The following is a 72086-nucleotide window of genomic DNA, read 5'->3' as shown; positions in this document are numbered from 1 at the left end:
CTTCTCTGGACACACTCCAGCACCTGAGGATGTTTCTTGTAGTGAGGGCCCAGAACTGGATACAGGATTCAAAGTGAGGCCTCACCAGTGCTGAATGCAAGGGAATGATCTTGGCTCTGCTATTCTTTTCCATTGGACAGCTTTCCAGACAGATTCTGTCCATATCTGAGGTTTTGAGAGTGAGGATTCTGTGGCAGTGTACCACAGAAGTGAATTCATAAGTTTGAAAAAGAAATGTATTTGCAGGTTTAGAAAAAAGGGGGAAAAAAGGTCAGTGAGGAAATAGAGCAAATAGTACTTAAGGAGAAATACACACATTGGTCAGGATGAAAGCACAGGGATTTAGATCTGTTGCAGCCTACTTGCCCGTTTAAGTTTTAGCAAAATAACCTTTGCAAGGGGTATATGCCCTGACATCAAGAGCAGGAATGAAACAGGTTTCTTAACCAGGTTGTCCAGTTGCTTTTCCATAGACTCGTGGGGGACTACCTCAGACCTGGAAGATGCACAAACAACCCTGGTGTCAGAGGCTTGTGTCTGCCTCCTGTCCTGAGTCTGGGCTCAAGGGGGCACCTTTTTGTTTTCCAGGTCAGTATCACACCCTCCTGCCATGCCTAACTGATGTGTTTCTTGCCACCTCTGCTCTTCCTTCTCTCTCCATCAGCAGAGTTCATCCATCAGTGCTGGAAGGTTCACTCTCCTTCTTACCCCAGGACACACTTGCTGCAGGATGGGGGACAGGATGTGTTGCTGAGGGCAGGAGTGCCCCTGTTCTAGCTTCAGTTATTCCCATCAAGCTGTAAGAAATACTTCTGCTGGCCCTTTCCACGCCTCTCCACCAGAGGGATAAGAAAAGGAAATAGAGAGAAGCAGAAATTAATTCCAGCTTGACTTCAGTGCACTTGTTAAGAGTGCTCCCTGCCTGCCAAATGAGAGCACCATGGAAACAGCAACAAGCAAATTAGCGAATTAGAAAACACTGATCTTTGCAAATTGTAGCTGTAGCCACAAAGCCCCATACAAGGAAAAAACACACAAATTCAGAGGCACACAACACAGATCTCATGCAATGGCAGAGCTCCCTTGCCCAGCAAGAGAAGGATGCCAAATCAAAGCTAAATGCAGGGATCTGAAGGACTGATTTCAGATGAGGGACTAGTGTTTTCTCCACTCTGATGTTGTGCTTTTGTTGCCATCAGATTCTTGCTATGGGATGCCTTTGAAAGAAGAATTAAATCTCTTTCTATCTAAACAGTAGTTGAATTTATACTGAAAATCATGGAATAGTTCTCTATTCCAAATCAAATGCTTTTATAAGTGCCAGGTTCTTGCTTGAACAGCAATACTAGCAAATTTCACTAAAAAAAACTGAATTATTTGAGCCTCAGCTTAGGAAAGCAAGCACAAGTAATTTTATTTATTCATGAGGTTCTTTACTTCTTTTGTTGTTGGTTTTTTCTTTTGGTCTCCTAACAAAAGAGATTTTTATTGGGAGATTGAAAAAAAGATTGAAGATCACTTTTCTGGATGCTTAAAAAGTAACTTCTTAATGTGAAGATGGAAAGACTAAGCAGAAAACTCAAAATATTTGGAAAAATACAAGACATGGGCAACCTACCAAACAGCAGAGCTGCCCCAAAAGAGATTGTTGATAATAGCTAAGAGTTGTGATGAAGGCTGAACAGCTGAGTTATAGCTTTCTTGAACTGGAGCCGGGGGTGACACATCGAGAGGAAATGCCAGACAGAAAGGCTGAAATTTCATTTGGACACAAGCAGATGGGTCTGTAACAGAGAGATCGATCTGAGGCTTGTCCATATAAAGACACTAATTAACTTTGTACTTACAGATGAGTCAGGTTTGTGAGTAAAGAGAAGGAAACCACAGGCAGACTGCTCTACAAGGCTCAAAGTGTGAGCTAATACTTTCCTTCCCTGTTTTCATGCCCATGAAATAGTGTGCACTTTCACATCACTTGCTTCAGTGATTACTTTAACACAAAAATCAGATTTTCCACAGACCTGAGACTTCAGAATGATCCTAGAATGCTAAAATAGGGTACTGAAAACAGCGCACATTGTCACAAAAACAAGATGTATTTCAGTTTTGGGAATCTAAGCGGTTACTGGCATATGTGCAAACAGTGAGTTATGCATTAAATATTGCACATGAGTGAGAAACATTTTATATAACACTTGGAGAAGAGGAAAAATAAGTCCCATTGGTGCACCTTACTGAGAAACTTGGAGACTGAAACTACTGATCTTCCTTTTCCCTGACCAGATGTGGACTTCAGGTTATTTCTGGAGCATTTCAAAAGAGCGTCAGGCTGATTTAGATGACAGAGGGTAATTTCAACATAGGACTTGTATGAGGCATGAAGAGGTCCTTTGATTCCTGTGGACACTCAGAAAGTGGGCATCCATCACAAGACAGGGTCTGAAGTGCTCTGTGGTGAGCTCATCTTCACAGCTTCTACAGTGTAATTCCCAATAGGACGTGAAAGATGTGGGGTGACCCTTCACACTAACACTTGAGTGTTAACACTTAACTTGAGCCAATACAAACAATTTGTTCTAGGATGTTTCAACACCCCTCACTTGCCTCACTCTCTGGCCAAAATCAGTCCTGCTAAAGTCCTTCCTGGACAATTTGAAGATAAGACTGTCTTGACTCTGGTGCTTGGAAATGCAGCCCAGTTGCAACACCTCTAAAAATCTGTGTTCTGTCAGAAACAGAGACTCCCATGCTTGCTCTCATCACCTCTGTCAGCACCTGTCTGCCTCATGCTTTGCCAAAGCCCCAGTATCCACCCGCAGGTAGCAGCCCTTAGCAGCCACCAGCTGGTCAACACCAATAAATACTCTCATTGCTGTTGACTTCTACAGATCCCCCTTGGAGTTTCTCCCACCTGCAACATCTTCAGGTGAAGGCAATGCCAGTGCCCAGATCCCATGGAGATGTGCACAGCACGTGTGCACTGGCTGTTCTCCACAGGCACCGCAGCCTCCATAATGCCCAAGGGGACACTAAGATTGTGAGATGGATAAGGGTGTAGGTGTACACCTGTAGAGACAGCTAAAAAAGGGAGATTCTGCTGCATGGGAACTTTTCAATGCAGGGTTGTATCTTTGGAAGACATCAGTTTTAGTAGATCCAAATTCGGCATATACTGCTAATTTAGTTTGCCATTAAGCACATTTTGCAGCAATCTTTATTAGATCTCTCTTGGCTAAATGTAGCTACTTTCACTCAAGTACGAGAATTTTCCTCATCATCTTTGTCTCTCTTTTTCTTCTTCAGGTCATTTGATGATTGACAGCTCAATGTACTGCAGGAACATTGGAGGGTAAGAGATAACTGTGTGCTGCAGCCACAAGGTCCAGGCTGCATAAAAATGTATTCTCTTCATTATTACCTATTTGACAGAGATTTAAGAGGGTTTTGCAGCTGAGGGCCACATAAAAAAAAGACTACAGATCATTTCCAAAAGACAAATTGCAAAAAGTCTGGCTAATTTACAGTGAAATATACTCACCTACTTAAAGGAGTAGATGAAAGCACATCTGCAGGGTGCACCTCCACATCATGGGAAGGAAATTGAAAATAGCAGACAGAGGTACAGCTGGTTATAAATTCTGGGAATTATATATGTTTCCAGTGGAAAATGAGAAGTTGTTAAACTGAGAATCACTAAAATCCCCAGTGTTTGTTTGTTTCTCTGTTTGTTTTACAGTTAGCAAAAGGAAAGGCACACATAGTATCTGCAGCCATATGATAAGGCAAGTCTGCTGCTTTTGAGCTGCTGCTGAGCACTGATGGAGCTGCAGTTCATTTCCCCATTGCTCCCATTTTCCCCATGGATCCTGGGCCCCAGCTGGATCAGACATCCCTGGAGCCACATCTTCCTTCCCAGAGACACTGCTGAGCATCTCCCAGGAAGGCAAGGGAGAAAATGTGACATTGGTGGCACAGTACATCTGTACTGGACCAGGAGTGAAACACAACCTTCTGTCCTGCTCTCCTCCTCTGTCCTCACCTTCCTACCCTGGTGCTGGGCCCAAAATCTTGCAATTTCATGGTGGACATGATCCCATGTGGCACAGCCTGACAATCAGTGCTTAGCTAGAGAGCAGTACAGCAGGGAGGAGGGCTGGGGAGCTAGAGGTCCCATGAGGTAGCTCAGGCAGATGGAAAAATTAATAACAGGTCATAATGCACAAAGCACTGAGAGAGCGCCAGTTTTATATTCTTGCATGTTGGTATAGATTATGGGAACCCCATTAATCTCCTGACTGCCCTGTAGCATCAGCCATCAGGAGCCTCATGTGCTCCCTGGTTCATCTATATAATCTAAAGGTGCTGGTAGAGGTCTTTGATGTCCTGAAAGGTCAAAGACATATTAACTCACAATGCAGTAGATCACCTTGTACATTGCAGAAAAAAATAACATTTGTGAATGGTCTAATGACAGATGCAAAAGGGGGTTATCCACAGGTTTCTGAATTTGAGCTGATCCCACGGATACAAATACCTTAGTATGTGGGCTTCTTTGCAGGACTCCTGTATTTAGATACAACACCCCAAACACTGCTTGAATGCTCCATTAAACCAAGCTCACCTTTGCAGGGAGCTGTGCAAGACCCATATTACTTTAGCCCATGAGTGCTTTGCTTTTAGTGTTTGTTTTTGAACAGAAGTGAATATATGTACTTTAATCTTTGCCACTTTGCAACACCAAAACAAAAATAACTACTACAAACAATATTATAAATAAATGCAGAAGAAAGTAGGCATGCCATCAGGAAACTTCCCCTCTTGCCTAAATGGCAATGACTCCACTCTAGAAATAATGCCCATGAACAGTGTTTCCAGTGTCTCTTTACCTTAGGGATTCTCTGATGCCAGTGTAGCACAAGCCTCTCCCCTGTGGATGCACCACTCTCTTCCACAAGACACTTTCATAAGCCTTGTAGGACACTTTGAGACATATGCACCTCTGTCAGATATGACTGATGCTGGCAAAGAATTTTTAGGTAGGCAGACACATCCTCTGAGAGCATGTTCACATAGGCTTATTTCTGTAGGGAATAAATTGAAGAGGGCAAACCCTTCTGATAGGAGGCACTTGCAGCCAGACTGTGATGCCATCCCGTCAACCTGGATACCTGAAAAAGCTTGGCCACTTGGGGAACCTACAAAATACGGAATAAAAGGTCAGAAAAAAGCTGAGAAATCCGGATAAGGAATGATTAGGCTCTTTGCTTTGGCACATGTAAGGAAATCTACAAACCTCCTTGTTCAGAGCAATCCCAGTGCCTGCACCAAAAGCAACTTTCCTCCTAGACCTCAGCCTACCCATGTTCAAGGCAGAAAATGGAACAGGTGGATTGGCTGCCTGATCCCATATGCACAACTCTCCCTTTTGTCCTCACTGGCCAGACCCCATAGAGAAGAAGGGCAGGAATAGCTGTCAGAGATGACATCACTTGTCTCCCTCTCTGCTTTGCCATGCCAGTGACCTTTTCCCAACTCAGCAAACAAACTGGAAAGGGAACAACTGTTGGGGAGCTGGTAGTGAGAGCAGGACTGATGGAGCACAGTGGAGGCCACTGAACTGCAGGAAGAATGAGCACAAGGAGAGAGATGGGCTGTCAGAGAGCAGCTGGACACATGGAGCAGTGTGGATGCAGCTCCTGGAGCAGCACAGGAGGCTGGGGAGCAGGGATGGCCTTGCACAAAGTTGTGTTCAAGGGTTTACTTGCCTAGGATCTTGTGTTGTTCTTCTGGTCATTTCTGACTGATATAAGGAAGGCATATGAGGAAAGAAAGAGGCAGGGAAAGAAGAGCATCTTTAGTGCAAAGCTGTCACTGAGTAACTTGGGAGACTTTGTCCTAAGACAGAGGATTCAGTTCGGTTCCCTCTCAAATCACAGGAAAGGCCCTTGTGCTCTGCTCCTTGCTTAGCAAACTAGGGCTCTGCAGCCTGGTTCCAAATATTTCCATTCCTCAGTTTTTAGAAAATTCTCTTCACCTTGAAGTCAAGTCATCAAGAAACATATTCAGATCTTCTGAAAGTTTTACTCCACAACTCCATTGCGTCAGGACAGACAAACATTTATAGGGTCCACTAATCTGGTTTCTGTCTCGCTCACCTGGCCAGTGTACTTCTGCATGAGAATGCAATACCGTCCTGCCCTTTCCTCCCTCAAAGATGTCCAAGCAGACAAAAATAGAGTAGTTGTTTTGTTGGTAGGACAAAAACACGTTTTCTGTGAGCCACCAAAACAGATAAAGTTGTCTAAAAGATCTCAACCGCTCTAAATTTAATAAGTGCCAGAGCATTGCTGATGCAGTGCTCAGCTGATGGATGGGGTGCTGAGAGCAACCCAAAAGTCAATGCCACTCTGAACACCATCTGCAGAATAAACTACCCATGTCATCGACATCAATAGGCAGCTGCACTAATGATGGCACCTTGGCTTGTTTAAATCAGGGCCAAGCTTTAGTCAAGCAAGGGCAGAAAGGGAAATTAGAGACTGAAGCTGCCATAGCTTGAAGACAGAGCACAACTCAAAGGCCATACAGTGCAATGAAGCAGCATGGACACAACCTCCTACCTTCATCCCAAGGTGAAGTAAAACTGAATTATATGATCCCAAGTTAATTTTGATGGAACTATTTCACCCAGGCAAAGGAACACACTAAAGGAGCTCCATTATTGCAGCATACAATGTTTTGTGGAAACAACTTTGTCTTAAACAAACTTGAGTACCCATTGGAACAGAGGAAAATCTGGAGTTTTCTCCCTACCCACATCACTTTTTCTTCTTCTGTCTTAACCTGGAGTTGAGTAATAAAAGTAGAAAGACATTGAGTTAGGTCTCATATAAAGAAAATATGGAGATCTTTTTACATTCTTTCTCCATCATCTTTGCTGGATTTTTGTTCCACAGAGTGCTGCAGAGACAGTTACTTAAGGGTTCTTCTGGATGGCCTTTGTTCAGTGTCCAAATCACATCTCTGATTTGGTCTTCTGAGGTTTTTGAATGTTTTGCATTTGAAAGAATTGCTTTGGGTGTCTGGTAGGAATAAGTGAAACAGAAATGCTATGTAAAACCACACAGGCTAGAGGGGTGAAAGAGAGCCTCATGTGTTGTTAGAGCAACAACCAATGTCTTGTCTGGGTCTGGATTGATGCACACTGTCACATACTCTTCTGCTTCTACATCCCAAGTGGTTTTCATATCATTACAAAACAAAAGGGAATCTTGAACTTCAGACCTTGCCAGATAATAGGAATAAAACCAGTGCTAAAGAAGAGTCCTACAGAAGCCTCAACAGAGGGTGGAGAGTAGGAGTTTAAGTCAGTCAAGCAGTAAATTAGGATGCATTAATGGGAAAGCACAAGCAGTTCACAATGCTACTGATGGTACCAAAATTATCAGAGCATGTGCCTGACCCAAGATCCATCTCTGCAGCTTTCTTGGACTGTTCCATTCACATATTAAAAAAAAAAAAAAAAGTTGGAATAAGATTAAATGAGTACCAGAAGGTTCACTTAGGAGAGGAATAAAGAATACAAACAGTAACAGATCAGTGCTCTCCATTGCCTAGATGACAGAAAAGTTTTGAGGAGTTATAAAATTATGTCAGAGTGTCAATGTCATGTTCTGTTTGTCAGAAGCCTTCAAGTTTTATCAGGAAACAGTTCATTAGAAATTCCTCCGCAGCCAGTACAACATGTCTGCCTTGAATGACTCAAATATTCTTCAAACTTATTTAAAAACTCCAATATAAGCATAGTGTGCCTAGAGTTGCAGTAGCAGACACAATAACATTTATTAAAGTGCATATATGATCAGCTTCATGGCAATTATTATAATGTTAGTGTGGAGTGCTACTTGTAATGTAATTCTGAGAATATGACAGTTTTGAGTATTTTGTAATTTTAGAAAGCATTATATTCTACTTTTTGATAGACATCTGGGTTGCCACCATCAGAAAAATGTACCAGCATTACTGGTAACTGGTCACTGGTATAACATCACTGTATGTTAAATGACAGTCACTTTTAACCTTCTTTTTCTGGGCACTAGTATCAAATTTTCTCAGTCCAGTCTTTGACAGCACAAACCAGATCTTAACCTGATTTTTTATCCAGAGGAAGAATGTGGAGAGCATCTAGCAGGCAGTTAAATAGTCCACATTCCAAAATATGCAGGTGTCAGGCACATTGTACACCAGGAAGTTTGCTTTTCCAGCTCATCCTTTCACCCTCTTTCCTTCTAGCTGTGGAGGGTAATCCAGATCTCACTGCCTAACATCTGGGTACCTACCCCCACAGAGCAGGTTTATTCCATCTCTAACTCTGCTGGCACCTGCCAGATGCCTCTGCTACCTCCCTGGCAAGCAATCTCTGTGACTGTGACTGGCACGACGGCTGTCTTGTGCATCTTTGACCTTCCCAGATAGTACAAAACAGGTCTCAACTTCTTATTTGTCCTTGGGCAATGAAACTAGTATGCAGTAACTTGCACTAGATGTCATTGATTTAATGCTGCTCCAGATTTATTTCTGCCTGATATAACTTCTGGGGTTTTTCCAGTAAAATTCAGCAGGACTCACATGCAGATATTTTCATGCATTAGAGCTTAAAAAATCAGATCCTGTTGTCATTCATTTTATCTTTCCTTTTCAAAGGAAAAAATACAAGCAATAATTAGCTTGTATTTTTGGGGGTAATGGTAGAATGGGTTGCTGTTCCTTGTAAAGAGCACTTTCTACACTACATTCAGAATTCTGGCTGCTGCAATTTCATTAAGGTTTGTAAATACCTGTGTTTTCAATGGAGGTTCTTCTCCTCTGCCATCAGAAAGTTTGATGTATGCTTACTGCTCAGAGTTACAGGTCATAGAGTCAAATATCTTCTTTGCTCTAGCTGTAGTCTGACAATCAGGAGCCACAGCATCCTATTAGAGACTAACACTTTTCACATACCTCAAACACTCAATGTTTATTTCCTCCCTGTAGATAGATCACAGGCAAGAGCAACACCACAGTCTGAGCAGCTTTCACATGTTAAGTCTCCTTGCCCCAGAGTTCAACAAGCTCTGGAACAGGTTGATGCCTATGCAGTGGGGCATCAGACATCTACCTTTTTTTTCTTTTTTTTCAGCCTACTCCTCCTGCATTACAAATTATCTCTAAGATGTGAACACTGCATATTTTATGTTCATCACTCATCACTAGCCCATTAGACTAATAGAGATGGAGTATATCAAACATCATTTCCACAACCTCTGTGGACACCACTGGGTAAGTTTTGCTCCTAAGGTGTAAGCATTGGCACACCTAACACTGGAAAATCCAGAAAACAGAATAAAATCTGGTGAACAGCAGCTACATGACAGCTGTTTAGACCAACACATGCAGAGGAAATTGGATACAGATGAAGTTCCAGGAAATATTAAATATGGATGGGATGCCTTGAAAGAGGAGAGATAAGGTGATGTGTCACAGTCTTTAAAAATGCACTGGGTTGAAAGATTCACTGCTAGGAAAGTCCAGTATGATCAGAGACCTGCTGCATTACTGTGTGGAACATAGCTTGACAGTCTTTTGATGTATTTCAGGGAAGACCTATTCATCTGAAAGGGTGAGGCTGAAAAAAGAGAAAAGAGGGGGGAAAAAAAATCCTGCTTGGAGAGCTTTTTTTAGTGCTTGTATTTCAGATTGATGACAGCTAATTATAGCAACTGCTCTCGTTATGGGTGACCTGTGCTCACAATGTGTTTTACCTTGTTACTGGACCAAGCCAGGGAAATTAATTAAATCACCTCAGCCTGAGTCCTCACACCTTCAAAGCATATCAGAATCTGACCCCTGGTTAGTTGTGCAGCCATCCTGTCCCCACAAATTTCCAGCAGAAAGGGCTTACTGCTGAAAAGGCAAACTGCTGCAGCAGTTCATCTCTGTGTGGGCCATCTGAGCCTAGAAAGCTGCAAAAGAATCCCTAACAAAGAGGAAGAAGTAATCAAAATACCTAAGGCCTTACTTCAACTTACTGTCAGGGATAAACTCATGGCTGGCTTTCTGATAAAGCACTAATGCTTGAGGGGATGTCTGTATTCCTGACTTGTTCCTGTCTCCATGAATAAATCCATGTCACAGACTCATGTCACAGCTTGGTTAGCTGGCTACTCACAGACATCAAAGGAGACATGAAACTTTGAAGGGAGGGGCTGAGACACCAATGTGAAAAGTGGGGAAGAAAGATTTGTCTTGCATATTTGTAAAATGGTCATAGGGAAGAAATTAAAACGAGTTATCTTTTCCCTGGGCAGAGGAGGAAAGTTGTGGCTACCTTTCAGTGAGCTAGGAAAATAGAATCCTATCACAACACTGTTTGAGCACTTGAGCATTACGGAAGGAAAAAATCCTTTGAAACCCCAAAATATATTTTTTCTTTGAGAAATATTGAAAAGGTTATTTAGGCAATGGGATGTTTCTTGGTTTGTTTTTGGTTTTTTTTTTTCCCCAACAGAATGTTTTTGTGCCTGCTGCAATTTTTCTGCAGTCTAGTTGGACTTCCATTTTCATTCCATATGAATCTCCATTAACCTCCAGGCTTTATTTTCTTATTCTAAGTCAAATTAATTTAATCATGTTGCAGACATGTAGCTTTTTGGCAAAAGAACTATGATAAAACTAAAGCAACTTGAATGCCATATTACTATATACCAAATTACTCTCCTAGTACAGAGAAGAGTTCAAAGGCTTTAAAAATACAGAATCCTTTTTCTTTTTTTTTTTACAGCTTGTGAAATTGCTAAGAAGCTTAATGCACTGTTCAATATCTGTATTCAGTGATAAAATACTCAAATATGATGATGCACACATGCACTTCAAAAGTAGTTGCAAAGCTTTGATGGAGCACTTAAAAGACTTTGAGTGCAAGCAATGCAAAGGGTTAAAAACTACCAATTTGAACCCAAAAGGGGAACAAGGATGCTTTTGTATTTATTGTGGTGCACAACAAAGCAACATCTTTACTTTAAGAAAGGCTGGTACTGATATGTTCAGAAAATGTTGGCAATGCTATCAATCCAGAAGGTTAAGAGAAGGATTTACTTATCTGTAATGATTTATTGAACTGACAAGACAGTGTACAAATGGGGCTAGGAAATGCATGGGCAGAAAATCTTAGAAGGAAATCATTGTGTCAGGGCACTGAGCAGATAGATCCTTTCAGTAATGAAGCAAGTATTATAATTCATAAATCATGCTTGTCAGGAATAAATAAAAACAGAATCAGAGCTGGTGCCTCCTTGTCTTTAGCACACAGTGAGCAAAAAGGTTCTCTCCCTGGAGCACAACAGAGGAGGAAGCATTATTTTCTTACCTACTCCAACAAGGCGTGTCTTTGTGCTATTTTCCACCTTTCCTGTTGAGCTTGTGCTGTTTATTATCAATATTGGCTGTTGATGCCAAGGTCTCAGTTGTCACCTAAGTGCTCTGCTGTGGCTTGGGTTTTAAGCAGCAAATTGTCAGTGTCCCTCCAAGAGATGGACACTGCAGTAAAACTTGTCATTTACTTTAATGGCCCAGATGTCAGAGAGAAGTTTTCTCATGGCAGATGAGGCTGTCTTTTAATCCTCCCCCTCCACACTGAGACTGATGGGATTGCATTCTTACCCATCTAGCAAAGCTCCACACATAAATTAGCCCAAGCAATTTCCCAGGAGGTAATAAACAACCATCAGCCTCTCTCTGACATTCCCTGGATGGCATTACAGATGAGATATACCCAAGGACACTTTGGTTCAGCAAATTTCAACACTGGGGCAAGAGCAATACTCGACATAATGCAAGAACTAACCAGAAATACTTCCCAGATACTCAAAGGATAAGCATGATTTCAGTGGCATACTCTTCATCTTGTATCTATAACATGGTCCAGCTTAGATCTCAGACCAGTGCTGGATCTTTCCCTGCCATTAAAAGAGAGTAGTTGGCAAATGTCACTGCAAAAAAAAAAAAAAAAGAATCATGTCTGCTAAGTTTTATGATTTAAAATTTAGACAGCTGTCTTTAGGCAGCTGTTTGGTTGTCTTCCATAACTGACAAAGAATCATCTCCATGATGCAGTGCATGCCACTCCTTTTATGTGTTTCTGCCAGACTGTTCTTCAAAAGTGCCTCCCTTTTACCTTTGAGAAGGGAAAAAAAAATCACCCACCCTGTTTGAGATGATTTAACATAACAATGCAACTGTGCTCTTGAGAAACAGACACATTTTGTTTGCCTGAGACTGCTCACACTGCAAGTCTTCTTCAAACAAGGAGTGCAAACAATTATGCTGAAGCTATTAAATACAGAAGAACGAAGATACTGAGTGAGACCAAAAGTCTAGCTAACACAATATCCTGAACCTTACAATTCCCCCAGGAGATGGTCAGGGACATATATTTTAAAAAAACACAGAATCACATAGTCTGATATTTCACTGATTTATCTAGCCACCATCTAGCATCATGTTATCCTCAGCACAATCTTACCTCTTTATTTACCCTTTATTTCACCAGAATTAAATCAGTGACATTTTACTCAGAGCATGTGCAGATCCTCTCTGTATCTAATTCATCAATAGTACAATTTCTTGTCTATACAGGCATCAGATCATCATTTACACATTCAGGTAGATTTAAACGATGTGAGGATTTTCTAAAAATCTTTTTTTATGGAAGATTACTTCATTCATCTACATTTCTGACACAAAGCAAAGATTAAAAAGACTCCCTATATACCAGACTGCAGGGCTGTATCACGACCTCCATACACACAACATAACCACCAGTGTGAAAATGGGGAACCATTCCTGATGGAAAACACTCAAAAATGCAACTATCCTGCAGTGGACCTTGGTTTGGAGCAAATGTACTCAAAAGCAAAGATGTTCACTGTAAGCCAGTGTGTCAGAGAGGCTCACATTAGAGAAAATGAAGAAAAAAAAAAAAGTAAGCTATAAGACACAGAGGAGAGACATGTTTGTGCCATCAGGAATAAACTTTTGTTTTGAACCTCCCACTTTCATTGGACCTGCCACTCCTACTAGAGGTGTGCCTTTAATACCATAATTTTGCATGTTTGGGGCTGTACTCCTTGCACTGCTGTGTAAGACAAGATTGAGAAAACTGAGTTTTCTGAAGAATAACTTCACAGTGACTCCTCAGTGTTAGCTTTGGAACAGGTGTGAGTGAGGAGTCACAGAAAACACTGTGAGCATGTACAGATGCAGAAACAACTCAAGCTGGAAGTGTCAATTCTGTCTTTGCCCAGGACATGAATATGTAGTAAAGGTCCACAGAGTTTGCTGCATCACAGCAATGGCAACAAATTTCAGGAGCTGAACAACAAGAGCTACTAATGACTGGCACTTTTACAGGCAAGAGAGTAGATAGAAGAGAAATCAGCTCCTTGTACAAGTAAAGGTAGAGGTAGATGTGTCCTTGACCTAGACAGGAAATGTTTGTAAATCAGGGCACTGTCTATGTGCTGTTTCAGCTTGTTTCCTCCAGGAGCAGCAAGCCAGTTCACAGCCCCCTCTGATGCTCCCATGGGTGATTTAGGGAACTGTTGACAGGGAGTGCCCAAGCACACACGCTGCACTTGTCCATGCAGAGCTGTTTTGGGGAGCTGTGTCTGTCACCCTTCTGCAAGGCACAGAGCATTGTCCTGCATTTGCAGTGAGCATGTGGGGGAAGTAAGGCTTTTATTCCTTTCCCTTTCTTCCTCAGGAACTTTCAGTGTTTAGCCAAGCCTGCAAAAACTGACCGGGAATAATGCTAAGAGCAGAAATGTGTACAAGGATGTGCTGTGTTAGTCCTGTCACTAATGTTTCACTTCCATTCTTTCCAGCTGAGAAATAATGAGCCAGAAAACTTTTTGGCTATTCTAAGAAACTTTCCTTTCCCCAAGGGCACCAAGCACCATACCATACATCACTGTCTGTCACTGGCCATTCTGTTCCAAAGAACACAGGTCAATTTGCAAGGGTGACTTAGCTCAGTTAAAAATTTCACTCAGGCTTAAAGTTGTTGGAGTACTATACATTTCACTGGCATTTTATATTAAAATTGCTCTAAAGCTGATTGAAGGGGTGAAAGAAATATTTGACTGAAGCACAATAGTGTTTCTTTTCTACTTTTCTTACATTTCCTACAACAGTTTGCACCTGGGGATCTTAAACTCCTTTCAGATATTAACAAATTATCTTTATTCATCCTACATCATGTATCTTTCCCCATTTTGCAGAGGCATGAAAACATCAAATGAGTTTGTCTGATTTCCCCTACTGAAAGAGCAAGGAACAAACTTGGACTATCCCAGTTCTCAATCCCCTCCTTGGACCACATGAAAATATTTTTGAACCAGAGTACGATATAGGGTCAACTGCTTTGTATTAAACAAGATCAAAATTAATCCTTCCCTGCATGTAAAGAGCAGGGTGGAGGATTCCTTTGTTCCTTCTTGTCTATCTCATGTGAAGAGATGAAGGAAGGATAGAAATTGCTCTGTCTAACTTCCAGAAAATAGTTCTCAGGCTTAACCACGTTCAGATAGATGTGGAACCAAAAAACTCTCTACATCCAGGATATTTGTTGTATTTCCCCAGCTTTGCTCCTATCCATTCACATGTTACATACAGAAGCAGAAAGGGGAAAAAAACTGTTAAAATGAAAAAATAAACCCCAAACCTCTTTTTGCAGTGACTTGAAAATTTTAGAATTCAGTTCATAATTCTCAACCTGCACTGGTTCTCAGTGCAGGCATGGTGGTTCATCCATTTCCAATGTTGTCTTATGGACTAGCAGTGGCAGAATATTCTAACTTCCAATCAGTGCAAAGGAGGAATCAAAATATCAGCTGGCAGATTGCATCTTACATGCTCTCTTTCTATTTTATGCTTAAATAGTGGTGAAAAATATAAATTTTTACCTAGTTTCTCATTTAAAAACAACCAATTTCTTTGTTATCTTGCCCTCAAACTGTTTTAATAATTAATGTTTCAATTAAAAAATGCAGTGCTGAAAAATACAAAAAAGTACAGACTGCAAAAACACTAAGATGTCTATAAACCTTCCCTTTTGACAGGTGCATGGGAATCTTCCTCCTTCTGTAGAGCTTTCTGGAGCTTTCATCAGAGGAAAATTATAGTAAATCAAGGTGGAAGATAATCATTACCCATTTTTCCCCAGTATCTTTGCCATCCTTTGGCACATGCAATGTTCTACATGCGTATTTTGATGTCTTAATTAAGGTAGTTCTCCACAAGTGCATCCATATAAAACCACACTCATGGAGATAAATTAAGAATCCCACTAGCTTTAAAAATAAAAAAAAATTAAAAAAAAAAATCCCTTTTTATTTTTTTTTTTTTAAACCACCAACTGAAATACCAAGTGATGCCTAGGAGAAACTATGTTTTGGATGTTTTGCACCCTTATTGTTTCCCAGAGCCTATACTGGCTGGATCAAGCTGCAGGTCCCAAGGTTCCCTACAGTGTCTCTTGCTGCTCTAAAGGGACTTGAGATGATGGCAATTACACAGAAGCTTTGGGAGCCAGAGAATAACTGTGGCACTGGAGAGGGGTTTGGAGCTGTGATGGCTGTAATGTAGTGAAGAGTGGTGTTCCAGAAATGCTTTGAGTTTCGTTTGGAAACGAGAAGTGCATGTGTTTGATTTTCACTTTCAGTTGCTCCCATTTTTTGAGTAAATAAAAGGTGCTGAAAGGCATATAATGAATGTTTCAGTCCAGCAGGGACAAGAATGTGCCATAAATCACTATTTTTTAATAATAAAGGAAAAGAAGAAAAAAAAAGAAAAAGAAAAAGAAAAAGAAAAAAAGAAAAAAAGAAAAAAAAAAGAAAAAAAGAAAAAAAGAAAAAAAGAAAAAGAGGATGGCAAGCTAGAACTTCTTTACAGAACACTTTCACAAGGTGGTTTGTGTCCTTCCTCCTCCCCACTGCATCCTGTTGCATCAGGGAACTTCAGCTCCTGTCAGTTAGAGTGACACAACTATCAGGCTTAAGAAGGCAGAAGAGGAAGGTATTTTCCTGAGCCTGATCCCTTCAGAGCTACTGCCTGAGCAAGCACCCAGTGCTCCCCTGGCTAATCCCTGGGAACACTAATCCTGCCTGTGAAGTTTTACCCAGAGAAATGGGCTGGTGGGTGACAGTGCCCTTTCCTTGCAGTGCCATCACACGTGTTGTTAAACTCACCTACTGATCTTCTAGAGGCATGTTGTACCAGTTACACATCTGTTATTACTGCACAGTTATGAGGCAAGTTTGCAAGCAATCCATCAAATTACTAGCTTTCATGCCAAACTCTTGCTAAACTATTAGTTACTGACACTTTAGTAACAGCATCTTCTATAAAGTGATAAAAACACCTGATGGACACAAGGCTTATATGTGAGAATTCTTGAAATTCTGGCTTTGGAAAAATGATGTTGCCATCCTCAGACTTCAGTATTTTAAAAAAATTAATTCAAAGAATATTAAATTCAGATTTGGCTTATTTTAGGGAATTCAATGGCCCTTCTGTCCTCCCAATATGTTAATCAGAGCTGATGCTAACTGAAAAACTTATTGGAAAGGAGAAGGAAATACTTCAAAGGGGCAAAATTTGCAGCTGTTTAGAAAGCACTGTCCTCAAATAAGGTTTTGAAAAGTAATGCCACCATCTCACATTCTTTTCAACTGATTAAGGCATGAATGTTTCAAAACATTTCTAACCATTAAGATCTACAGCAAAATTAAGACAACTGTCAGGAAATATCTAGGACACCATGAGGAAAACTGTGTTTAAAGCAAGCTGCTGTGTTCTCCGTGAGATTCCTGTGAGGGCAGAAAAGCCATTACACAAAACAAAGAAAAAGAATAAAGTGGCCCAGTCCATATTTAACAGAGGAGAGATATTCTTGCTGACTGCAGATCTTATAAGTAGAGCAAATCATCCTCCTTTAGAGGGCCATGGCTTTTTGGCCATGGGTGGCATCACTGGACTAATCTTGCACCTCAAGAACTTTGCATGCACCATGCTTCACCCAGGGCAGTGGAAGAAGGCTGAAGCACCTAGTGATGACCAAAGCTCTTCCTTCCTGTCTCATTTGTTCTCCCCTCTCTCCTTTTTTGTGTCTTATCAGTCCCTCTTCACTCTCCACTACAGACTGCAGGGCTGTGCCAGCCCCTTCCACTCATGGGCTTTTTGGGGGGATAACGCCATTACTGCCTTCCACAGGGCAAACTTTTACTCCTGGGGTTGAAGAGCAAAGAAGGAGGAAACTGCACAGCCTGTGATGGTCATACACTGGAGCAGAACCAGAGATTCCCTGGTGATTTAACTGCATTGGTTTGTTCAGAGTTGTGCCTGGCAGATCCAGGAACAGCCAAGGAAAACAATGGAGGTTTTTCCTAAACATCAATAAAAATGCTTCAGCTTCTTAAGCAAACATTTAGGGAAATTTTGTTGCTCCACAGCCCTTGTGGTAAATATGATTTTGCTCTTTAATGCACACATAGAAAGTTTGCTGACAACCCCACCTCTTTTGATGGTCATGAATTAGGTCCTTCCAGAATTTTTCTTTTAAATGTTTTGTGTTCATCCAAATAATTAAAATTGTGCCTTTGTAATAATTATCCCAAACAGAGACATTAATGAATCATTCATCAAAAGGAAGGGAACAAGTGTTATATAAAATGCTTTAGAAAACTTCCCTTTGTTCCAGTAATTTAGCAGCTGGCAGCTGCCTCATCTTCATGCACACACACACACAGAGGGATTAGAACAAAAGGAGAAATGGGTTTAGAGGTACCATGGGCAAAGGCTAGGAGGTAAATCTTCAAAAGACTCTGTGTGGTTTACATACTCACATCTTACCCAAGAGCATGACTTTTGAATTTCCATGACACTTTTCTTGCAAAATTATCATGCAGAAATCCAGTTCCCCTGTTGGCACTGTAGCCCCAAGGCACAAAGGATTCAGGGACATCCCCACACACAGCCATACTACACTGGCCCAGGGGTATGGGCTCTGCTCAGAGACTGGTCCCTACAGGGAAAGACCACTGGGACCAGCACAAAAGCACCCCATGCCCACAGCTGCTTCTCTGGGCTGAATGTGAGAGAATGTCAGGCCAATACTGCAGCTGAAATGCTCCTTCTGACAAAGGGTTAAAGCTGCCCACTTGTACAGTCACATTTGCTTGCTTCATACCTGCGCTTCATCATCATTAGCTGCTTAAACAGAAGGCAGATGGCTGCCATTGTGCTGGGCTGGGGATTTTTCAATTTCTGTCCTTAGTGTGATGGGTATTGAATAAATAAAACACTTAGTGTGTTATTGAATAAACAGACAAGACAGATCCTGGGAAAGGTCAGAATTCATTATGAGCAAGAGGAAACAACTTATCCCCCACATGCATATAATTGGGCCTGACTTCCATTAACAGGAGGCAAACAGGCAGCTTGGGTACCTGGAGGCACTGTTATAAAAATAGCTGCAGGCTCGATCAAGTTTATTCAGACAGGAGTGAAGGCTAACACAACAGCTAACAGGGAACCACAAAGGAGATTAGGAAGATGTGCAAAGCAGACTGCAGGTGATTGCCTGGACCCCAGACAAATATTTTCTCCATTCATTGTTAAGCCCCCCATTCATTGCCAAATGCCTCCGCTCAGTCTGGAAGGAACAAAACATGGAATCTTCCAACTATTTTCACCACTTCTTTTGTGAAGATCTGATACTAAAGCAATATTACTTCTTTTTGCTTATACCCACACATTTTTTGACATAACTCTTTTTATGCTGTCAGTTTTCAGACAGGCAGAGTCCAGTTCAGTAGTTAGTGACTCAGGAGGATCAGTCGGTCAGATGCCTGTTGGCTTCTGGAAGACAGGAGCACCAGCACGACTGATGCTACAGCCAACCTTCCACTCTGGTGGGGTAAAGGCAATTGTAACTTATGCCTCCAGAAAGTTAAATGAAGTCTTATGATGGCCCTGGAGAAGGTAGGTGATGGCAGTGTTTCACCAGCATATTTCTGCTTTGAACTGAGACAAAAGAGATTGAAACTCAGGCATGACCCAGCACAGAGTCTGCAATGTACCCAAATCCAGCTCAGATCAGGCTAATTGCACTGTTGTAACTCCCAGGATAAACAGCTGCACCTGCTTAAGCTGTTTTAATTTAAGTTTGCTCAGCAGATGTTTCAAAACAGTGCAAGCACTCGGTATAGTCAAATCAGCCTGGCTTTGTACCAACACATCAGAACCATTCTTACTGAGAGAGTCATTTGTGGGAGGACAGGGGAACTCAGTGTCAAAGGTTTGGGCTTTTCCTGGCATTCTCAAAATCTCATCTGCCTCTCCAGTGATTTAATTTAGACAAAGACAAACGCAGCAGACTGGATTTTACTCTGCATGGGTTAGAGGCACTGAAGGTATTGTGATGTGATATTGTGGGAATTGTGAGCTCACCCACATCCCTGGGCACAGAAATGGCACCAAAGGAAATTGAAGGAACTTTGGTAAGCCTGGTAAATAAAATTGATAAAATGGGTGTTAAAATTATAGGAGTAAAGTAAAAGCCCTGACTCCTAGCTTAGCTAATACATGGAGGTTTCTCAACATTGAGAAAGCAAGATGAGAGCTTCCTGCAGGTTTCTCACTGACAGCAGAACTGGTAGGTTAGAGAAAAAATATGTGTATATATATCTATATCTGTCTTACAAAAATATCATAAGAAATCCAACACAGTAGTCTGCCAGTGGCAATTGATTGGAGATATTACTCTGCCCTCCAAAACACTTTGGTGGCTTTCCCAAGAGAGGTGCGATTTTTTTTTTTTTTAATCTTTAATGACTCTCAAGCCACACAACAGGCAGTTGATGTAATTCATTAAGTTACATTGCTGCTTGTCTTGCCAGCAGCAAACAGAAAAACACAGACTTGCCCTTGCACCATTGATTATATCATTAGGCAAGCAAATTGGTTACCTCACTTCAGACTTGATGCTAAATTACAGTCACTAAGGTTTGCTATCACCTAAATAGAGTATTGACTTCCATGAAGAGAATATGTTTAAAATCCCTGTATCCCAGGAGAACTGATTGTGAAGGAGCCTTGCCAGCTCAGATATGCTCTCCAGCATGAAACACATTGTAATAAGTCATTTATATCAAGGTCAAAATTCAAGTCATTGTATGTACTGCAAGTATTCATTTCAACAGATCAAGTAACTACCCATCAAATACAAATTTCCCCAATTTCCCTAAGTTAAATTGCTCTGTCAATGTACAGAGCAATGGATTGGCCTCTCTGCATACAGAAGCCTCTACAATGTGTTAGTGATGGCTGAACATCCTAAGAGACAGAGATATGGCAGATTTATGGGAACTTCCATCTGCAGAGATGCTTCTCTGGTCCTGCAGGTCTGACTCTTGGATTTTATCTCCAGCTCTGCCACTCGCTTCAAAGGGGACTTTTTCCCTCCTTACAGAGTGCATGCTTTGAGCTGGAGATACAGCCAACAGATAACCTACTCCAACCAGTCCTCAGACCGAATTTCCATCTTACAGCATAGATATAATGGGACCATTTGATTTTGGTTTTTTTTCTAGGTTGACTTGCTTAAAATCTTTTAGTAGCCTCCAGAAGGATAGAGCAAGTCTGGGATGAAAGCACATCCTGGCTTCAGCCTCAGGGAAAGCACATTGTCACTGCTCTGCAAAATGCCCCGGCCTGTATTAAAGGGACAAAGTCACAAGGCCAGTTTGTTTAGGTCCTGAAAGCAGAAAGATGGGCAGAGATGGCTTTTGCTTGGTTCAGGATGATACCAGACGCCTCAGAGGTAATCTCTCCATCCAATGCAAACACACATCCTACTTCTGCTGGGCTCCTGGTGATTGAAAGGTAGATAGAGTTTTCTGAGAGGACCTCTCTGTTAGTCACAGAAAGTGTTCATTGATTTCCATCAGCTTCTAGATTAGGCCCTTAATTATTATTAACTTTGGCTGGGGATTCCAAAGCAACTTAGCAAAGCAGCTCAGCAGCAAAAAAAGGCTGGAAAATACTGAAACTGTTCTGTTCCTTCATGTTTAGACTCAGTTCAAGTTTGGGGCAAACATACAAAACCTACTTAACCTAGAGAAAACAGATTTTCTTCTTTCTGGCTCTGTCTTGTATCTCACAAATCAGTATTCCTTCTCCACATCTATGTACAGTTTTCCTGTTGTTGTTGGGTTTTTTTTCTGTACAAGAGAGTTAGTCAGTGAGTTGTTTGCATTTCCCAAGAAGCAGAATTAACACTGTGTGGCATCCCTGCCTGCAGCATGTAATTACAGTGCACCCCAGAAGGCTCAAACCCCACAAACCCCACAGTGGAAAGAGAGCAAGATGTGCAGGAAAGACCTGGGCATGGAGAACGTTGCACAGCTGTGTTCCTAAGTCTGGAGGAAAACAGCCCCTTTGCCACTCTCCAGGATCTCAACTTCATTTCTTCCAAGAGAGAGGCAAAGCTGTGAATTTGCCCAGGCTGTTAGAAAAATTGGTGGAAGACAATGCACTAATAGCTCCCACCATGGGAGAGGCCACATGTCCACGGCAGGATGTTGAAATATACACCAGGGAGGTGCCTCATCTCCTGCAGCTTCTCTACAAGCTCAGAACAGACATCAGGAAAATCCATCAAGGAAGTGCCTTATCACAACTACATAACCCCCAAGTAGTTTATTGCAGGATAAATGTAGCCTTGGCTCTCTGAGCCACAGTAACGGGATGATTATAATTTCTTTGTAAAGGTATTAAGAGCTCTTATCATCATCTCAGGCATTGAATTCAATGAAAGATTCACTCAAGCTCAAATAAAATTCTAAGTATCTTCAAGGAAAATAGATAACTTGGAAGACCTGACCTGTACCACAGGAATTAAAGAGTTTGAGGCATATTTATTAGTGGAACTTATACTCCCAAGAGAGCCACCTAATATTTATTGAACTAGTGTCTAAATAGCCTTATCAATACTGGGTGTATTTATTGGATATTTTTATGATTAGATTTCCAGGCAAGGATCGTGTCAGAAAACAGTTCTATTTTCCTGTCAGAAAACAATTCTGTGTGGCAAGTTGACACATATCAGATGTGCTTATTTCCCTGACATTTGAATTTCAAAGGAAATTCATTTTTTTATGCTCCTCATTTTGTTTGTTTCCATATTCCCAAAAAGTTGCAAAGCTCAGTGCTTTTTCTGGCAGCACATCCTCAGCCCAGGGCAGGGATAGTGTCCTTCAGGCTGTCTAGAAAGGAAAACGCAGACAAGAACACCTGCACAGGCAATTTGCAAACACTAATTTCTCTCCCAAAAATACAGCAGGAGACAGCAATTGTAAGAACAGTGCTGCTGTCTGGGGACCTGATTGTTCCTCAGGCTTCAAGTAACATTCTATGCCTGAGCCTGAGTGGTTTTGTAAGGAAGCAATCTCACTCAAAGTTCCTTGCTGCCCTGAGGAAGATTGCAAGGACACTTAACCCATTCACTGAGCACCTGCATGAGGAATTTATCCCTGCTGGAACATGGGCAAAGGCTCCCTGTGTGCACGAGTGGTCATTCTGCCACCCGAAACAGTGGTTTCCATGAGTCATTAGTGGTTTCCATGTATCATTGTTTGCAGTGAGAAAGCTACTTCCCCAGCTCCAGCCAAAAGACAATGCACAGCTCTGGCCAGGCTGAGCTGCTTGTCTTCTGAGGGCAACCTCTTTACGCTCCTTTGTAAAATGCTTTAGGATCCAATATGTGCAGTGGGCAGATGGGCCTCCAGCTGAGTTTACAAGACCTGAAACTGCATATTCTGTGTGTATGCTCACAGCATTTTTCACTCAAAGTGTTCTTTGCTGAAAGAATCCTTGGAAAAAAATCACAATGAGCAGCTTTCTCACTAGCATCTTGTGATCCTGAGTCCCAGTTTCACAAAATGACATGATTTGGTGTGTCTAGGCCACTTAGGGGCTTTAAAATTCTCTATCAAGAGATCTTTTTTTATTTCCAAAAGTAGAAGTTACAGCAGCATGGGGATACTTGCCCCTGGAAAACAAGGGATGATGAAAGGGATGCAGGAGTAAATAGTGCTTGCAAGTAAAGTCCTGAGAACTCTGTATTGAGACAGTCCCTGCCTCAAAATTCACATTGCCAGGAGAAAAATGAGTAAGAGTTCACAGAGTTTGCCCAAGACAGCAATCAGACGGATCAAACAGAAGTGGATGAGGAATTCTGTAGAGACTTGAGGAAAGGCGTCAGCTTGGAATCAACCGAGAAAGATGCATGAAAATATACAGGACTGGGAAGAGAAGTGGTGACAGAAGCAGGTAAACCTCAGTTCAGTATTGCCAGAGAGTTAGGAAGGTTAGTTATAAAAGGAAGTTTGGGCACTTACAGATTCCAATTTCTATCTTGAAAGTATCTAGTCCCACGGTTTACCTGTTGTGCTGCTGATACTGATGTTCACCAACTGTTGGTTTACTAGATATCCATAAGAGCTTTGATCCTTATTTGATTTAAACCATGTGAGCCAAGCAGTTGTTCTCTACAACACGGCATAAATTTTCCTGACTGCAGGGGACAACGTAAGAGGAGGAACAGGCTTCTGGGTCCAAATCCCAAATCCTTAATCATTTCTGAATACATGACTCACCCAGCAGTAATTGTCCCCATCACCTGGAAGTTTAGAGCACCATTTCAGTACTTCATGGAGTGCTTTGAGATAAAAGATGCCATATAAAAACATTTTATGTTTAACACTTTGGCAGGTGTGACAGTCCATCTCATAAAGGATAATCAGACTGGTACACAGGGTAACATTACAATTTTATCTTATGAGTCAACTGAAGCGGAATTTAAGTGCTTATCTAGCGAATAGGACAGAGCAAAACCAGAACAACCCAGAATATTTTTTTTTAATGTTATACTTAACTTGCTTTTAAACCCATTTTTAAATTATTTTTAAGAGCTGAAAGAATATGATATGTGAATAGATATGTAAATTCAGATGACTTTTCAAATGGGAGCAGATAAATTCAGAGCTCAAATTTTAAAACCTACATAAACCTAAGGGGTTTCTGGACCTTCAAGCAGAAACATATTGCCATTTATGCTCCATTCATGGCAAGACAGATGCAGGCCCAAACCCAAATATGCCTGAGTAATACAGACTGCTCTCATTCAGACATTTTCTGGACTTGTGCTGTTTTTCTAACAGAAACTACTTGGCAGACTTTTTTAACACACATAAATGACCCAATCCCAAAGTTTTGTTCTTGTGAACTTGTGAGTATGGCTGATCTCAAGCCTCATAACTATATGTTGAGATTTTTTTTTCCTCCTTCAGCTAATTTTGTATTCTCAATATTTTGGGTGGGTTGTTTTGTTTTTTTTTTTTTTTTTTTTTTTTTTTAGGGTGTTTTGTTTTGGTTTTCTTTCCAGGAGAATTATAAAACTAACATTAAAAAAAAAAAAAAAAAAAAAAAAAAAAGAGAGAGAGAGAAATTTGTTATCCACACAGATTTGAAATGTGATGTGAATCAGTAATATCTGCAGGTTATTCTATGTTGGAAACAAATTGCAGGAGAAACCTGGCTCAAAGCAATGTCTGCAACACAAGGGCAGGAATAAACATTGAGAAAGCACAGGAGTCTCCAGTTTGTCTTCTGAAGTTTCTTGGTGTCCTTCAAGGAGGTAACCAGGCCCCAGGTAATGAACTGCAACAAAATTTGTTTATTCCCACTATTCTTTATTAAGCTAAGGCCTAAAGCTCTACAGTCCTGCATGTGCTTCCATTAAAAAAAAAAAAAAAAGTGTCTTTTCAAAAGGCTTCCCTCCAAAATGTGTTCCTTGTACATAACTGAATGCTATGGAGGGTCTATAAAGCTTGGAGGGTCTTGGATGTCAGACCCACCTTTCAGTAGTAAACAAAAGGAAGAAAAGAGAGTCAAGCCACAGGATCATGCCTGACATCTGTCAGCTACTAACGAACTTTAGGGAGTTCCAATGACTTCTTTTTGAATAAAATCTGCACAGCAGATCTAGAAAATTCACCCTTATTCTCTTGGTCTGAACATTCAGCCACCACTTAGAGCACAAACATATATTTTCTTCATGGTTTCAAAGAGCTCTGTCCATTTCTTTTCCTCAAGATGTGCAAAGCATATTACACTCCATGTGTAGGTTTTTTCCTTCAAGCAATGCATGTGAACAGCTTCTGCAAGTCTTTCAAGAGCATCTTCAGAGCATAATTTCTTGTTAAAAGTATATTTTATAAAGGAAATCTATTTTAAAGCAAACCACTTACCAACAATTCAAGTCAGGCCTTTTAGTGTTCAGGACACCAAATTAAAGAAATTATGAACCTTTTCAGTACTTGAGTGTCCTTTTACTTATGCCACTACTCCACTGGTGTAATCCCTCACCTGTGCACACACAGTCTCCCACATCCATAGGCAGCCATTAATGCCCACCACAGGGTGGTCTGGACTTCCCAGACAACAGCCTGTTTAGAAATCCCAAGATCTTCTTCCTTTTACTAAGAAACAGCCAGCAGTGCCAAGGAAACAGAGCAAATGCTGTAGAACTCACACCGGGGAAGAGAAAGCAATGCTAGCCCAGAGCAAATCTCCTTGCCAGCTCAGTGACCTCCAGGGCCTGGGGCATGAGCACTTCCCAGTGTCAGATAGTGCCCACAGGACTCTGTCCTTCAAACACTGCCTGCACAGCAAGGGCCCCAACTTCCACCTACATGTGAGAAGAAAAAACATAAAGAAAATAAATTTCTATTTTACTCAGTGCCTTCATAGAACTTTGTCTCCCCTTGCTTACCCCTTATTTTTGAGACAAGCATGTTCACAAGGAAAAGAACTACCCTTGAGGAGGCTTACAGCCCACGATCCACCTCAGGTCATAAATCCCTACCTCTGACTGCTTCACTCCTACATCAGACTCCCTTCTGATGCAGGGTTTCTGCCAGAAATGTTGATGGTTCAGGGTCTTGGGTTCTGCTTTTGGGCAAATGCTACAGCTAGCAGCAAAGCACAAGGCAGAGAGGTGCTGAAAAACAAGCAGTGTATTTGGAACTCTTTACAACCCAGACAAGTTTCAGCTGCTGCTTAGCCAGCAACACTGTCATTTTGGTAGTACAAGTTTCTGGGAATAAGACTCTTTTTTTTTTTTTTTTAATTGTTGTTGTTGTTGCAACAGAACAGTACACTTAACCCCAAGAACTGGAAATTTTTGATCTACTATAAGAAGGAGAGGGTCTTCAAATGACTATTCAGATGGGAACAGATAAATTCAGAGCTCAAAGCATGATCACTTCAATTCCATTTGATTTTGAAATCCAACAGTTCTAATGATAAAAGAGATAGTCTATGAAAAGAAAAAAAAAAAATCAGAGTAGTGTACAAAACACATTTTCCCTGTACCAGTCTGGCACCATTTTATGTATCCAAAACATTTTTTATAAATAATAATAATAATAGTCTGAAGAGGAGCTCACTCGTAACTTTTTATTACCAAATTCATCTCTTCCGAGCTTTGGAAGACAACAGAGAGACCTCTTGTGAAAGAAAGATGTACTGCAAGCACACACACCACAACACCACCTAGGCAACTTCCTTATCTTTTCCCTCTTTCCATACTAATGGGCTCTTTAACCCCACCACAGCCTTATCCTCAAATAACAGAAGTAAACAACCTCCTACTTCTCCCTGTCCTGCCCATTTGTCAGGAAATCCCTAGAGGAAGGTCAGTTTAACTCAAGGAGTATGAATTTTCATCCATCATAAAAATTCAGATTTATTTCAACAGACTTGAAATCAGATCCATGTATGTTTGCAAAGTGCACTTCACCAAGCCCAGTGAAGGCCATTTCTGACACAGGATTCAATAGCACAAACCCTGCACTCAGTGTGGGACAGGGAGCTGCAGTCTGTCCCTCAGTGCTGCCCTGCAGCAGCAGTGGTACAGCTGCAATCCATAACTTGGTAGATCAGGTCTCAAAACTGGGGCTAAAATAACCCAACGGAACTCCTGACATGGCCCAAAGAATCAGGAACCATAGGTGGCTGCAATAGTTTTACTGGACATTGCAAGGGAAATATAAATCCCTGAGGCTCCCTGTTGTGGTTTGAAAGCAAAACGAATGAGAGGTTCCAAGTCAAAGATATAATTTAATAAGAAGAAAGGTAAAAAGGTAAAAATAAAATAAAATAAATGCAATAACACAAAGGACCACTGACAGAGTCAGAATACAACCTGAGCAGGATGGTGGAAGCAGTCCAGGTGAGGTGCTCTTCCTGAAGCAGTGATCCTGTAGAAAGGTCTGGGAGCTCTGGTCCTCTGGGAATCCAGTGGGTCAGGGCTGCTTGCACTGTCCCACATACCAGCTTATATCCAGGGGAGAATGCTTGGCTCCTCCCCCTGGGCAGAGCATCTCACAATGGGGTGATGAGTGTGAAGTGGGTCCTTGATGGCCCATTAAACAGAGATAACTCCTGGAGGGAGTTACCTGTGAGTCATGGGCAAGGTGTTGATGGGCCATTAGCAGAAGACACCCCAAAGGCAGGGGCTTGGGAAAACACTAGCCCACCTGGTTTAACAGTTCATGAAGATGGTGATAGAATAAATACTTTGTGTACATCCTACACTGCAACCCAGGACACTCCCCAAATACATTCTGGAAATACAGAAATAAATTTGTTGTCAGACCCTGTCTGATCATCAGTTAGGAGCAGTCATTAAAGGATGGCTGCACACTGACAATCCAGTGTTTCATTCTGGTTTGGTTTTTTTAATGTCACCTGTTACAACAATAGCACCAGTGATCTTTTTTTTTTTTTTTTTTTAATAGAGGGGCAGCTGCTTCCTGCTGCTGTAATTTGGAGAGGCCAGTGATGCTGCAGCACCTGTGCCATGCCCAAAGTGAAAGGTAGTGACCACGTACTGGGCTGCCAGTAGGAAGAGAATTGCTCACCAACACCTCAAAGGCCTTTGCTCTGCCAGGTGCCTCACCTTCTCAGAAGGATGCTGGAGGCTGTGGGCAGAAGCTCAGTAACTTGAGAGGAACTTGAAGAGTCAAAGTGCTATAAAAATTCAGTATTTGCCCCTAGCAGAAATAAAACATCAGGGGAAAAAAAGCTGAAGAAAGGGAGGTTTCTGAGGCCCCAAGTCCTCCTTTGACACTCTGCTGGCAAAGAGCCTCCATTTCAGCTGACTCCTGCCTATCCCAGCAGTTTCAGCTCTCAGGGAATGGCTGGTCCAAGACCAGTGTTGAAGCTCCACCAGCACAGGTCAGCCTGCATAAGAACAAATCTCCTCAGCTCTGACTCAAAGGAAAGCAAACAGCCCACATTACTCAGTAAGACTGAGAACAAAATAACACATTTTATCTCCAGCATCTCCATCCACCCCCAATCTATTTGTCACTTGGGGACATGACTTTCAAGACTGTCCCTTGATCATCTCTGTTTGGATCCTTCTCTGTATCTGACAGTGTCAGATGGCGCATCACTGACAGCAGTTCTACTCATCTCAGCAATAGGCACGACTCTTGGACTTCATCTCTAAATCACACAAGCTGAATGGGAGGTGAGGGCAAAAGAGTGGCCAAAACAGCCAAGTCATCAAATTGTGAAAAACACAGGGTGCCATTTGCTGCCAAAGGGTGACTTCTAAAGGCACAGTTTGTAACTGGAAACCATTCCAGAAATAAAAGGGCTGGAGACGTTTCCTGCTGGGAAGCCTTAAAGGATTCTCAGTAGGAGAAGGAGAGAACACTACCTCTGCAAGCACATTCAAGGTGTGAGCCCAGCTGCCAACTGAGCAGTGGCACAGGGTGCTGGGACCATCCCTGCTGGGAGCCCCCCACCAGGACAGGCACTGTGTGAGCCCCCCCGGGGCAGACCCTTGGGAGCAAAACACTAGAGATTTTTTCCAGGGAAGCAGGCGGAAGGAAGACATCTTTGCATTTTTCCCCTGGTGAGATTTAAAACAAAAATACCAAATTTCCACACTCACTGCCCATGGCAGCTATGGTACACGTAACAAAAGCTATGCTAGCACACCTGATCTCCCAGACTTCTCTTGTGCACAGGTCGAGGCATGATCAGAGCCATCCTCTGGACCACACTCTGCTGAGGGGTGTCAGGAAGATTCTTATTTCAAAACTGGTCTTTTTTTCCCCTTTGGGAGACATTGTAAGAAGATGTCTATATTTAAAATTTTTTTTATGGACTAATTTCAAAATTTGGAAAACTTTTGTGCATCCTAGAGAGGAACAGCTGTTGGTGTCAAAGTTCATTTGTAAATTATTGCTGCAGCCAAGCCCAATCCCTCACACAGAGCTCAATCCCGAGAGGAGAACAGAGTCTCAAGCCCTGCATTGCTGTGCCAAGAGCACCACCCGGTGGCCTCCCAAGCCAGGGCTCTCTCCCTCAGAAACTGCAATAAATCTGAAACATTTGAAGGGGAAGGAAAAATCAGAAGCCTATAGCTGTGCACAGAGCTGTATGGGATAGGCTGGATATAAACTCTGGTGTGCTTAGTGAATAAAACCAAGCCAGTGTAAGAGCAAATTTAAAAATCCTGCATTACAGTTGTCTTGAAGAACAGGGAATGAGTCACAGGATGGGTTTTGCTGGGACCAGGTGAATATGCAGGGCTGTAGAGGCTTTGAGAGAGCAAGCCATGGTCCTACTATGGCTGGCACTTATCTCTTCCTCCTCCTCTGCCCCCTTGCCTCCAAAGTCTGCTGCTTGTGGGGGGCAAGTACCAGCACCCCAAAGGTGCTGCATTGCCCAGCAGCTGTCTCTGCTCCCTGCACTGCTCCCTGCACCCTGAGCAAGCTGAGGCAGGTCTGGTATTGCTGACCTGGGCAGTGACGGACCACAACATTCCCTTTTCTACCCTCTCTTCACTATCACTTTACTTCTACCCAGTGTGTTTCACAGGGTCACTGCAAGTTTTTCTGAAGCCTTGATGATCCTGAGGCCTAAAAGTGAGGATTTAACAAGTGTTCATGAGTAGTTTTCCATAAGCTGCTCACAGGTTTTGGCTGGAGTTGTGCACTCATTGAGCTCCCTGGGGCAGACTTACCAGAGAAGACCTCCCTGAGCACTGGGGGATTTCAGTGTGCATCCTCCTGCTGCCTGAAGCAGGAATACATTAAATAATTCAGTCCTGGCAAGGAAGACAGCCCTGTGGGAAACAATTTATACAAGTGTTATTGGCTGTTAATGGAAATCTTTGGGAAGAAAAAGAAAATGTACACTTCTATTAAGATGAAAAAGGAGCGTGTCCATATAACAAATAATTCCCAGTAGCTATGCCTCGAGGCCCATGTGCAAAGGATAAGAAAGGTCCATTGCTTTTAGTGCTCTGTGCTGAAGGTTTTATATAAGAGCTGAATGGATCAGAGGTAAAATTGAAGAGGGTTGAAGAAAGTCATGCTCTGCCTGGCACTAGAGACCTTACCAGGCAAGTGAACTCACCAGTTACCTGAGGTATTACTAAATAAAAAGAGCTCATAACAACATGAGCAGGTAGGAGGCAAGGGTCAGACAGGGCTAATTTGGGAATGAGCAACCTACACCAAATGCCAGTGGCCCCAGCCTGGCAGCACAGCCTGATGTGTAGGTCAACCAGGGAACCTTCAGCTCATAGGTCACAGGAAATACGGCAAAAGCCTCCTGTCAGCTAAGACAATCCTTCACCCCTCTTCTTCCTCTTATTTCTTTTTGTTTTCCTGTCCTTTCCACTTTCCTTTTCCTCATAAGTTTAGGAAGAGCACCTTCTCTCATCTGCAGACAGATCAGCCGGCAGGTCACGCAGCCATAGCTATGGCAAATACTACAGATCTAGGGTGAATACATCCAGCATACACTTGTCTTGTTTATCTTCTGGATGTCACTTCAGCTAAATACAGCCTCACCATGAGAGGTGTTTTCTTGCTAAAATATCAAAGCTGCTTTAGTAAAGACAAAATTACCGAAAAGGCTCTTCATTTCAAGAGACACTTCAAGACACCACAGCACTGTAAACCTTTATCATTTTGGTTAATAGAAAAATCCTCTCTCAAGTGATTTGTACTGTGAACAGTATAGTTTCTGGGACAAGTCAGCATCACTGGAAAGAATGAGATAAGTACACGTGCATGAAGATGTTGTGTAACAAAATGTAGTGTCACTTTCATTTCCTAAAATTGCAAGGGCCCAATTTTATTGAGAGACACTGGAAATTGAAGCCCACACTAATTAGAAATCTAGAGTGATATTACCTGTGAACATAGTTTTTTCCAGGTTTACCAGATGTTTGATGAACATCATCTAAATTATGTGTCTTATGCTTAAAGCTCTTTGGAAATGCATTGAGTTATTTTTGTTTTAAATCCCCCCCTTCCTTTGTTCATAAGAAATGGGTGAACACAAAAGTAACATCTGTATTCAAAACAGAGTAACATACAATAATTTTACTTTGACATAAAGGTTCTTGATGTTACAATATGCAAAGCAACATTTTTCACCGTTAATACAGCTTTCTGAGTCATGTGCTTTTGTAGACACCCTTTTTCAAATTTTTTTTTCAGTCTGAAATGAATTTCACATTGCAATCCTTGTCAGCTTGAAACTACAGCCATATCTTTTTTTCAAAGCTGTTTGCAGATTATAGAAAGGATGCAGGCAAGATGATGGTTTCTCTGCAGCAACTGCAAAAAAATTACCTGCTGTTTACTTTCACTGTGGATTTCTACAAGGATTGCTTTCAGTAGTGAAATTTTGAAGAATGGCATTGGATTTTTTTTTTTCTGTTTGTTTCTGAGCTACTCTTTAGACTCTACTTACACATCCCCTACCATAACAAAGAAGGTCTCTGGATGCTGCTCTGCAGACAGTATTTTAAACAGTTTCTGTAGACCTTCTTCTTAAACCTCATACCCCTCATCTAAGAAAATTAGCTAAAATATTCATATAAAGTCCCACTAAAACTCAGTTCTCAAAAGTATATCTTCAGCAGCAATGTCCCAAGCTTGTGCTGAAGCCACAGAGAAAGGAATGAGACTGGTGTGAAATAGAAGGAAAGACCCAATCTGCAAAGTGTTTGTAGCTTATACACAGCTCTGCAATGAGGCACACACAGTGAAGGAGGATGAGACATCTACTCCAGCATAGACAGCAATCCCACTGTAGCCTTGATCAACACAAGCCATTGCTGATGACTGAGAAAAGGACAGAATCCTTTTCCTCAAGCTTTTAAAGGTCAGGCTTGTCAGTGGCCATATGGAAGGCCACAGGAATCTTACCTTGGGAGAAGACAGAGGTGTGACCTCCTGAAACACTTTCTAGTCCCCTGAAATGTCAGAGAAAATGTCTGGAGGAGACCATAGCACAAAAGACCACAGCACAGAACCTCTTTGAGCCTGGGGGTTTCCCTTTTCAACACCTCTCAGCTCAGGTCTCCCATCTGTAACTTTTCCTCCTTCTCCATGGCAACACGAGCCTGCAGCACACTTAGACACTAACTACCAATCAACACCACAGCGAGAAGTGTTAGAACCATAGAATGGTTTGGGACAGAAGTCATGTAGTTTCAAGATGCCAGCCTCCTGCAAGATGCAAAGGGCAGCTGTCATTCTCTATACAAAGTGCTGCAGATGAGAGAGTTGGAACTCACGCACAGAGTACCCTCCCTCAGTCCCTCACTGCTCTCCTTGATACTACTGCTCAGTGACACTACTAGGGATTTTCTCTTTGAATTGCTCCTTTTGAAACCAACCCTTTACAAAGACTGAATGTTTAATTGTAGATTATGCAAGACTCTTTAAAGATACTTTGCAGCAATGAAAAAAATAGCCCCTTTCTCCCCAGCTGCTTTAAAACCCACCACTGACAGTTGTCCTTGTCTTTCCTTGGCTGAGGATTTCCTCTTGCAATGTTTTTCACCCCTGCATAATTCTCTTCCCCAGGCTAACCTTTCTTAAATAGAACTTACTTGAGGGAATCTACCCAATTAGACATTTAAATCAATTAGGCTGATTGACAGGAGAATTAAGTCTAGCATATTCTTGATTGCAGACACAAACACTCAGCTGGAATAAATACTTGCCTCATAAGGACTTGCTGAGGCTTAATTAGTTAATGTTTGTGAAGAGTTTTGAACACATGAAGTGCTGTACCTGCACTGTTATTCTCTCTGTTCCTAGTAATGGAGGTGTCAAATTTGGACATGGCAAAAACAAGGACAGACCTTGACCCAAGGCTACTGGGGACCACAGCTGCAGGAGAGGACAGTGATGTCTGGCAGGGCTTTGCTCTAACTAAACATCGCTGCTGCTCTGTGCTCACAAAGCCTCTCTCATCCCTGGGCAGGATGGCAGCAGCCCCCGATCTCCAGACCTCACACCAGGACTTTTCCCCACACTGGAACTACACCAGCATCAGATCAGCAGGCAGGGCATGAGTGAATTCTGGATCCCAGTTGTTCTGCACCCTGTTCCCCAGCATTCTTCCCAGGAAGGAATTCAGGTTGTTTGTACTTTTAAAGAAGTGCCATTCACTAAGGCATCAAGGCACTCACTTCTCATGAACAAGAGCTCAAGTTCATGAAGGCCTTTGAGGCTACCCAAAAGCAGCACTGATATTATTAGCAGCTAACACACACCTAGGAAATCTTCACATGGACAGAAAATGTCCACACACTTCAGCAATACAAAGGATCTCTTTTCAAAGCATCACTCGAAAACCTAAATTTTTCTGGTTATATGGGGTTAAATACAGATTCAGCTTTGCAAGTTGTATACTTCACCAAAAAAGAGTACATCTGAAAATCAGTCAAATAACTAAGTATATTAACTAATATACGAATGAAAATAAGTAGGTTTTTTCAGCCCACACAGAACTATCTTACTCAAATTGCAAACATGTACACACATGTGAACTGAAAATCTTTAAGTCTGGAACTCACAAAATATATATGTTTTTAAAAAAATCTTCAGAATCCAAACCATTGTAGCCTGCCAGTAAGGAGATTTCCAACTGAAAGAAAAAGCTGTCCCATCCTTACCCTTCCTCTGCCAGCCCATTTACATTGAAAACAAATTGAACAACAGTCAGTCCTGGTCATTTACCTTGCCAGAATGAAACTGCAGAATTCTTTGTCTGTTCACCTCCAGGAATCCCTTGTATAGGATCTGTCCAGAAGTTCATCCAAAGTATCCTCCTGATGATCGCTGTTTAGTTTAGTACAATTCATAGCAGTCCCATCACTGATCCATTAAAACAATGACCTCATGACACTATTTTTGCCAGAGCATTTTGAATAAGGTTGGGGAGTTTTTCTGCTGTGTGGAGAAGTAGTAACACTGACAGATAGCAGATAGCCCCAAGAACCAACACAATAGAGGGAATGCACAGAATTCAGCATTTATACCATTAAAACACTTGTGCACACACATAAGCTGCAAAGCTGGTAAGCCTCAAGCAATTATTATTTCCAGCTAAGGGAAGAAACTCTCCATCACCAGCTCCAACCCACTGAAACACAGGAATGCCCTCAGAAGCACTAGCAGACTTTTTAATTTCAAAACATACATTTTTGGAAGATGTTAATGAAGGAATCTTTCCTACTGGCAAGTACATAGGAACTAAGTTTAGTGTCACAGAAACACAGCATTAAATGTTTCTGCTTTCCTTAAAACCTGGATTAGCAAGCAGCAGAAAATATTCTAGACAAGGGTGGGATTTTCAAGGCAAAAGCATAAATTGTACTGTTGTTTCACAGAAAGTGATACAATAAAATCTATGTTTGTGTATTTTAAGATTCTCACCATCAAAGCCTAAAAAAATACTAAAAGAAATATTTCATCAAAAAAAGAAATGCAGGTTCATTTTCAATGACCATCCTACTCAGTGGTCTCTTTTGGAATTTAGAGAACCAGTTCTTTTTCCCAGTCATTGAGGGATTTATCTGCATATCCCTGTTTGCTTTCCTCATATATCCTGCTGACTTTCCCCAGGTACCTCTGTACCTAAACTGAGGTTTTGGAATATTCTGATTTTATAACCTTAGCAGTTGTTAGCCAATCATTTATGTAAGGCTTCAGCTGTTAGGAGGAGTTTATTACTGTCACATTTTAACATCCAGCTCTAACTTCTGTCCCTTGAACATTAACTGTGTGAGTTATGAAAGCACGTAAACATAAACTTCCATAAAATTCTCCTGTGGATGAGTAATTGCTCAAAGTTACTTACATGGTGGAGCAGTTTTGCTTTTATTTCTTTTAAGGGATTCTTCTTCTGTCTTGTCACTAGAAAATTATGATCCAGGTGAGATAATCTAGCAGTTGCCATAGTATCTGCTTGGAATCAGCTACTCCCAGACACAGAGGTAACTGGGGAATCACCACAGGAATGCTACACAGCAGCAAAGACATTTTTTATTTCACTCATAAAGCTCTGATAGATTTGTCTAGAGCGGTGATTTACTTAGGAAAATAAAACATTTTGAAAAAAAGTTATGTTTTCCTTCAGCTTTTCCTCCTCTTGTTTTATTTCCCACTTTTTTTCTTTTGGAATCTTTTTTATTTGTTTGTTTCAAATCATGAGGGGCCATTTAATATGGTGCCTCTCCCTGTTTCTTTATTTGAAGAAATAATACTTTAGCAGGACACATGCTGACCTTTAGCCAAACAGCCAACATGCTCCCATTTTCAAGAACAAATATATGCTTCCATTGGAAACACTGGTCAATAATACATTTTTCATCCATCACTCACCATGTGAACAATATTCTGGCCAGTATGGTTCCAGGCAAGTTGAAATTAATAAGACGTATCCAACCCATTTAGTTCCAGCCTTACACTAGGCACAAATGTTTCTCCTGAGCTGTTAAATAATATGTTTTTATGCTGGAGCAGTACAATGTCATTGAAACTCTCAACATGCAAGCTGGGTAGCTGCAAATGCTTAGGATCACAAAATTGCACTCTTTTTGAAAATCTAGCAATAATGGTTTTTGACAACTCACCATAGGGGTTAACAATCATACACTTCCATTTTCTAGGAAAATCATTCTTCATTGCTGAAATCCTTTATGTTAAACATTATCTAACGTGTTTTATGCTGCAATTCTTCATGGGAAATGGCTTCTGACAACACAAGTGGTTGTCACTGGAATTTGGAAAACCTTATAAAGACAGCAATGACAAGGCAGGATTAACCTTTTATGATTCAATACATTTTTCCAGTAGTTATAAGGAGTACCCCTTTTTCAGACCTACACTCCTTATCCAATCTAGCAATCTCACACAGCTCCTGTTGCAGCACCTGCTCAGCTCTACCAAGGTACTCCATGTTCTCACTGCACCAAATATTCTTACTACTTTAATTGTTGAAATAGTCTGGGAATAATTCCTGTATTTTTCTGATTTTTAAAATGCCTCCAGCTCTTCATATCAGTTTCCGAATTCAGAAAACAAAATGTATTTCCAATGACAGTTTAAGGTTATTAGCTTTACTTTTTCTGATTTTTCAATTGCTACTTTGTCAAAACAGTTCTAATTTAAAAAGAAAAAAAATATGCAAGAACACAATGTCTGACTTTTATGATAATCACATAAAATTACTGCACTGCTGGACTCTGCCTTCAACTACTTCTGACACAGGAAACACATCTGAATCCCACTCCTAATAGCAAAGCATTAAATCAGATTTAATTAGCTGCCTATACAGATTTTTAAAATGAAGTGTAATAAATTTGTGTGATTATCATAAAAGTCAGTCATTCCAAAGAGTTTACAGTTATTCTTAGAGTAATGAGGAGGCTGTGATGTCTTTAAGGACCAATATGCAATAAGCTCGTCTCACTGGCAGCCACTTTATCACACATGCAGAGAAGGTAGCTTCTTCAAAAACACCATCAATATCTTAGACACAATTTTATTTCCACTGCTTCAGACAATACTGCAGGCCTGCGGGAAATACCATTTTTAATAACAGACCTGAAATATAAACAGGCTACTAAGAAACAGCCTCCTTTGAAAAAGCCACTTTTTGCAAGCAACTCAATTTCAAATAGAATGCCTGTTTCTACAAAGAAAGGAAACCTTTTTCTAAACAAACTTGAATTTTACAGAAAAATATTTAATGATGGGAGAAATCAGTCCTGTGTGCAGAAGTGAAGCTAAGTCTGCTTGTCATGATCACTCTAACATCACAGCATGTATGACTAACACAATACGGGGCAAAAAATGGTGGTAGAATAAATCTCAGCTCCAGTTCTGCAAAGATTCGTGTTGGGTTTAATGGGATTACATGCAGCAACAAAAAAACCCCACATCTGTAAGTATTCAAAGGACTGCAGGATTAGAAGGGGTTCTGCTACTCGTAAATGAAGGAACATATAATACTTACTGAAATTGGAAACCTTTTAAAATAAGGATTTCCCAAATAGATACATTGCAAGAAGAAGAAGAAAAAAAAAAAAAAAAAAAGGAAAAAAAAAGGAAAAAAGAAGAAAAACCCACCAAATCAAACAAAACAACAAAAAGACAACTCAAAATACTTGGCCACGCATTTGTTTCCCAATTTATTGGAAAGAACTGAAACACAACATTTACTGTATAATTTACCTTTATTTGAGGTACAGGGCAAAGAATAGCAACTTTTCTGCTGAAGTCTACAATGTATTTTAATTTAGAAAATTACACCTTCAGCCTAGTTACAAATAAACCATATTGTAGAACAAACAGTGCCATTATACACTGTCAGCCCAGTTAAAGTGCCCATAATTCCTTCCAGGAGCAAGAATCTCAACAGTAAAGTGTTACTTGTGGACTTAGAAAAGACAGAAATACGCATGCCCAGAAACATAAAAAGCATTTTCTTTACATTCCTTAGATTAAAAGAAATCCAGGTGACAGAAGAAATTATAGGAAAAAAATATTTAAGTGATACTTACGTGTCTTTGGGAATATCACTTTATAAGCACAGCAAATTTACTATATTTTCAAGCAGACTGAATACCTCCCCAAATCTGGGTACTTGCCAAAAAGCAAGCAGTCGACTTCTGAAAGTTCGCTTTAACAAGAGGACTAAAACCCAAGAGGCTGAAGCTCAGGGGATAACATCCCGCTACCCCTCCAGCACCCTACAGCCAAAAATTGTGGTGACAAAGAGACAGAAAATTGATCTCTAATTCCAGTCAGAAGCGAGGTGGCAGATTTGATGGTGTTTGAGTCCACCTATTCCACACAGCTGCTAAACAATCTTAAAAGGTCCCTGAATAAAAGAAGTCAAAGCGTCTGTGTCTCAGAGGAAACAGTCTCTGCTGTACTGCCAAGCATCAACCACAAGTCTCCTGGGCACACATTTTTAAATATTAGGAGACTAAATATAGGAGCAATGACTAAATTCCCGCTGTTCGTTTTCAGGCAGGTATGCACCATGCAGTGTGAAGCACCAGTCTTTTGCATGGTTTCACATGCCTAAACACTTCCAAAATTTTTTGCTTGTTCCCATTTCTAAGGACAGAATTTCCTGAAGAAAAACATATTAATATGTGAAGATTGCACCATGTTTCAATAATGGGAGTGATCCAAGGGGATAAGAGGCCAATGACAGTAGGCAGACAACAGGTGGTAGAAAATACTAGGTGAGGTCTAGGACCAATGAAATATAATAGCATATGGGAAAGTGAAGAAGTTGACCTTGGTGGGAAATGGAGGGGACATCCAGAGACCACTTCATCTTCAGGCAGCTGAAAAGCTAAAAAAACAACTCTATTATGCATGTGTTTCACTACAAAATGAAATACTGATGACTCAATTCTATATGCTTCGATCTTTGTGCTTGTTTCAAATCTGAGAAATATTACAGTTAGTGCATGAAAATATGCAAGCATGCTTAAAAAATGCAACCAACTAAAGAAGAGCCAAGTCAATGGCTAAAGATGATGGATAGCCTCTGGTTTCTAAAAGGAGAATATTTTTTGAATAGTCAATAGAGATAATCCTGGAATAACTAGAACTTGATCAGCATCTCCATTATGAGTTAGGAACCAAACAATACCTTTTAAGAGGCATGAAAGGATTCCTACTCAGCTGATTTGCTAAAGCTTGAAGAAAACAAACAGGTTCTTGGCTCCTGTTTCCTTAGACTCAACATATGTCTGGAGGTGGAACTTTCCTGTTGAGGTCTGCCATATTAATTAATACTTTGCACTCAGCTCTTGGGGGGAGGGTTGTTTTTCTTGGTGATATATTCAGACTCTCTTCATTGTTAGTATTTAAAGAGATGGGGACATCATAACTTATTTTCGGTGGAATATAAAGCCATATGAGAGTGTAATCTACAAAGACTTAAGGAAGGACAAGAAGGAATATTTCTTCTTAACAAATCAGTAAGAATTTGCTCTGTGTCTATAATCACCCCCAGCTTTCAGCTCCCCCAGACTTACCATAGAGAAAGAAACCAATCAAAAAATGAAAACATTAAGGGGAAGATGACTCCAGAACCCAAGGAGAAAGTATACAGTAGAAAAACCTCAGGAAAGGAAGAACAGTGATAATCCTCACAGAGTGTGAACATGGTTCATATATCAGAAACCTTCTCACAGAGCAAAAAGATCAGGTCTGCATTAGAATGTCACACAGAGGAAAAGGCAGTAGGAGGAGATGAGAGGGGATTTTCACCAGTTTTTGTCTTAGTCCTGCCTAACATTACTTTCAATCAGCAGGAAAAGCTTGAGGCTGTGCTCTCCAAAATCATATGGGTTTTCATTGCTACAAGTAACTTAAACCATAATGTTTGGGGACCTGGACTCCCTCAGACAGCACAGAGGCAGAGCAAGAGCACTGGAAGCAACAAGAGAAAAGAAGGAATAATGAAGTAGGAGAGAAAGAAAGAGGTAAAAACCCTGAGAAGCACCTGGAAGCTTTTTCAGCCTCCAACCTGAAGGAGGAGGGCCTAATGCCACACATCTATTAGGGACAGTGACAAACCTGTGCCTCAGCACTGCCACAGCAGCATCTGTACTTAGAGGCGCCATGCAGTGACCACCTGGCACAGTCCATGTTTAGCCTGTCTGGAACACAGAGAACTTGGAAAGAAAAACAAAATCATTGAAAAATAGACACTTTTATAATTGTTGCAAGCAAATTCTCCATCTTTGCACTATGAATAAGGCTGCAGACAGGTTCTTAACAGTGAAAAAGGCAACTTGTAACACAATCTCCAAACTTTCAGATTCATTGTTGATTAAATATTTTTTGTCACTTCAGACTTTATTTCTAAACAACTATATTAAAAAATAAGATAATTACAAAATATAGTATTGCACATCAGAAGCTATTTTTCCACAGTTTCCTATCCAAAATAGACTTAAATTAACAGAGGATACATTATTACTAGTACTCAAATACGATGTAATGCTTTTATAATATTAGGTTACATTAGGTTCCCTTAACTCAAGGGAGCACTTAAATCCATTCTTGTTTTCAGGAAAAGGAAAAGTCTTCCTGACTCAGAGACTCCAAAGCAGAAGTATGTCATACCATATAGCTACTTGGGCATACAGTAAAGATTTGATTGGTTTGTTTCACCAATTCTTGAACTCCACAGCAAGTCTTATTCCAGTAAGTCTTAGAAATAAGCTAATTCAATTTAAAGTGCAATTCTCCTTTAAGAATCAAATGATCTCTACTTTTATACATAATTCTTGCAGCACAACAGTCACAAGATGAAACAGAAACATGATGACAGCACCCTACATTTTTTGGTTATTCAGCAAGTTCACACAAAATATTAGCACTCACCAAAAAATAATATTCTGGTTCATATAGTCATGAAAATGTTCCATTGATTCTGAAATGCTTCTGACATTTCTCATTATGAAATACATAGGCAGAGCAGCAGCTCTCCAAGTGTAAAACACCCTCCTTCAGTTCTACAGGCTGTGTATTCTATGCTAACACCACTGATATTCTAACATCAATATTATTTGCTAGCACGTGGAACTCGAGGACAAAGAATTATAAAATGGCAAACTCAAGTGCTTTTTGAATTTAATTAGTTAATCAAAAGTTCTGAGATTCAAAAGCTGGCCTAGGTCATGGCCCCTCTCTGGGCTGAATTTCCCCCCATAGGATTTCTTTAAAACTGCATCCAATAAAAATATTAAAAAACACATGCACTAGAGCATCTGACGCTTCCCCTGGAGACTTTACACAGCCAGCAAGTTGTTTTTCCTCAAGCTGGATTTTAGTCTAATTTCATCCCATTGCCTAGTCCCATGGAAACACAGAGAAAAAGGTCACAGCGAGGGCAAGAGACAGAAAAAACCCAACCAACCAACCAATTGCTGAACTACACTGAAAAAGTATAAAAAAGCAGTTTGGCTATGAAGTATGTTGATGAAATGGGAAACCGTGAAGGCAAGGGTTAACTTTAGTCACAATTTCTCAGTTTTTTCTTCTCCATCAGCATGGAAAAGTCATAGATGCACATGGATGTCTCCAAGAGGGAAAAAACTCAATACTGAAAAATAACTTGAGTTACGGTTCTTCCATAATTATAATTTTGGGAAAAGAAGCAAAATGCTCTTAGAAATGCTTAACTTCCTACTGCCCAGAGAAGGAAGAAAACCTCTTTGAAAGTTGTTATTATTTGAATCTTGAAAAGGTATCAGGCATATCTTCCCCCTTCTAAAAACAAATTAGAATTCCATAGTACACAGCACCACCTTCTTGTAACAGGAACACTGGAACAGGAACAGGAACACATCTATTACCCTGAACACCCAATGAAAGATGTTGCCAAGGGAGATATCATAAAACATCAGATTTAATCAATAAGGGTTTGTATTCTCTCATAACTTAATAAATGCAGTATCTGGCTGCTTATTTAATATATCCTACAGCTAAAGAATATATTTACTTTTTATTCTTCCTTCTCTGTGGCTAGAAGGAATTAGTGAAAAGACTGTTTAAAAAATTAGTGCAAGATGTGTATGCAGACAGCTATTTTGAAAACATTACAAACACAAAACTCCTGGAGGATATCATACAAAAAGGATAAGAGAAGACTCACCACTAGTGTTAGTCTCAGAAGCAAACATTTGTAAAAGATGTAAAAGCCCAAATCAGTGCTTAAAGAAATATAATAGACACCCTTCAGAATTTATCTAATCCCCAGAGAGACTGCCAAGTAACATCAGAGGAGGTGGATGTGAATTTGATCTCTGTCCTTCAGAACCTCAGAATCAAAAAAAAAAAAAGGCATGGCAATAGCCACCAACAGCTACACATCAAATTCCCAATTCATTTAGAAAACAAAACATAAATGATTTGTTAACCAACGTAAAGAAGACAAAAGGAGCTTGAAAGATTTCATGTGTCCTCATCAACAACTTCCTTTCGGCGCTGAGCCCGGAAATGGCGCTCAATGTTTATTGTCACTTCCCTCTGCAAATTCCTGCTGTTAGTTTTCCCAGCTGTTCTGATCCAAGGGTGCTGAAGTACTTGACGTGCTGTGTAGCGCTTCTGGGGATCCACTATCAACAGCCTGGTGATGAGGTCTTTTGCTGCTATTATGGAAGAAAGCAAAGGAGAGAGGAGTGAAGCACAGCGGTGTGCAATGTGCTCTAGGATGTGCAATCCTGTGCAATGTGCTCTAGGATGACCCTGCTCAAGCAGGGTATTTGAAACACATCAACCACAACAGTCACTTCCAGCCTTACCCATTTTGGGATGGTGACAGTTATACCCATACAAAATGTCCTCCTTAATTTTTTCATTAGTTTTACCATGGTTTTTGTAACTATCCCCAGAAGCTATTCTAACAACTGCAGTTAGAGTTAGTGACAGAAAATACTAAATCTCCACGGCTGATTTCATTCTCCCCTTCAGAAACAGAGGAGAAAGTGAAGGGGATTTAAACTAAAAAGTGTGATGAAGGCATGAGGCTTAGTGTTCACATTCACAGGAAGGAGGATGGGGTATGTCATCCTTTAAGAGGCATAACCGTTGTAAAATGCTCTGGAACATATTCTTTAAAAGACCGTATAGGGAGTGAAGGAGTTTTAGGGTTTCTGAATTTGAAGAGTGCACAAGACACTGTACTAGCCTGTGAGAAAGAAAAAACTACTATGTGCAGACCCCATTGTCAACAGGAAATAGACACTGTGCTCTGCAGGGCAAGGATTTCATTCTCAGCTTTTGAGATTTTTGATAACATCTTTACAATCTAACATAACCCTTGAGATTATTTTAATACCTTTTTCTGCAGAGACACATAAACAAGATGAGGAAAATCCTTGCTTTTGCTTAGAAAGGGAAGAACTGGGGACTCTATTAAAGCATTCAGAACTAATATGCAGAAACACAGGCATCAATAGTACCAGAGGACTAAATTCACATTTAAAGCACAGATACACACAAGAGAGATCTATAAAACATCCCAACCTGATCAAGCTCACTGTCCTGAAAAAAGAGTTTTTCCCACTTCAGGGAAGATGACTTCCACTTCTCAGATCTGCTATAAGTGCACAAGCTTACCTGCAGAAATATTGTCCCAGTAAGGGGATAGGAACTCGTAGTGACCCAGCTGTATGATCTGGAACAGCTCATCTTGATCACGGTCCTGACTGCGGAAAGGGGGAAAACCGCAGAGCAGGATGTAAAGGATCACACCAGCTGCCCACATGTCTACTTCGAGGCCATAGCCTAAGGAAGAAGGGACAAACCATAAGTCTTGTTTTAGAAAGAAAACTCACAACTGTGAGGGAACTGTTTCTTGAAAATAGAGTGAAATAGAAACACAGAATCTCTGCTCAGTTCCTCAAAAAGATGAGGTGAGCAAAAGAATGAGTGGCTGTTGTAATTCTCTAGGGGATGGTACACCACATTTACAAGCTGCCCATTATTAGCTACAGCTCTCACAGAGTCTCTCTTGTCCACAACATGTTTCACAAACACTGTCTCACAAGGCCAGTGTCAACTGGAGACTAACTGAGAAAACAGAGCACATATTTCTAAAATAGTCGTCCTCAGATTCCCTTCGAAAAAAGAACTAAGAGTGCCAAGTTTCCATTGAAATTGGATAGAACTGGAGATGTGCAACCCAGCTCCACAGAACAAAAACCAGAAATAGATTTGCTTGAGTCACCAACAAAACTGACTTCTTTCCAAGTCTGAATCTTTTTGGAGATGAAATCTTCAGAATTCCTTGTGATGCAAAACATATTTTGAATTGTTACATAAATTTAACATACATGTTCACAATGACTTTGCTTCACTGGGGGCTTTGGAAAGTTGTTTGGATTACAGTAATGAAATGGGCCTGGCTGCTCTCAGGTTGCAACATGAACTTTTGGTCATTATCCCCCTTCAGCTATCATTATCTATGATATTTTATGGCTTATCTGCTTGGAAGTGATATACTAGCACAGACACTAATAATGGAAATATAACTTATGCTTGTGTTTGTTAAAAGCTAAGAGGTTTCCTTTCCCAAATTGCACTCCTAGCCAGCCTCCTACCCTGAAAAACAATTTCAGTAGGTTGAAACATTCTGGACTATTTCCATTATTAGAAAGTTCAGCATAATTGAAAGATTTATGACAAATTAAAAATATATACACTCACCCTTCTCAGCAAGTATTTCAGGAGCAACATACGTTGGTGTTCCACAGACAGTAAATATGGGTTTTGTAACCTGCTTAGCAAGGCCAAAATCTGCCAGTTTCAGTGTAGTAGATTTATCTGCATTGTGCTGAACCTATATCCAAATGAAATATATATATGTTTAGTCCAGATGCATTTTAAAACAGCAAAATACAAAGGAAGCAAAAAATTAAACAGGAGGGAGTTCTAATAATAGCATTAATAATGGAAACAGTCTTCAAACGTGGTTCTTTTCCCTCATACACTAAGAGGGTGCATTTATTTAAGAGGATAAGCAATTATGGTAAAAAGAAAACTTTGCTCTACAAACTCTGGCAGACTGCAGTTTCCAAGAAATTAATAGAAGGAACACAAAAAAACAACCAAGAGGCAATTAAATATTATTTCCTCTTGAGAAAATAAACTGTTCATTTTCCCTGGGAAAGCAAAGAAGACTGCTGTGGATGTCATTATGCTTAAATGCAATGAGCCCAAAACTCTGACTTTATCTTGGTGTTTAGCCCCAGATAGCAACTTAATACCACACAACTGCTCAGTCACTCATCCCCCACTATCTCCCCACAGTGGGATGGGAAGGAGATCAAAAAAAAGAGTGGGTTGAGATAAGAACACTTTAATAGTTGAAATAAAAGGATAATAACAGTAGGAATGGTAACAACTATAATTAGAGGGGGACAGGGAGAGAGAGCAAGAGAAAGAAATAAAACCCAAGAAAAACAAATGCTGCACAATATAATTGCTCACTGCCCATTGACCCACAGCCCAGCCTGCCCCCCCAGCATGGACCACCAACTCCTGGCCAATTCTCCTCAGCTCATTTACTGAGCATAAGGTTCCATGGCGTGGAATATCCTTCTGGGTCAGCTGCCCTGGCCATGCTCCCTCCCAGCTTTTGGTACACCTGCTACCTGGCAGAGCATGGGACACTGAGAATTCCTTGACTTAGGATAAGCAGCACTCATCAACAACAAAAACATCAGTGTGTTATCAAAGTTATTCTCATACTAAATCCAAAGTACAGCACTGTACCAACTAAAACCAAGACACATGGAAAGTGTATCTCCATCATACTGGTCTAACAACAAAACACAAACCAACAAAAGCTTTATGTTCATTCCAAGTAACTCTTCTACTCTATCTGCTGCTCTGAAACTAGATTAGTAATGGTCACCACACAGCAAGAGTTGTAGAAATAGGTCCATGTAGGATGACCTCCTAACTGGGCCTTTTTTAGCAGTTCTCATCTCCTACATTCACCTAGCAAGTAATCAAAATACTTTCTTCAATTTCATTTTTGTATGCATGGGTCTTTAGCATTACTTCATAATGCAGTTAATGAAGGGTATTTTAAGAAATTAAATATGTTAATGACATAGGCAGTGGGATGGAGCACACCCTCAGCAAGCTGGCAGGCAACTCCAGGCTGAGTGTTGAGTTTGACATGCCTGAAGGATGGGATGGCATCCAGAGACACCTGAACAAGCTCAAGAAGGCTGAGTCTCCTGAGGTTCAACAAGGACAAGTGCAGGGTCCTACACCTGAGCTGGGGCAATCCCTGGTATCAATATAGACTGGGTTATGGATTGAGAGCAACCCTGTGAAGAGCAGTTTCAGGTAGCTGGTGGATGAAAAACTGGAATGAGCTGGCAATGTGCAGCTGCAGTCCAGAAAGCCAACCATATCCTGGGCTGCATCCAAAGCAGCATGGCCAGCAGGGCAAGGGAGATGATTGTGCCCCTCTGCTCTGCTCTGGTGACACCCCACCTGGAATGCTGTGTCCAGCACTGGGATTCCAGCAGAGGAAGGACATGGATCTGTTGGAGCTGGGAGGGCTGGGAAAGAGAGATGGAGTACTTCTCCTGTGAGGAAAGGCTGTGAGAGTTGTGCTTATTCAGCCTGAAGAAAAGAAGGTTCCAGACAGACCTTATTTCAGCCTTTCAATAATTAAAGGGGGCTTAAAAGTAAGATGGGGACAGGCTTTTCAGCAGGGCCTGCAGCCATAAAACAAGGGGCAATAACTTTAAACTGAAGGAGAGTAGATTCTAACTAGATACTAAAAAGAAATGTTTCATGATGAGGGTAGCAAAACACTGGAACAGGCTGCTCACAGAAGTGCTGGATACTCTATCCCTGGGAACATTCAAAGTCAGGTTGGACAGGGCTCTGGTCTAGTTAAGATGTTCCTGCACTTTACAAGAGCTTAGGCCAGATGACCTTTAAAGGTCCCTTCCAACCCAACCCGTCTTAGGATTCCATATTCAAAGGTCAAGTCATAAACAATGCAGCAGTATAATTAAATAAATCAGCATGCTTAATACTAATGACTGACATTCAAATATTCTTTGAGAGGTAACAAAAGTCATTGATTTCCTTTAAATGAAAAATTGTTTGTCCCTGGAACTATGGGGAACAGATCAGCAGCTAAAATGTCTACAAAAAAGCCAAGTAAACCTGGACTTGGTTTTGAATGGACAAACTGGAACATAATGTGACAGGTATACTCCATGCTTTAACACCTCATACTTTGCTATCACACATCACTTAAGAAAGCCAAAAATTCAGGATGGTTTCTATTACCAGATAGCTAAAGGCACAGATGTGACAAAATTTCCTCTTGTACATTACAGCTGACTAATTCCCATTAATCATCTTTATAGAAACTATAAGCACACATCCAATTTTGATTAAGCAAAAAGAGTTTGGACTTTTTGTTTGGGGGTTTTTTGGGGGTGTTTTTTTTGGTTGTGTTTTTTTTGTTTGTTTGTTTGTTTTTTTGGTTTTTTTTTCTTTTCTTTTTAAGAAACAAAAAGTATTGCATGACAAAATAACACAGTAAAGCCTACTAATCCCTTTTTACCTTCTTTATAAAAAATGCACAAAACTGGGAGGAGTGACTGATGCCCCAGAGGGCTGTGTGGCCATTTAGAAGGATCTCAGCAGACCTGAGAGACAGGCAGGGCAGAACCTTTTGAAATTTAACAAAGACAAGTGCAGGGTCCAAAACCTGGGCAGGAATAACCCATGTGCCAGTACAGGCTGGGGGCTGACCAGCTGGAAAGCAGCTCTGCAGAGAAGGAGCTGGGGGTCCCGGGGAACAACAAGTTGTCCACGAACCAGCAGTGCCCTTGTGCACTCCTCCAGCTTTGATTAAACAAAATACTTCAGGCTTCTTTTTGCAGCTCTTCCATGAAGAAATATTTTTCAGTGTGAAATTGAAAATAAAGTTTACTACAACCATGCAGTCAAAACTTTTGCAAGAAGTTAAAATGCCACAGCCATTTTCTCTATTATATTGGGTAACAATGTGACAATCTTTTGCCATCATGCGCTGTGGACACAAACTGACAAAAATGACAAAAAAAATTATAAAAGTAAAGCTCCATAGAACAATGTCTATCTATACAATTTATGTTCTAATAATAGAGGTTCTTGGGGAGGGGGTAATAGTGGTAAGATGTTACAAAAATTCACAACGGAAATGTTCAACTTTATATGCAATATGAAAATACGGACACGAATGTATTTTCCTATTCTATATATTTTTTTTTTAATTATATAAGAAAAGCAGGTCACATGGAATTTCAACTACCCTGCATGCTACCATACTAAGACAAACAAAATGAAACGTTTATATATATTTTTAGAAAACGCAGGGTGGTGGGAAGGGTGGAAAACACAATGGTCTTACTCCTAGTCCCAAAATCTTCAGAATATTTCTTCCTTTGTAAAATGTACTGTTGCACCTTTTCTTTTCTCAGGACGCCAGACTCCTAATCTCCCATTGCAGCACAAGGTGGCAACACAGCACCATCTGTTCTTTCAGGACAAAACCACCGAGCTTCCACTTTACTTAACAACGGAGCAGGCAGGAACAGCAGGCACGGTGGGTATATTTTCACAGCTTTGTGACAATCATTTCAGAGACAGCATGTAACCTGTCAGTAAGCCTGAAAAACCTCAGCCCAGAACTTCTCAGCAGCTTCACTAACGCTGTGTTCAGAACAACTCAGTCAGCTCAGAGAATTCCCTTTGCCCCCAACTTCCTATTGTTCCATCTACCTTTCCATCTCCTGGCATCACCTTGAGCATGCAAATATGCTTCACTGTAGAAACAAAAGCTTCTCAAGCTTCTCTTTTTAATCATTCCTGAGGCCAGACTACTTCCTCATGGCAGTATTACAGAAATGCACAACCTGCTCAAGAGAAATCTAACCTCTGACATCCACAGTATGTTTTCCATGCAACAGTGAGAACAAAACAAAAGTAGTGCTGCATGCCTATAGACTTCATTGAGGTAAGAAAGACCAGGACACTTTGATACACTTTCTGTGGACAGCCAGTTCAGGCCATACAAATACTTATGTCCTTCAACTGCCAGCATCTGGTGGTCTTGGACTAAAGACAGTCAATTGCACACTTCTTACTCAAATACAGATGACACGTCAGAATATTAGAATATTGTCTGAGGATTTCTAGTTATCCCAGCCATACAACCAGAAGATTATAATATAAGGCAAAAATCATCACCGAAGGGGGAGAAAAAAAAAAATCTTTCCTTCTCTCCTGTCTGTGGATGACTCCCAGTACTTAATGCCCTTGTTTGATTTCATACCTACCTTGTGAAATCCATCAGTGAGTTTAAGATGATGATTTACAACATTAATATTTCTCTATATGCACATGTTTATGTTAGCACAGGTGCTTCTTATGGACATCATGAAAGTCAGTTAGCGCATGTGACATTCTGTACATGGGAAATAGATAGACCTGAAGATAAATTACTGCTTATAGATTGGAGTTTCAGACATTCCTTGCTGCTAACTAGAAGAATCTCTATGAAAAATCTTACAGAAAATTCTGAAATTATGACAGGTAAGTGGTTAAACAGGAGTTTGACTCACATGCACTCAGAAACCTGGCAGTGCTTTGTATATGTGTAAATAGTGTGGGAAAATAGATAGTCTTTTGTATTTATGTAAATAGTGTCATGAAGTTCAAGGTCAGAAAGGCTATACTTGAAGTTCACACACATACATGAAAACTTGAGAGACAGAAAAAGGGGCAGGAGAGTAATCTCACATGCATTAAAAGCTTCAACATTTATGAAGCTGAGTGTTGAAGAATTACCACATTAGCATGTGAGGGAAATGTACAAGGAGATGAATACACAATCACAAATACAGCCCTCTCCCTTCCCCCTAAAAAGGGGTGACTATGTCTTTTACAGCTACAACCTTGAAAAACAACACCACATTTTGGGCATTAATTTCTCACTCACAAGTGAAGAAATGCCAGCAGCTGTAGAGCAGCCCCCTTACCTAAAAACCTTGCCAGCAAATATTGCTCCATGAGACAGCACGAAGGAAGTGACTGGCTTCATTTGTGAGACCAAACACACCACATTGCCCACCCTTGGCAGCAAAAGTTTTCTTGCTGAACACCTAGTCCTAAATGAGGTGATTCTGTTAGCAGATGGGAGGGTGTCGTAGCAGCTGTCTTCACACCAGCTGTCAAACAGATTTTGTTTTTGTAGCACAAGTCACCACCCTTCTGCCTCACAGCTATGCTGCAAGGAGCCTGATCAACGTGGGCAGACACAGTAGTCAAAGAGGGAGGGGAAAAAGCAGAAAGGATGATGGTGGCCTGGTACAGAAGTTTATAACTAGAGGACAGTTCCATAAGAGAAACTGAACTGCAGTGAACTAATAGCTAAACCAGGTTTCCAACTCTCTCCTGTGTCAATAATTTTACAATTTACTAGACATCAAAATATATTTCTACCTTTTCTTCTGTGGGGACAGAAACTGTTTTCCTTCTTTCCCCAGCTGCTTGTTTTCATAAAACTTAGGGAAAAAATTTTTCCCAGATTGCTGTTTCTTTGTCATCTCTTAGGACAATTAGCCAATATGTTTAAAAGTCATTAGGAACAGGGTTAGATTCTCAACAAAGCAGGTTCAGAGCAGACATACACATTTCCTTAGTGAAACAGACCAAGGATCCTTTCTCTTCCATTTCTCATTTTCTTGAAGGGGAAAAACAGTAGATAAAGATTACAAGGTTCACCTGCCCAAAAGAAGACCCAAAGTAGGTCAAACAAGTCAACAGCCTTAAAGTATATATCTATATTTTGACTTCTGCGTACAAAGTCTAGGTAGACTAATTCAGATTTAAACATCCTCAGTGTAACAAGAGGTATCCCAGAAATAGGGACATCTCTGCAGGATGCTGGAACTTGAAGCACTTTGCTTCATCTCCTGATGCTCCTGCTCCACCAACAGCCAACAAACCCACGAAATTTGCTTCAATACTGTTTGTTACTGTCCAGCACTGGCTGATGGTAAGATTAGTGGCAGCTCTCCTTCCTACTTTGCTGCCTCAGATACTCTAAAGAGACAGAGGCAGCACACTAAAAAGACAGAAACCCCAGAACCTTGCTCAAATGCCCTTTATTTATAGGAATACTTATTAGATAGCAGGTAACCTATCCAAAATTATCAGGACCTTATAAACTCATTTGCATGGCTGAATAGACTTACTTTTCAAAAGGATACTTTGTGTACATGGTATCTAATACTGGTGTGCACAGAAATTTAACAGCAAGTTGAAACTAGAACAGGTAAAATTTTATTTCCTGCAGTGTTTAGGTAAAACTGTTCTTGTATGAAAAAATACCTACAGTCTGGGAGCTGCTGTGTCCTTGAAAAACGTATTCTGACTTTCAGAATGGGCAACATGATTATTTCAGAGCTACACAACGCTGCCACTGCCCAGCACTCTCTGCTTTTCAGTTCTGTGAACTAAATGTGAAAGCAACCAGAACAGACCTTTATCTTGCCCTTCTCTGCTTATCTACACCACTGTGATGATTATGTATTATAGAGGGAAATGAAGCATCAGATCTCAGGTGTTTCACATGCACTAGCTTATTTTCAGCAAATAGGAAGGAGCAGGACCTGGTTCATAATGGAAAATCAGCTTCTGGAAACAGCCATGCAGTTCTAAGTGAAGTTTTATTCAAACTTTGTGCAAACAAAGCACAAAGACAGGATCTATAAGCCCACTTCTTCCTGCAAACCAGCCAGTTGAATTCACTTCATTCATAGTTGCATCCATTCTTTTATTTACACAGAGATCACATACCAAAGATTTTCATGAAACTAAGCAAGATTTATAGCAGGACCTAATAAAGATGCTATTGCTTAATTTAAAGGTGTGGGAGCAAACTGTCCCAGTCCAGCCTTGTGCAACCTCTGCATTATCCTTGAGGCTACACTGCTGCTTTTGTCCAGAAATTCACACTGATCTCTGTGCAAAATTAATTCTCTTAAAAGCACTGGATGGTCTACAGGACTAAATAATCTATCACTTTTGTTCAGCTAACCATGAACTTCCAGAAAAGCTGAGAAAATCCAATTTGTTAGAGACTGGCAAATACTTGCTATTTATCTGTTTACTAGGAAATTTGGAACCTAATACAAGAGTGCAACACACACTTAGCAAGGGAGAGTTGTTTATTGTTACAGTTCTACAATGGGTATCTTGTGAAATGTCAATACTACAAACATTTCCATCCATATTCACACATGTCAGTAACTCTATTGACTTCAGTACTGGATGCAAAGAATGCAGCCTCAGAAATGTGATAGAAACAACAATTTTTCTCTTTGGCATGAAGTTACCATTTGAGCTGACTTTAATGCCGTATTCACCTAAACATTCTACTATCAGATTATTTCAGTCAACTGCATAATACTTCTGCTTCTAAGCAAAGAAATTGCCACAAGACAGAAATCACTATAATAGAGGACCAGCACAGTAGTCTTCAAGATATACAAATGCAGTGGACAAAAAGTCCAACAAATAAAAAAGAAAAATGAGCAATTAATAAACTTCAGTCTGCAAGGAAGATGGTTTATGATTCATCTTTGGACACCTACAAGTCAGACGCTAAGTAACAGGTCTGATTTCTGACAAATACAAATGCTCACTACCCCTGAAAGTCTGATAATTTTTACTTGAATTCCTTTCTGCAGCCACTGCTATCTGCAATACACAGCAGATCTATGTAAAGCAAACTGCAATTGTAATTTCACTTCAAAATTGTACCCATTTTTTCAAACAGTGCTGCTGCAGCACATTATTTCTGCACGGGATTTGCTTAAAACCATTCAAAGAACCATAATTGAAAGGAAAATAAATTCAATTCCTGCACAAATGCAAATGTTTGACAATACTTACCAAAAGATTCTCTGGTTTGAGGTCCCTGTGGACAATGTTCTTGCTGTGAATATAAACCAGGGCTTCACACAGGTCAGTGATCATGACAGCAGCATCATGCTCTGTGAACTTCACACTTTCTATGATTGCATCAAATAAGTCTCCTCCTGGGACATACTCTAAGATTAAGTAGATCTCAGCTTCTGTCTCATACACCTCAATCAAGCTTACTATATTGGGATGAGAAAGACTCCGAATAATCAGGATTTCACTTTCCATCATGTCCTCCTTCCCCTTCAGCTTGGATTTATCAACAATTTTCATTGCATAGATCTGATTGGAATTACAATGGCGACACTCCTTCACCACTGCAAAGTTCCCATCCCCAATAGTTCTGCCAATCTCATAGTGTTTTTCCACATCAGTTCTGCTTTTAATGACATACCTCCGGCTGGCACTTTCCAATCCCTGAGCTTTGTTGTCTTCTTTATTCACTCTGCGCTCCCCTGTTTTCTCTCGTCGACTCATGTCACTCTCTCTACATGTGGCATTTCCCTCTCTTCTGGCAGCTTCCTCTTTAGCCCTTTGTCCCTCTCTGCCCTCCCTATGTGTTTTAGACAATTTCTCAGCATCCCTCAGAGGGTCTTTCTTTAGCCAACCACTTTGGTTCATTACACAGCTACTTCCATTATCTTCCTTCACTTCGTGAGATAGCTGGAGCCCTTCTACAGCATTCTTCCTGATTTTTACTGCTTCCTTCCCATGGTTTTCATGCTTCTCCACATCCCTTTCTTTCTCAGTGCTCCTTTTTTGCTTCTCCAGCCCCTCATTAACAATCCTATGCAGTGGCTTCCACATCCTCCTACTGCCACTATCTTTCCAGCCAACTTCCTCACCCTCCAGACAAGTTTCAGGAGACTTTCGGCAGTTCCTGCCTTTGGTATTTCTTTCTACCTGGTACCTCTGACATGCGCCTGTGTTCAAGTCCCTGTTCTCAAATGAGGCCTCAGCCTGCCTTTCCCTCCGTAACTTTTCTCTGGCCTGCCTTTCCTGTTCGCATTTCTCACACCTCAGCACCTCCTCCGAACTCTCTTCTAAGCCTTCCTCAGAACTCCTCTCATGGTTAAGGTACCTGTCACTTTCTCGTGTTTTCCTAGAAGGCTTCACTCCATGCTCACCACCCCAGCTCTCTCTAGTCCACTTTTTCTTGCTTCTCATTTTCTCCTCTTGCTTTGTCTTGGCTTGACTTTTTCCTTCATGTCCAGCTACCAGCTGGGAAGACAAGCCATCACTGCAATTCTTGGTCATTTCTGTCTCATCAAAGCCACTGTCTACTTTTGAGGCCTTATCATACAGCCTGCTCTTCAGTTTTTGGGACTGCTCCTCACTCTGTGGAATGGCAGGACTGGTAGCATAAGGATTTTCAGGGTAAAGCTCTTGTAATACCACCTCCAGGTCCTTCAAAGTGAGGGGCTCCTTCCCCATAGCTATGAACGCATCACCTTCCCTGAAGAACTCAGAAACACTTCGGATTTCTCTGCCTCTCAGATTGTACAGCTTTCTCACACGGTCGTTCTTCCAACGAGGAAATCCCAGAGCTTCTGAAATGTCAGCCATCAGCTGCTCAAAGGTCTGGACTGATCTCCTGTTGAGAAGCAAGGTTATCCTCCTGAGCGTGCGTCCCCCAGGTTTCACCACTGTAATTATCCTTGGCTTCACAGGACTGTGCTCTGAATGTATTGTGTGAAAACCATTGTGGGGACTAAAAAATGAGGACCTGTGGCTGCTTTCACTCAAACATGGTTTTCCATAGTTTCCACGACCAACAGGAGGACAAGTCCCATGTAGCTTCCTCTCTTTTACTTTTGAGCCGGCATTGTGTGGCGAATGGTCCAACAAGCCTTGGCGTCCTAAGGCAAAAAGAAGCAGGAATATTAATCATTTTGCACCATCAGACCTCTTGCAGCAATAGTTTTCTACACGTCAGTGTATGTGACCTCAGAGAGTAAGGGTAGGTGACTTCAAGGTTTATAAAGAACTTTCAACTACCACTAAGGAGTATCTCCTCATAGTTGTAACTACAAACGTTGTCAAGTTTGTGAGAAAATCTAAATTCATTTTGTGACAGAAGAATGTCACAAAAAATAATAATAATATTGAACATAAATAGATCTTTCTTCTAAATCATCACATCTTTCAGAAATCCTCAAAGAATAGTAGGATTGCATCCAGATTGTTTAGTATTCTCTTATTAATATATCTCCCATAAACTCACTCAATTCCTTTCTGAATGCAATTGCAATTTTGGCCTCTGTAAACCCTGTGGCAACAAGTTCCACAATTACACTGCATGAAGTAAAATAAACTAATTACTTGTGTTTTAGAATTACCAGATGGCACTCTGTGTGCAACCTTTCATTTTTATAAATAATTATCTCCTCTTCATTTTCCTTGGACCTTCTATAACAAATTAAATAAATTCTTTTTTAAAAAAGTTACTTTTGCTATAATTTTTTACAGTAATTTTATAGGTCATCTAACAGTAATGTAATTTAATATTTTGCCTTAAGAAAGGCCATCTTAGTTTTGCTTGATAATTGGAATCATGGTTTTCAATACTTTGTGTTGACATTTTTATTCCAAAAATTATGTAAAATCGCATAAAGTTCTGAGTATTCTCTGAGGGCATTGACATTTCATCTTAGAACATCATCAAAGAAAATGGCACCATTTGTTACACGCAATTGTGAAAAGGAAGAACTGAAAACTTAACATATGGTTATGGACAAACCAAGCTATAACATAATTCCCTGTCTATCGGCAATAAGCTAAGAATAAAATGTCCCCCAAAAATATTCTGAGCTGTTGTACTTGCTAGGATTAAAACCTGCTTACAATGCATTTATTTTCAGTCTCAAGAAACAAACTTTCAGAATGAGATCACAGAATGTTTCCAACTCCATTTAATAGCCTTGCTCTTCAGTTGGAAACAAACATTCAATATATATGAACTAACAGGACCAGGACAAAAGGGAACAGCCAGAACAGCCATTTCCATGACAAGGAAATTTCTGTACACCAATGGCTTATCTCCCAGAGAATCAGGTCCATTTTCATCCATTACTATGATTCCATAGTCATGGTGCAGTGGCCAGATCCTCAGAGGAAAATCTGCACGTATCAGCATTTCTCTTGGTGTTAGGCTCATGCCTACTACGTTTTGGGCTTCAAGTGCAAGAGAAGCTGTTTTCTGTATTTCATGCTACGTGTTATTTGCCCTTTCCATCCATAACAGACTGAAGAAGAAACACACCTCCTCACCTAAAACAACAAACAAAAGGAAAACTGCAAAAGTGCTGCAGCAGAGCATTCGCTTGCTCTGCCCCAAAAACAGCCAATAGGCCAGGGCTTGAGTGCAGAAAGCACACGAGGAGACAGTGCTATAGAATCCACTCTGCTGTTGGCTCTGCTTGATGCAGGATGATGGACACTTCTTAGTTGTAATACTCTCACCAGCTAAGCACTGTGTGCCCCCCGGCATGTCCCTTACTCTTGGCTTCATTTCCTTCCCCTGCCAAATGAGGTAGATGCTTCTTCTCCAAACAAATATTACAAAGAAGCCCAGCTGATTGAATCAGCATGCTGATTGAAGACGTAAGCATTATATAAGAGCTACGTGTGACTAATGCTTGGTGGTTGTACAAGTTATTTCTGTCTTCATTCTGCTTTTTAAGGATGATCTCTTGTTATCAAAAGATGACTACATACGTGCTAGTGATTTTTCAACACTCACGTATTTACATTCCACCCAGAATAAAGCTTACTGTGAATGGAGGGAAAAAAAAAAAATCAGCTGTAATAACAGTTCTCTGAAACCTAAATCAACTCCACAACATGTTAGTTACCAGGAACTGAGGAAACTGAATTTAATCAATATTTCCAGGCTCTTGCGTACCCACTGTCATCAAAGCTTTATCATGCTTATGGGAACTGAGAGTGACATTTTTACTGCTTATAATCTTGGTACAACATAAAAACAATGGTGCACTAATAATGACTTTTCCCACAGATTATGTTCCTCCTGGCTATGCTGCTATTATCATATCTTTCTCTAAACCATTGATTTTAAGTGCTTGGTTGTACTGCTGATTGTTTCAATTACCCAGGCATCAATTATGTTTCCTTTCTTCACTAAATTGGCTAAGCCTTAAGGAGAAGACAAGCTTATTTTTTATTTCTGTAACTAATGGAATAAGAGCAGTTTTATGTCATTATTAAGAACAATACAGGAATGCTTTGTTCTTTTTAAACTGACTTGATCCCAGGCCAAAAACACATTGACAAAAGTCTCAAATTGATATGTAACAATGATCGCTATAAGAGCAGAATTGCATATTCTTCTATGATGAGAAAGGAAATAACTGCTTAAACCATTGCATGAAAGAATTTTCTAATATTTTCCAAGAAAAGGGGAAGTGTCAAGTTTTGCCAAAGTGGTGGTCACGATGACTATATATTACAAACAATTAAAAATTCACTTCAGTTGCCTGTTACAACTATTTCAGTCATAATTTCTGTTATTTTCCAGTTATGCCATATTCAAGTGATACACAAGAAGCAAGCCTCAATCTGTCATGAAAGTGTATGTGCTTAAAGTGGTAACAAGCATTTCTAGAAAGCCTTCAAAGGTCACACACATACTCAAATCCTATAGTTACAATTTATATTGCTTCAAAATCTTGTTTCCATATTTATATACAAGTGGGAGAAGGAGGAAGAGGGAGGTGGTATGAGAAACACACTTCAGTGAGTTCAAGCACTGGCAAATTATATATCTGAGAATAAAATGGGCTTTTTCTTTTGCTGTCCTCCTGAGAGCTAATACAAATATTCCTTAGAAATGTTAAGATGGACTGATGAGTGCATCTGGTTTTATCTGTATATGTATCTATCCATATATTCTAGTGTATTATGGATTATCAATGGTGCAGCATGGCCAAGGAGGATGCTGAGGCTGCTGCTGTGGATGGGCAGGGTGAGGCAGCACAGCTGGTCAAGGGCACCCTGCACACCACCTAAACTGTGCACATGGGTACAGGGAAATGAAAACTAGAACCCATGGAGCAATACAGAGCTCCACATGATGAAGACACGATGGTATCATAGGGCAAACACTGACACCAACTCTAAAGAACCATGGAGGATGGAACAAACTGGGATTTGAGGGCTCAAACAGGTAGCAGAAACAAGAAAATTTAGCACCTATGACAAAAGCACAGGTGCTCCCTAGGGAGAAAATATGCTCCCCTGCAGGGAGCACAACCTCTGTGATTCATTTTTAATGTTTACAAATTATTTGCGACCATCACAGTCCATCCCACTGTGGGGTGGGGAGGGTAGGAAAGCATAGGGAGAAATCATAAAACTTCCTCTAGAAGACATTTCCTTGGAGTGTTTTGGATCGTATTGTGGACATGGAGTAAAATCAAATGAATTCTGAAGACTTAAGCTCTGAAGAAGCTGTGATACAGATCATTAACATCTGTATCTTAAGGAATTGCCTGGCTACACCAGCTAAAACAGCAGAGTAACAGGGTTTGCCAGAGGTCACTCATTGCAACTAAAAATGTACTGCTGCCATTTGTCTTTCAAAACTTATCCTTTCCCTTGGCCAGTCCATAAGCTTTTGTTCATTAATTAAAATATTGCCACTCAGCTTGTATTCTTCTTGGCTCTCCAGTAGGAGATCACAGTTTCAGTAATTAACTGAATGGTTCACCATTCTGCTATCAAGTCACAGGCTGAAGGGGAATTAAATTTTTACAAGGGGCTTTACAACACAATTTTAAACAGAAGGCAGCAGTGAAATAGGATCCAGGTATGGCATTGCTGTGAATAAGATGGTGTTATTTAAGCCCTTCAACTTCTTTAGAAGGCTTCCACTTACAAAAACAACCATGAAAACACCCCAAAACATTAGCAGTAACTAAACTTGCAAGTGACAGACATCGGGTATCTGGGAGTTGTTTCGATATACCCAATATAGGATAAATAAAGGTCCCAGTGTAGGGTAAACGAAACACTATTTAAGTAGGCAGAGAAAGGACAGCAGCACAAATGTCTGTTTTTTCCTTAAGAAAATTCCTGCTGAGGGCATTCAAAACAAAGACCATAGGAGGGAAAAAAAAGAATAATCTTACTTGGAACAGAAAACATGTGATTCATTTCACAGTACTAACAAGTATTATCAAGTATTTGAGTATGAAGAATGCCTCTGGCACTGAACTCAGAGCAGCCAAGTACATAGCTCACACAGGTTACCAGTGTGCATCAGCAGTCTGCTCCAGGATGCAGTCTGAGTTCTCTAGAAATGTACCATCCTGATCTCCTCTCCCCACTATAAATTATTTAAAGTTGCAACTTCCAGGGCTAGTGCACACTGTTAGTGCCCAAGACTGAAGCAGTAACATGGCAAGTCCCAGTTCATAAGATTAGATGCACAGAAACAAAACATGATCACAGGGATCCTTTTACAGCAAGTAAATTTTACAGTATCTACAGCCCACTGCTGGAAGCACTGCTGGTGAATTTTTCTCTGAGGAGTCATACCTCTCTTTCCTCACGTGCTGTTCATCCTTGCCTCCCCTACCACATTTTACATCATTTTAGGGCAGAGATTTTGTTTGAGTCAGGAGTGGTGGTTATTTCAGCCTCAACAAGAGGCAGACACACTGCATCAGTTTTGACCAGATCAAGTCCTGAGTAGAAAAAGAAAGTCAAATTTCACAAGAACTGGATCAAGCCAGTGTCAAATGTAGCAGGACAGTTGCTCTTAGTTCCAGCCGGAGCAAGCTCCAAATGCTCACTCAGCTCAGAGGTATGGAATTGAAAATGGAACAGGAAACCTAGTGAAGAACTGCACTGTGAGGATAAGTGAAAAGAGGAATTACAACAGAGCACAGAGAAGGAAGAAAATAGTGCCGCAGTCAGACGCTGACCCACAACAGTTCCTATGAACTTTTCGTACCAGCTGATAGCCATTTCCCTGAACTTTACTGACATAGTTGAAGCAGATGGAGACTGTAATTGGAAAGCAGTAAAACATGAGAATAAGAGTGGATCAAGAAGTCAGGTAGAATGCCGAAATTAGACAAAGAGATGGGACTGCAAGTCAGCAACAAAACTATCCTCACATGGTCTGCTCCTTTGCTGTTTTCCATAAAGAACATCTACCTGCTTTTGTTGTCACTTGCCATACTAGCTTACGTTGATTTCTATTTTTTTTTTTTAAATAGCAGGGAGAACTACATTCACACAAAGAGCAGAATACATTAAGAGAACACTAGCAAGGTCCTCAGTGAGACAGGAGAGTTACAAAATTAGAGTTATCACCCACATCCCGCATTGCATCAAAAGCAGCATGGCCAGCAAGTGAAGGGAGGTAGTTCTCCCCCACTTTTCCATTCTGGAGTGCTGCACCCAGCTCTGGGGCCTTTGATGTATGAAGGACATGGACCTGCTGGAGCAACTCCAATGGAGGGCATAAAGCTGATCAAAGGGCTGAGCACCCTTCCTATGAAGACAGAGTTGGGGATGCTCAGCCTGGATAAGGCGGAAGCTTTGGGGATATCTTAGAATGGCCTTTCAGTATTTAAAGGGACCTAAGAGAGAGCTGTAGAGGGATTTTCAAGAGGGCATGGAATGATAAGACAAGGAGGAATGGCTTTAAACTGAGGAGAGACTTGTATTAGATATGATGAATAAATTTTTACTATGAGGGTGGTGATACAGGTTGTCAGAGAAGCTTTGGATGCCCCATCACTGGCAGTGCTCAGGATGGGACTCTGAGCAAGCTGGGGTAGTATAAGGTTCCCCTGCCTGTGGCAGAGGGCTTGGAATGAGATGATCTTTGAGGTCACTTCCAACCCAAATACTTTCTTTTGTGAATTCACTTCCTCCATGCATACAAGACAGTTTAGATATATATAATTTTTCTTATGTCTACTCCAGAGTACACCGGACCCTCTTTTTCAGGTAAACTGGATTAAGGACTGTGTTGTAGAGAAAAATATATAACTAGAAGAGCTGAAAAGTATGTGAAAAAATATAGGAAGGTCAGTTTCTCTGCTTAAGGCACTGTAGCCCTGAAGAACTGGATTTTGTCTCAACCAATTCCCTTGAGTTTCAGAGCAATTGACTTAATCTATACTTTTCAGAGAGGATTAGAGTCTGGTAGCCAAAACAACATTCTGAGACCTGATCCACAAACCTGCTCAGTGCTTACAGCTGCAAGGGCATATACTGGAAGAGGTACTTCAGACCACAAGGTCATATAACACAATACATAGATAATGTTAAATCATCCCAAAATTCAGGACCTGGGCATCTCGAGTTGCTTTCTTGCCCAGTACTTTCGACTTTATTTTCTGCAGCTTGGTTGCCACAAGCCCTCCCTTTGCAGGTACCACAGATAGGCTAATCCATATTTGTTACTGTAGGAATAACCACGACAGAAAAGCCCAGAAGTTAATAAGCCTGTTTTAACATCAGGGTTCAAAAAACACACAGCAGGAGGCATGAAGAGCCAGAGTAAACAGTAGAATAGAGGCTTATTAGGAAAGCTTTGTCCATCACATACACTGATAGAGACAGAGCCCCTGGGGACAAAAAATGCAGCATCTGATAATGTAATTAATGTGTATATCTTAATGCATAGGAACATGGGTTGAGGGAATAGCAGTGCTAATCAATAGTCATAAAAGCTTGACTTTGTAACCTGAATAATATTAGATTTTAACTACCTGGCCTCGTAGAAATCCATTTTTCATACTTTGAAGAAATATATTCAACAAGCCTTATGTGCTCAGAATACATTTGACGGTAAGGCAGTTATAAACTATACTGTGCAATAAAATATTGGTATATATAAATATATATATAAATACTATATAAAGCATATGGTATTATAGCCACAGTTCACAAAATCACATAAAAGAAGCACAGTCTTTTTAGATGGCTGAAGTAATCAATTAGATTAACTGAACTAGAAAAAAAATAAAAACCAAACCTATCATGGTATTTACATGAATTCTTATCTGCATTAGCTACTGGAGTACAAGGAAAACAAAAGCATGTTTGATACCATTTCTCAGCTGGATTCTTTCAAAAACAGTTTTAATACTGTTACAATGGGAAAAAAAAAGGGATAAGGATCAGTTATCAGTTTATTTTCTATAAGATCCTTTCTGCTACCCTAATGGGCATTTCCTAATGGGCATTTCCAGTCATACTCATGCCAGCACTTCCATGACTGATGTGCACCAGTGTAAGGGAGATCAATTGCTGACCCAGTCTAACCCAATTTGCAGAAAATGAAAATCACTCAGCAGTTCAGACAGTGTTCTAAGTTCACTGAAGAAAAACTAATTTGAGCTCACATACCAAAAGAAAAAAAAATCAGAATAATATCTCTATCTCATAAATATACAGTCTTAGCCCTAAAAGATCACATAAAATTAGTATGATGGGATTCCAAGTTCTTTATCTTTCACAATTTCACATCAAGCATGCTTAAATTCACATGCAATATTATTTTTCCTTTAACTGTCAGTCCTGCAAACTCAGCTATGTGTCAAGTTGGGTTCCTTCTGTCCCACACGTCACCAACAGAACTAAAGTTTCTCCCGGCCAAATGTGTCTGGTCCCATTAGGTGAGTTTCCAAAGTGTGAGCTGCAAGGAAAGAAAATGTCCTCAGTGGCTACACTTGGACTGCAGGACTATGGGAGACCTGTGCCTCTGGATCTACCCTCTGGCCTCATGAAGGCAAGCAAGAAGATTCAAAACTTTGCATTGTACACCTTATCTTCAGCACATCTGCTTTTTCTTTTAAGAACATACATTGTGTCATGCTAACGAGAGATTCCCCAAATCTTTCTGTCCCATTAAGTGTCCAGTCTCATTCTCAAGTGAGTCTACTCTCCTCCCCCTGGCCACTTATCTCACTCCCTTTTCACCTCCCATTTTGGGACACAGACCTTGGAGTTAATGGGAGATCCTAGAGGACAAAGAGCACCAGAGCAGCTGAAGTCAGGCAGATGCTGCAGCAAAGGAGTTCCTAAGATGAGACTGTCTAGAATGACAGACTGATGGAAAAACTCTGCAGCTGGCTGAACTTCAGCAGAGGGAGGGAGCCTGAGGGATGCCCACATTGGAAAACCCTCCCTTGTGGCTAAGGGAGCTCTGGACTTTTCCATTCTGAGGATGTGACACCCTCACCCCCAGTGTGAATGTCATCCCACAGCAAAACACTTGTAGGAGGCTCAGCATACCACAACGTGTGACCATATTTACTGCATGAGAATCACGATGGGTGACATTTAGCAGCCACCTTTCCTTCTTTCTCCTCAAAGATAAACTTAGAGTTTCTTTTGCCTTATTCCCCCCACCCCCTTCTCCTTCACTAAATGTTCAGAGCCCCTTTGCAGCCTGTGCTGGTGTTCTCAGGTCCAGCTCCTATAAGAAGGGAGCAGCAGGGTCTGGATTGCTGCAGGGGAGCCTGGGTTGCTCTCTGTGTTACACTCCCATTTCCAACCTGGCAACAGTGCTTGGGCAAAAATTACCTTCCCCAGGTGCTTATCTTCTTCCCCTGCAGGCCCACAGCCACCCCACCGTACCGCTGCAGCTTTTCTAAATCAAGCCATTTGTAATTAAAAAATAAAATATTTACAGCAAACACAGATGGTTACTGCCATGTGTTAGTGTTAAACTGAGCTGAATCACACCCAGAGCAGCAGATGAAGGTAAAGATTTCATGGAGACTGGTAATGACTCACAAGTGCCATAATTTTTTACTTTTTTTTTGGAGCAGAACCCCACTTTCATTATCTTCTTTCTGACATTTTAAGGGTGGCAAATTAAAAAGCAAGCATAAAGAAAAGTCTTATAGAGAAGTACACAGATGCATAATCTGTAAAGAACTATGTGAAATGTAAGACTGCACGTGAAATGAATCAGTGCCTTTGGAGGTGTGAGGCTTGGTTTAAGCTGCATAAACCCAAAAAAAGAATATTATGAAACTGCTCATTTATTTAATTTCTTTCAAAGATGACAGGCTGTGTATTTTATTGGGAACAGCCATGGCTGCTTTCTGCAGTTTGCCTGCTTTAAGGGTCTGCCCCAGTTAATCAGGGAAGTCAGCTCTGCAGTCCAGGACCTTCAATCAAGGATCTTTCAGGAAAGGGACAGAACTGACAGAGGGAAACAAAAACATCTTACACAACTGTAGCATTTGCCAGAATCCATCTGGCAAAGCCCTCCATGTGCTTCTCAAGGCTCACTGTACAGGGAGTTTCACTTTCATGTTGATGCTCTTGACTCCTGAACGACCATATACTTCAAATTAATTATTCATGTTTCATTACAAAGTAGGCTTTCAACTGCTTTTTAGTCCTGTTAGTCAACAATGCCTCAGTCATAGGAGCAGGATTCTGTTTCTTCTTGTGGGAGACTTTATTTGCATTGCTTCCTAAATCTCAACTTGATGACTAATCGTTGCAACTGAGCAAACCCAGTGAAAATAAAAGAGCCTGCAGAGGTGTCACTGAGAGTTTAATTAAGCTTCCAGATCCTTTATTACCAATAACCTCGTTGCATAACTAAAGGAAAGACCCACCAGAGTCTGATTCTCCATCTGGTTTGCAAAAGGGGAAATCACACAGAAGTTTTCTTTGTAAATATAGCACATTTAAGAGATGTTAACTCACATACAAAAGCAGAATTCTCAACCCTATTATTACCACTTTTTCAGAAGAGACTCATACATTAAAGGCAACATCGCAAACCAAATTGTTTCACAGGACTTATAAAAGAGGATGGGTTTCACAGGGAAAACTGAAAGCCAGTGCTAATTAGACTCAAAAGCATGATGACAAGCAGAAAGATCATGATTTTCACATCACCAGACATTTCCCAGCATTTCCATTAACTACATTATTTGGGGTGATGAGAAAACTGGAACCTGGAGAATACGTGCAGGCTAGCACTACTGATGGAGTGGGAGATGCTGTTTTCAGAATGTCTACTGAGAGTTTTCTCCACGAATATGTGGCATAATTGTTTTGCATTCTTACAATAATTAGACTGCGTAAACAATGCCAGCAACAGAGAGAAGGTGGTAAACACGCCTGACTTTCATTTGCAGTGAAAGCCAGCAACTGCTAGGTAAGATGGACAATGTCCAAGCATTACCAAAACTCCAAATTTACATTATAATCAATCAAAGCAGTAGCTCCCACTCTTTTCTCATTGTTTCCAGAACCTAGTGAACGCTCCAATAGGACAGAGAATCCTGAAATTGAGAAGAACATGGAAAACAGTTGAAAAGGTGAATGTGACATTTCTCTTCATAACAGTATACTACCACATTTTCAGCTCTCTTCCAAGTTGCACTGAAGCTAATTAAAAGATTCATATTAGCTTCAGTGAGATCTGGATCAGATCTGAGACAGCTAAAATCACCATACTGTTCTGATTCTAATTATATTTACAAGAAAGATTCTAATTTTATTTACAAGAAAATCTATGTAACACTAATTTCAAACGTTGTTAAATGTCAAGGAATCATTCAGTTAAAGGAAATGAGAAAATCAGGGACAGAAACCAACTCAATTCACCCTAGAGCTGTCGGAAGAGAAGGAAGGACCACAAACTTCCCTTATTTCTACAAAACTATAAATGTTTCTGCAGAAAACAAACCAAGCTAGGTAATCTTAGAAATGGGGAAGTGAATCCCACACAACTTCCCTTAGTCACCAGACGCTGTAAGTCCAGCCGGTGCCAAAATCGTGATGCTTTGCGGAACATGACCAGAAAAAGCAGCAGTGAAAACAGATACAAAGCTTGTAGTGACACTACCAGATAAAGATACATTCAAAAGCCAGACTAGCATGCCCGAAGTAATTAACTTGAGTATTAAAAAAGACAATATAAACAAGGTAACTTAAGCATCGCTCAAATTCAGAGGTTGAACTGCTGCCACTAACTTGAATTAAACCAAGTTATCTTATCTTTGCTGACAGTTTAAGTCCAATTAGCCAATTCAGGTCAATAAGCCACAGATGGAGATTTATCAGAAGCTAACTCTCAGCCTATGTGTCCCAACATCCTACAAAAATTTTCATGGAAAAGATCATGCTATTTCAGAAGATCCACACCTATTGTACTACAAGAAAGGGACTGACTCAGCAGGATCAGTTTTATCTGGAGAGCTTCAGGGTGGCTTCCTGAGATATAAAATTCAGTCACCTCTTGAAAAGAGCATGAGTTGCTATAATAACTGCACTTCTGCTACATAAAGCAGCTGTAATACGTTTTGTAAGTGTCATTTCACTTGCTCAGTGTTTTGAGAGTCTGCTCAGTTCTCAACATTTCAAAGTGTCAAAACTGCATTCAGATCATATTAAAAAAGACACAGGAAGCATCAAGAGAAAATAAATGGGGGCTAAAGGAAAAGGAAACAAGGAAGTGGGAAGACAAACTTGCATGCAAACTTGCATATATGCACATTTTCATCTCTCTATAAAGTTAGTATCAAAAGCATGCATAACAAATTATCAGCTTCTAGGATAAACTCTTAGTTTATACCCTCACACAGAATAGGCTTCAATCTAAATGCTCAGAGAAAGGGGCTAGAAAGTTTTTACGCTATTGGAAAGCATTGGGGTTTTTTGTTTGAAAAATGAAACTTTTTAGTACTTGGTGCAGCAAAAGTTTCAGTTTATGGGGTTGTTCCCAAATACTGTGTCTCACAACCTGAAAACTGCTCCATTAGCTCAAACCAGTGGCCCGTCCAGTCCTGCTGACATTGCATACTGAATGTACCCTGAGGAAGGCAGAAAATAATGCTGCTGCACAGGGAAAAGTTACGGAGTACTTCTCCTATAAATATCTGTTCAGTTATCAAATAGGAGCAAACACAAGTGATATGACTATGGAAGCCAGGGGATGCAAGGGCACAGCCAGCATTCTTTCTGAGAGAGGTCTGGCTAGCACATGTCAGAGCATCTCCATCTGACACAAGAGCCCTCCCCACCCCTGAGCCCCTGCCTGTAACCCGCGTACCTCCAGCCGCTGGGATTTCCCCTTTACCGAAGACGGTTTAAAACTCTTTCACTTTTTTCTATCTACTTTTTTTTTTTTTTTTTTTTTTTGCAGAGCATCAGCCTGCTCTGAGCAGCCCACGAGCATTCGCACTGAGCGAAGTACTCTCATGCTGACTATTACGAGTGCAAGTTACTTCAAATCTTCAATTTTGTTACGGCAGCACAGGATGACACGGTGCGCGCCTTTCCGAGCGGCAAGCGCTGACTGCACACGGAGACTCGGGAGCTTTCCCCGCCCGGGCAGGGGCAGCAGGGCCGGGCCGGGCTCTCCGCGCTGCAGCCGCCCCCCGCTCTGCCTCCCCAGGAAACCCCCTTCCCAGCGAATCCACCTCACCAGTCTCCTCTCCAACACGAAGCGGTGGGGGCGAAGGGGCTCCTCGTTAATCCAAAACAGAGGTGGTTAAAGGAGCGCAGTAAAATTACCACCCCAACTCCGGACCTTCGGGGTCCTCTCTCCCCCGCCAGAGCCCTCGCCTCAACCCCACGGCCGAGAGGCATCGCACCTTCCTCCCTCAGTCTCCAGCCCTGATTTTCCAGTTCAGACGCCCCCGAAAGCCTCCCCCGCTCCCCGCGGGCACACGAGGACCCGGGCAGGAACTTTGGCCGCCGCCCCATGTCCCCTCAGCCGTGGCGCGGCGCCGCCGGCCCGCCCCTCCTCTGGAAACGAGCCCGCGGCTGCCGATCTGCCGGAGCAGGGGCTGGTGCGGGGCTGCCACGGGGAAGGGGCCGGGGGAAAAGGGGCACTACTCACCCTGGCAGTGGCAGCAGGCGCCCGCCGCGGGGTGGAGCGGGGGCGGCGCGGCGGCGGGCATGGTGCGGCTCCGGCTGGGCTCGGCTCCGGCCAGGGGCTGCCGGCACAGCACCGCGAACTCCCGGCGCGCCGCCTCCCGCCTGCGAGGGCAGCCAGGGAACGGGAGAGAGGGAAGGAGGGGACCCGGCGGGGAGGCGGCGCCGCGCACCGGCCACACCGGCGGTCACACCCCCGCACCCCTCCCCGGGGCTGCCCCGCCGGCGGCACCGCCCCGCCGACACTGCCACTGCCACTGCTCACTGCCCACTGCCACTGCCACTGCCGCCTCAGCGCCGGCCCGCCCGCCCCCGGCCCGCCGCCCGCCCGCCTCAGGGCCGCCGCCCGCCCGCCCCTCGCCTTCCCCAGCGCCCCCTCGGCCCCGGCCCCCGCGCTGTCCCCGTTTGCTCCCCAGTGGGGCCCCGGGGGCTCCATGTGTCCCGTGGGGAGCAGTGGCGGGATGTGGGGCACTGCTGCCGGCCCGCTCACGAGTGAAAACGCTTTTGTTGTCGCCCTGTAGATGCCAAGTAGAACTTGGTGAATCATTCACAGAATCACAGAATATGCTAAGTTGGAAGAGACCCTCAAGGATCGTCGAGTCCAACTCCTGGCCCTGAACAGGACACTCCAAGAGTCACATCATGTGCCTGAGAGCACTGTCCAAATGCTTCCTGAGCTCTGTCAGGCTGGTGCTGTGACCACTGCCCGGGGGAGCCTGTTCAGTGCCCAACCACCCTCTGGGGGAAGAACCTTTTCCTGATACCCAACCTAAACCTGCCCTGACACAATGTTGTGGTTTGAAAGCAAAACAAGTGAGAGGCTCCAAGTCAGAAATACAATTTAATAAGAAGAAAGGTTAAAAGGTAAAAATAAAATAAAATAAATGCAATAACACAAAGGACCACTGACAGAGTCAGAATACAACCTGAGCAGGATGGTGGAAGCAGTCCAGGTGAGATGGTCTTCCTGAAGCAGTGATCCTGTAGAAAGGTCTGGTAGCTCTGGTCCTCTGGGAATCCAGTGGGTCAGGGCTGCTTGCACTGTCCCACATACCAGATTATATCCAGGTGAGAATGCTTGGCTCCTCCCCCTGGGCAGAGCATCTCACAATGGGATGATGAGTTGATGGCCCATTAAACAGAGATAACTCCTGGAGGGAGTTACCTGTGAGTCATGGCCAGACGTTGATGGGCCATTAGCAGAAGACAGCCCAACACTAGAGCACTGCCCCACTTGGTTTTAACAGTTCATGAAGATGGTGATAGAATAAATACTTTGTGTACATCCCACACTACAACCCAGGACACACAACTTCAATTGGATTAAAAAAGACAAGCACTAAGCGATGTAAATAAAGTGCACACTGGATGCATGAACAACTGGTTGCCCAACATCTAAGTAAAATATGAGAAGGGAGTTTATTTCATCCAAACTGCCCGTGGGATGCTGGCTACATGGCCGGCACGCCTGAGAAATGTGAGAGTGAAGTGATGAGCCACAAAGCTGATTTAAGCTGGTTTTTGTATAAATAGAGATTGGTCCCCATGCCATGCTACAAAAGGAGATGCAACTCCTTGATAACAGCACATACATACCTTCATAGGGGAAAATACAACAAACTAAAAGGCCCTTCAGCTTTGTAGTTGAAATGGATAAGAAAGTCAATGTCTGGAAACTGAAAGTGGATAAATTCAAATAAGAAATGTTATCGATGGGAATGAATAATCACTAGCACAAATCGTGGAGGGAAGCTGTATTTATTTCTTTGGAAATCTCCTAATAACACAAGATGTCTCTGTGGAAAATAATATCTAAATACTATAAGAATAACCAATAAATACAGTATCCCAACAAAGAAACTAGACTTAAATGCAAAATTTAGTGGCCAGAGTTATCCAGTAGGTCAGACTAAAAGATGTAGTTACATCATTCTGGCCTCAAACTGTATGAACAGGACAAAGCAGAACATGCTGAACATTTATCTTATACTCTGATTTTTGTAATTTGCTGAAAGTATTGTGAAGCTGCCCTGTTTAACAGCTTGTCTTCTATGATTTTGCTTCCAGGGTATTTAATCATTTTGGGGGCAACAGAGTCTAACACAAGCACCTTTGTAAAAGTAGATCTTGAACAATATTTTCCCTGAAATGTATTTCACTGTGCTTATAAAGAAATTAATATAAAGCTCAAATGTCTTTGACATGGAGAATTAGTATTTGGCTAGACTATGTGGTGGGTGAAACTATGTAAAATAAAAGCATAGACAAAAGCTGTCTTATAAACTAGTCAAGACTCAGGTTGTCAAAATCCTGCAACATATTATAATACCAAAAAGGTAGCATAATTTCACCATCTTTTGAAATGTTTGTGTTTCTTTAAAATCTCAGAAACTTTCAATTGTTTGGGTTTTTTTTTCCTTACTCTTTTATCTAGAGCTTGTTGCTTTCTCCAGTGCTGCACTCATCATTATCTGTTTGCCCTGTGTATCAAAATTTGTTTTAAACAACAGATTTTGCAGGATTAGAACTGCCTGAAGGAGCATAACTAAGGTGTTGCTTCTCAATCATTTTCACACGTGCGGTTTGTGTTGTGTAACAGGTCACCTCTTCTCACACACCCGATGCCCATGTGAAATCTTGGCTTCAGTAAAGGCAATGGCAGGTGTCTTCTGCTATTCCCCATCTTTCACCCGGCCCTTTAAACAATTTCTGCAGTTGTTAGCATCTCAATTTTTAGCCCTGTCTTAAGAAATCAGGGACTGTGTTCAGTTCCTGTCCCTGGGACTCCTCCACCAGGTCATTCCACTTTTCCGTGTGTGACCTTTTCAATGTGAAATGTCAATAACAACGTCAGTTAAAGGGATTTGCTGTTGAGAGATGCAAAAGCCTTTAGAACGGCTAAGTATCACTCTTAATTATCTTATTATTAGCAGTTGGCTTCCAAAATAAGAATGCAAAATGACCCAAAAATAAACATTAGATGAGTGGGACTCTCATTTCTTCTCATAAAATGAAAAACAGATGAGGAGTGAATACAGACTTCTGAAGACACCTCATTTCTACTTGCCTCTGGAAAATTGTCATTTCTGTCTTCATCAGTCAGTGAAGTGTTTTTTCCTTTAATCCACTTTTTAACCAGCCAGTGACCTCAACCACTCCATTCCTCTACTAAACCATCTGCTACTTCCTTGCCATTTCTTAATAAGTATAAAAAAGAACCACGAGATTTGCTTCTCAAAGATACCTTTTTAACCTGTAAAAAAGCTGAATTTCCCAGATGAATCAGCAGGAAGTTGTCAAACACACGTCTCTGTGTTTTGCACACCAGCTCATACATAGTCTCTACAGATGTCTATGACTGACAACAAATATGTTGGTACACCCTTGGAAATGGGATGTTCAGTCTCTTTCAGTAATAAATCTTACTTTCTTTTGGCCTTGTCCTAAAATCAGCAATTTTCTTCTGACTTAGAAACCACCTCTTGGTCTCCCTTTTCTGCTCCCTTGAGACCCAGGATTCTGCTGGCACCTGTTCAGTTTCAAGGGCTGTACTTAAATTAAAGGAGATATGTAAAACAAAATTTCCACCTGATCTTCTTGAGGAATTATTCTCTCTAGATGATCATGCTTGGAAATTGCATTTCATTTGTTTGTTGTATTCTTAAAAATATATCCACATTTTTTCATGCTGAACCCCAGACAGGATCATTCCTTCTGCTATCATAAAACATTGCTTTGAAAATGATAAATCACCTATACACACCATACCAAGTGAAGAAGAAGTAGCAAGAGCTACTATATATATTCATTTGCCTCTGGTTTGCATAATTTAAAAGAAATTATAATTGCTTTGTGACAAGAAGAAAATCAGCTACTTTAAACTTAATCAGTTTATTCACAAAGTCTGATGAGAGCTGTCTTCCTAATGTCCAGAAATCTAATCTAGAATATTGAATATATCAGCACAGAAATAGCAGTTTCATAATGTTGTTTCCATAACAAAAATGTTAGTCTGTCATTTTTATGTGAAAGTCATTCATACAGTGATTTTCCAACTTGCTGATAGTCCCTGAGGTGGCAAATTAGGCTTGAAGTCGTGGAGCCCAGTGCTATAATGTAATTTTCCCATATTCTACAAAGAAA

At 41.1% G+C, this 72086-nt stretch overlaps 1 protein-coding gene across 3 annotated transcripts; it reads right to left on the bottom strand.

The window, feature by feature from the left end:
• Nucleotides 1–37377: 37377 nt before the first annotated feature.
• Nucleotides 37378–67969, bottom strand: DCLK3 (doublecortin like kinase 3; the record flags this gene model as incomplete). 3 transcript variants are annotated; one of them, XM_083855624.1, is made up of 5 exons in its annotated part: nt 37378–42682; nt 43653–43820; nt 44742–44874; nt 53019–54907; nt 67909–67969. In XM_083855624.1, the coding sequence occupies 5 exons, from the start codon at nt 67967–67969 to the stop codon at nt 42486–42488; spliced, it is 2448 nt and encodes an 815-aa protein (XP_083711750.1). In that variant the 3' UTR covers nt 37378–42485. The 3 variants fall into 3 exon arrangements, with proteins under 3 accessions (XP_083711750.1, XP_083711751.1, XP_083711752.1); XM_083855625.1 differs by lacking the exon at nt 67909–67969 and adding an exon at nt 66808–66865; XM_083855626.1 differs by lacking the exon at nt 67909–67969 and adding an exon at nt 66808–66865 and having other exon boundaries at nt 37378–42679.
• Between the last annotated feature and the right edge of the window lie 4117 nt (nt 67970–72086).

Source organism: Zosterops lateralis (genome assembly GCF_965231275.1).
Source record: "Zosterops lateralis genome assembly, chromosome: 1".
Taxonomy (NCBI): Eukaryota; Metazoa; Chordata; class Aves; order Passeriformes; family Zosteropidae; genus Zosterops; species Zosterops lateralis.
This window is presented reverse-complemented; position numbering and strand designations above follow the sequence as displayed.